General features: G+C 37.5%; 1 protein-coding gene across 1 annotated transcript; it reads left to right on the top strand.

Moving 5' to 3' along the window:
* The first annotated feature begins 12975 nt into the window (after positions 1-12975).
* Positions 12976-17410, top strand: LOC141607680 (uncharacterized). Its single transcript, XM_074427034.1, has 3 exons — positions 12976-14006; positions 14112-14239; positions 14328-17410. Exons 1-3 carry the CDS (start codon positions 12976-12978, stop codon positions 17408-17410), a joined length of 4242 nt encoding a protein of 1413 aa, XP_074283135.1.
* The last annotated feature ends 54679 nt before the right edge of the window (positions 17411-72089 follow it).

The following is a 72089-nucleotide window of genomic DNA, read 5'->3' as shown; positions in this document are numbered from 1 at the left end:
AAAAGATCATGGGAGAGGTCCACGACGAAGAATGCGGCCCTCAGATGAGCGCAATGATGTTGGCCCAAAAAATCATGCAGCTAGGCTACTACTGGACCACCAAGGAAGTTGATTCCCACAACTACGTCAAACATTGCCACAATTGCTAAATATTCGCCAACATACAACACATACCACCATCCCTTTTATATACTATGACATCACTCTGGCCTTTCTCGACCTGGGGCATCGACATCATCGGGAAAGTCAACCCGGTAGGCACTAAAGGACATTGCTTTGTCCTCGTCGCCATCGACTAGTTCAACAAATGGGTTGAAGCACAGTCTTATGCAGTCTTGACCGCCAAACAAGTGGCCAAGTTCATTCAGGACAACATCATTTGCATATATGGGGTACCCCATAAAATCATCAGCCACCAAGGCTTTCATTTCCGAGCGAAAACACAGACCTTGCTGGATAAATACAAAATCAAGCAGCATCGATCAACCCCCTACCGTTCCCAGACCAACGAAGCGGTAGAAGCAGCAAACAAAACTCTCGTCACCATCATTAAGAAGATGCAAGATAATTACCGCGATTGGCCGAGCAAACTCCCATTCGCACTCTGGGGATACCGAACCTCCATTCGAACACCGACAGGAGCCACACCCTTCTACCTAGCATACGGTATGCAGGCGGTTTAGCCGGTAGAGTTGGAGGTCCCTTCTCTACGCATCCTACTGGAAAGTCAGGTCCTAGAGGCGGAATGGACCCGTCAAAGGTTCAAACAACTCATGCTTCTAGACGAACGGCGGCTCAACGCCCCGCACAACGTCCAGCTATACCAACGACGTATACAACAGACATTCAACAAGAAGGTTAAACCCCCAAAACATCAAGGAAGGCGACTTGGTCCTCAAGTCGGTTCGAGCACCATTACCCGTCGATCCGAGAGGGAAATTCAAACCCAATTGGGCCGGGCCGTACCTGGTCAAGAAAATACTTTCGGGGGGCGCAGTGAGACTGAGTGACCTAGACGGGGAGGATTTTACAAACCCGACCAACCTAGACCAACTCAAGAAATACTACCCTTGAACCTTAGCAACCAACAACCTCACCTTAGTATTACAACTAGCGACCACCTTAACCCTTTCAAGTCAAGTTCCTCAACACGTTCTGATTTGAAATTGTATGTTTTATCGAGTCTAAGCTGCGGCACCTTGCCCGTTTCAAATGCCCTTTGATCTGTCAAAGGCAATATCCATTTGCACTCAAACCAAAAACACCTGAACTACGAGCATGGTTTGATTTCACCTTTTCAGGTGGATACGTAGGCAGTCCTTTCTTATACAAGAAGGATACAACCACAAAACCCAAACAAATTTACAAAACATTTCGAACTACGGATATGGTTTGATTTCACCTTTTCAGGTGGATACGTAGGTAGTCCTTTCTTACACAAGAAGGATACAACCATCCCCCTAATAAAAAAAAAATCCATATCAACTTCAAAGAAATAGGAAAAAAAATTCCCTTTTCCACAAAAATACAAAAAAGGAAGTCGTTCTCCCTTCCCACAAAATCCCACTCCCAAGTGCAATGTTCAGGATAATTCAAGCCGAATTGCCTTTACAAAATGGATGGAAGAAACAAGCGTTCACGACTCATTTGACACAAGCAATCCTCTTATTTAGTTAATAATGAGGAGGATTATAAATTCAACAACAAATAAAGCTCGACAAGTCAACTTGTCAAAGCTAAGGTGTCGACTAAGACACCTCACATAGTAAAAATAGCACAAAACACACAAAACATAGCTAGTACGACATAATAAAAACTCACAACACTATGACAACATAATAGTAAAACGGGTAATGGAGATCTTCATTCTTCCATTCTACCTTTGCCTTTTTCCTCGGGTTACATCTTCCCTTTATTCTTCTTGTTGGCCCGCTTAGCATGAACTTCCTCTTCGGAACGGATCCTCAACGGATCTACAACGGCGACGGCCTCCGGTCTCTTGCATGACCCCATACTCGGTCCGAGAGGAGCCCATACACGGCCCACTACCTCTTTGGGACCCGAGCTTCTCCTTTTCGGTGGCCTCATTACATCCGGGCTAGCTCCATCGACAAAGTCGTCAAAGAAGACACGGTTGGCTTTGCCAACCTCTCTATACTTCAAGTCAACAACCTCGTCCTTTCGAGATTTGGACCTTTCCTCCAAGGTTTGAGCCCTTGACCACTTGACATAAACGGGAGTCACCCATGCCGTGGCAACGGGGTTTGGTACCTCCCAAAGCGGCCGAGTGGCCCACCACCTTTTGAAGACCTCCACAAGGTCGGAGTTTTGAAAAACGCTGTCTTGGACGAGAGTATCTTGAGCGGGCACCTTTTGTTGATGCCCCATTTGCCTCATGAGCCTTTTGGGATAAATGAAGGAAGTAACCTTCAAACCTACCACCATCAAAGAGCAAGAAATAGCAACCGGAGCGGGCAACCCCGTAAAGGACCTCAAGTGCCACCATGGCACCACCCACCAGATGTGAGGACCACCCTCTTCCACCAATCTCGAGGTCCAATAGGCCTCGGTGGATGCAAAGTTATCCGAGAACAATGTATTCTTCATAGTAAGGTGACGGAAGGAATAAGAAGAAGAATCGGCCGGAGGCTCTACATACCTTAGCCTCTCCAATAGCCACACTTGGAGGATCCTTGGAGATCCAAACGAATGAGCTTCTCCAAAAGAGCCCTTCTTGTCCAAAGCTTGGATGATCTCGCCAAGCACCAACCATGATGGATCTCTACCATGCTCCATTTGCTCAACCACATGCACAAGGGTCATACTACCATAGCATTTTGACCCCTCCTTCTACAAGGCATCAACAAAGCGGTATGCATGGACTAGGCAAAAGGCAAGAGCCCTTCTCCTAGCTACCTCCGAGACATTGACATCCAACCGGTTCGAGAAAATGTTGATAAGAGCCAACATATCCACACCATGAGGAGCAAGGAGGAAGTTGACTTGACTTGTCGACAAACCTAACATTATACAGAACTTCTCCTTATAACACAACCGAGTCGGGGGAAGCACCGGAGCACAACCCGGCCACCCACCAATGGCACCCACTTCTGCGGCAAGAGGACAAATTTCACCTTTCGGGAAAACAAAAACATGATATTTCGAATCCCAAAACAGAGAGCATGCTTCAATAAATGAGGATTGCACCTTGACTTGACGAAGCACCAACAATTGACCAACTCCCATAACAACGAGTTGATACTTCTCGGGAGGTGACCAATCCCGACACCAATGCCGCAACCTATTCTCGAAAGCATCAATGAATAATTTTGTGGGAGAAGAAGAAAGGTTTTTTTTTGTAGAGATGTTTTTCGTGTTTCGGATGATGAAACAATGAAGCACAAACGTCCCTATTTATACAAAACAATCAGCGCCTTTTTTCCGAAAAAAAAGGGAAGGTGGCTTCTATCGCCGGCATGCTCGCGCCTCTTTGGGCTGTTCCTCAGGATTCCCACCTTGAATTGTCCCTTTCAAGTTATGTTTCTTCCTGACACCTCAAACCTCCCGCCACAGGGCTCGCGCCTCTTCGGGCTTATCCAGGAGGTTTTGTGCTTTCTCACACTCACATTTCCTTGTTCACACGTTTTACGAAATCTGACACGGTTTCCATGACGCAGCTTTAAACATACGGATTTTCTTCTCTTTCTTTTAAGGGGGAAGGGATAGTCGCCTCGATTCGCGACGGATCATTTCCATGTCAGTCGAAAATTACCGAAAATTTTTCGCTTTTTCGCGTTTTCCACAAAAATCGAAAATTGATAACACGATGTCAGTTTTCTTCAAAAAAATTCAAGCTCTCGCAAATCCGAGTCTTGATCTCACAAAAATCAAATACACTCGCAAAAATCTGTTTTAAAATTCACCCCTGACGGCTTGAGTTTTAAGTTTTTCGAGTTACAAATCAATTTTCATCAAAATTCGATGCAATTTAATTAATTGCACGAAACTTCAAATCAATTTCTTTTTGAAAAATCCAAACGTGACGACCTGCAACGGAATTTTGTTTCAATTAATAGTTTTTTTTTACGTGTTTACATTTATGCGTACGTGCTACCTGTTGCCTGTTTTCTACACTAACGATGCAGGAACTAGTGCGAAGCAAAGGGGAACTAACAGCCGACAGCGCTTCTCCGAAACACAACACAAAAAGCCAAAAATTATGCATGCAAACATAAATAGAAATAGAGAAGAAATCGTTATTCTTACTATAGATTTTCGGATTAAAGGGCACAAGTAAGATCTCCTTCTTACTTGTTCTTGAGCTTTCATTATATGGAAGAACAAAGATTCAAGCTTAGAATCCCTCCCAAAGATGTATATCCAAGATAACCTCTTAAAAGACTCATATTATTAATACTAGAACAATATTAATCTTAATAAAATTGACCCAAAATATTATTTTGGTCTCTTGCTTTTTCGGTCAAGAGAGGAGGGAAGAAGGAGTAATTTTTCTCTCTAAAATTTCTATAAGTTTTAGATGTTTAAAAAGAATGAATGTTACACACTTGTGATTATAGTGTATATTCCGGAGAAATAGAGGAAAAAACCCTTGGTCTTTTCTCTATGACAAAACCGGGCAGGGGTGGGAAACAAGGCCAATGCATGGCACTTTCTTCTACCCATAAAATGTAGGTATGTAAGAGTAGGTATTAGTGTGATGATTACACTTTTAAATAAAATATAAAGCACACCTTAAACCCTAATCCATCTCTTTTTTTGGGTACATTTTGTGTAAAATGGAAAGTCCATTTTACACATTATTTTGTCAATTTGTCATATGTAACAAATTACATGACATCTTATATATAAAATGTATTTTTAACAATTAAAAATCAACATATTAATAAAATATGTCACTTATAAAAATTAACATAGTAATTCATAATTACTTGTACCAAAAAGTGTTTCCGAATTATAAACTACAATATTCTGTATTTATAATAATTTATTCATTCCGTTTCAATTGTTTCCGTAAACAATAATTTCATCTAAGCAATAAAACAATTCGATCACTTAGACCGTATCTTATTTAATCAAATTACAATGAGACACGTAAATATTACTTCCAAAATCGTCCGTCAATTTTAAGTAATTTAATTAACCCGTATCGACATACGATCAATTAAATAATCAATTAAGAGTGTTACCCTTTAGGTATGACCTAAGGGGATCAACTGATCACCACCGTCGCACGACAGTAATGTCAAACTCTAGTCAGCCAATCATTACCGATATGTGTGGACCAGTTGACTGTAAAATATTACATCCCATAAGTATTCTTAAAATGAGATTTAAACATGTGATCATCATGATCGACAGTTGTGATCGCATTATTGTCGGAGGACACATATTCCAACAATCTCCCACTTGTCCTCGACAAGTGTGCATCACCAATTCTCTTGTCCTATTACTATCTCCCACTCAATGCAAGGTGTCTTTCAGGTCGCACTTGCAAGTGATCATATCGAGAGTGGTTTCCTCGATCTGGAGAATAAGTGATTGACCGGAATTATCCACCATGGATACCTTCCGAGCGTGGCCACGCATTTCCAGTTCATTACTCCTCGAGTGGCCCTGAGATATTGTTATAACCCTGACAAGGGGTGGACAATTCCTATCGCACTTATTCCCTTCGACTAGCCACAACCATCATAACCCAAAATATGCCCATTTGACCCCATTTACGAAGGTCGTAGTAACATAAATCAAAGTTAATCTGTAACTGTACCACCTTAGGCGAATAGTCTTTAGTCAAAAGAATCGACTTATTAGAATATTATAGTAGCTCTCGCCATGACCAGGCTATATAAATTTGCCAGAACTCTATAAGCGGTCATAAGGCCCGACAAAGTGTTCCTAACAGTCTGCCTATGTGATTGACTAGTCATCTCACATGACTCCATGGCACTTGAACTTGCCATCAATCGCATCACACTCTAGTCATTTCGAGACGTCACCTCATGTAAGTGACTATGGGCGAATACAATGCTAATCCGTGTTCACTTTAACGGGGTTCAATTGTCTCTACAACCCGTTTGGATGTAACAAAGTATAAGGTGAGTTAATAATAACTCAAACGACGAAGGTCGACATCACATTCGGGTAGTCAATACCATATTACAACCTTGTGATGTATATCGTAAGTGTGTAAACACTAGTCGATTGCAATAGAAGTTTAACATACCATGTGTCCATGTGTTCATACTTCTTGTATTGCATTTTCCTTTATATTCATGTTATCTCTCATAGCATGAACCTTTCCAAGTACACATCTAGGTTCCCAACCTAGGTTTAGGCTCTTTATCTTGAAAGAACTTTCTAGTTGTTTATCACATAACCAACGAATTGTGGTGGATGATATAACTTGCACTGGTCAAGTGTTCTACCAACTCGCAATGTCCCAGGTATATGTTTTGTAGGATCTTGCAACAATTGTCAAGACAATTAGCCTAGCACTTCTCATAAGTCCTAGCATATTAGAAAATATTAGTTTTGAGTAACTTCTTACTATAACTAAGTATCTTTCCAACTTCTTATTTCTCCTTTTAGCTTGAATAGCTTAGGATTTTCATAAATCCTTACGCGTTTTCGAACTTCAATATGTGCAACTTCTTGTCACATAACAAAGTGTTCTGTCAAACACTAGAATAGCTCATTAGTTCTCCTCGAGAATTCATGACGAATCTTCTATGGCTTACCAATGACTCATCATGCTCTTAAGCATATGATTCATTATTGGACATGTGCATGATTATTCTAATGGCGGAAGCATTAGTAATCTTTAATCATGTGATCAACCATTCTTAGGTTCAATGAATGACCATGACTGCTTATGGTAATTCCATTTTCATTGACATGAATAACCTACGTTTCTCGTTGATTTGATGTGTATATCTCAATACCTATCCAACATCCCATGATGTGATTGGATTCGTCATAGTCAATTTTCATCCAGAATTGAAAACTCAAACATATCTTTGTGAAAGATAGTACTAGCTCGTCATTCTCAATGAGTAATGAGTTATAATTTTTTTGCAAGATGATTGCTCCCACTAAATTCCATGTCTGCACATGATAATTTCAAACTCCCACTCAATTCCACATGTTTCGCAATTGACTACTCAATCGAAACATTTCAAGAATTGAAATACATTTTTCTTTGCCAAGTTATTAAGATTAAAACAATATATGTTTTCAGCATATCCTTTCAAAATACCTATTTAGAAAAGGTTTCAATCTTAAACTTATGGAACGAGATTTTTAATCTCTAACTCATTCATTTTATAATGATGCGTAGAAATGTCATTATTTAAATGTGAATTTCATTTAATACACGTCCTTCTCAAAATACCCCTTTCCGGAAGGAGGTTTAACCATTTCATTTTCATAATGAGATTAAGTAATGACACTAGCGTGGTTAACAATTAACTTAGCTTTTGTAGATATCGGCATATCTTCTTTTGCAACTTTTAGTCATAAATCTCATTTATTTTCAAGGATGCAACTTTGTTTTATTTAGGCTCTTAAGTAAATATCAATATTGAAACTCTTGGTCAAATGTTGTTCATAAACTAGCCAAATCTCTTGTTAAGACTTTTCTTTAGTAATTTTCTTTCAAAACTTTCTTTTGGTCTCCTCGTGTAGTTATCTTGAGAACATATTCTTTTGATTACTTCACTTGGTCTATTTTGTCATGTAGATCTCATCTATTCGAGACCATAGATCTCATCTATTCGTGTATACTATCTATTTAGGTATACAAATCATTCTTTCTTTCGTAGATCTCATTTACTCAAGTATACAAATTATGTTTGTATTCTTTGTGTCTTCATTTTTCTCCCACTCTATCTTTAGAATAAATACAATAAATATTTAAAGATAGTTTATGAGACACAAGTGATGATTTCGAAGTATAAGGAGGACTATCTCATAGATTGACTAATAGTTTTAGATTTGATGAGTGTACTTAGTAATTGACATTCCTTTAGGAGAGTTCATCAACTCAACATCACTTTATAATTGATCAAACACAAGCCTTAAGCTTGTGGACATATAATGAATCCTATCATTATAGTTGTCTATTGGATCACTTTAAGTAGATGATCATATGTTTCTATGTGCAAGCATATAAAGTCGAATTTTTAGAACAAAGAAATACGATAAAAGGGGTGACTTGGGTTGCAAACGAAGCCACCATTATCCAAAATACAACCATTGTTTAGAAAGGATCTAAAATCCATTTCCATGTCAAACACGGAAATCAAAATAGTTCTAAAAATCCGAAACATAACTTAAAATAAGACAATAATAAAAAGCCAAGCTTCATTGGAAGCTACTCCTAGCTCCTTGATGATTTCTCAAGCTTGCTTTTCCTTTCCTTTGTCCTTGCTTGGAGGAGGCCCTATTTACAATAAAAAGGGGATACATTATCACAACATTGTATCAAAATACCATAGTTGAATTAGAAACATAAAAGAAAGGATAGTCATTTACTTACTGGAGTAATCTTTCCAGCTTTGATGTCACCAAGATATTTGGAACAATTCCTTTTCCAATGTCCAACACCATTACAATAATGGCATTTATCAAGAGGACCCTTCTTGGTCTTGGAAGTGCTATCTTCAAAAGTCTTAGCCTTGGTGGACATGGGAGCTTGCCTCTTACCCTTTTTCCCATTCTTCTTGAACTTCCCCTTGTTCTTGGTGCTTATGTTATGCACATCCTTAGGTGGGTTAACATTTAACCCCATGTCTCTTTCGGCTTGTACAAGTAACTTGTGTAACTCTTTAAGAGACACGTCTTTGTCTTGTATGTTAAAATTCACCCGGAATTGAACATACGCTTTGACTTTGGATAAGGAGTGTAGAATCCTATCTACAATGAGCTCTTTGGGGATTTCAACCTTTTGAAGTTTCAATGTCTCGACTAGCTCCAACAATTTGAGCACGTGAGGGCTAACCTTTTGGCCCTCCTTAAAATCGAGATCAAAGAATGCCGAGGCCGCCTCATATTGGACGATCCTCGGAGTTTGTGAAAACATTGTCACAAGTTTGGAATAGATTTCATTAGCGGTGCCCATTTTAAAGGCTCTCCTTTGGAGATCCGCCTCCATCGCAAAATCAACACATTTTTCATTGCGGCGGACTCTTTGTGGTAAGCCTCATATGCTTCCCTAGTGGCGGCACTCGACCTAGCATTAGGTTCGGGTGGAGAGGCCTCGGTGAGGTAACGAAGCTTGTCGTCACCTTGGGCGGCTAATTTGAGTTGGGCATCCAAATCGGAGAAGTTTGACCTATTCTTTTCAAGTTTACAATGATCCATGAAGGATCGGAGCGATGAAGCATTAGTGAGAGGTGCGGCGTTGGTGTTTGGTGCGGCCATTTGTTATGAGAAATAAAAATGGTCTACAAAACGAAAATAGAAGGAATAAAACATTTGTCGTTTTCAAAATAATAATAATAATACTTGTAAATTTAATTTAAACAAGTTTTATTGCATTTATCTAGTGACCTCTACCCAACTTGATAAATGATTCCAAGACCCAAATTCATATTAACTTGGGCACTGGGTAGCCGATTAATCCCTTATCAATATAACTCGGTGGATTAACTCTTTAATCGATTCTACTTTTAGAACTCTTGGTCGATAAATTACACTAATATTTATCTATAGCCCGGAACACATGTGACTACGGTCACGAATACTTCCGTTGAGCTCAATCCAAATTTCAAATAAATGTGTCCATGATCCAAATTCACATTAACTTGGGCACGGGGTAGCCGATTCATCCCTCATCAACATGAATTCGGTGGATAGACATTTATCACCCACTTCCCCTACGTAACAAGGTTTGTACCCCGGGGTGGCCGAGTGCACTCCTTCGCGAAATAGGTTTTCATGGTTTCTACTTTTTGGTAAGGCTAAGTCTCAATTGTTTATTTTAGCGAGAGGTAATGTCAATTTATTATCTATCACATTTTAAGTGAACTAAAGCGGTGAACTACGATAATTGTAATTAACACGGTCAATAAACTCGATTAAAATAATAATGCATGTTTTAGTTATGGCGATTTAGCGATGCATGCAACATATAAATAAAATGCAAAGCATAAATAAAATCCTAGTATGGCCTTCCTAAAATAATAAATCTAATAAACTATTACAAATTCGGAAACCAACTCCTTTGGTCCCTTGAACTTCGGTCTTATCACGCATTTCAAGGCAACACTTTCTTTAATGGATCGCCTTCTCGAGTGGCACCAGCCATCTTCAAGGAACTCCGGAATAAATAAATTACATAATAAATTACATAATTTCCTATTATACATTTGTAATTAAAAATAAAAATAAATCTATTAAATTACAAAACGGTGATACGAGATCACAAAAAATTACAACCGAATCGATATTCCCATATATTTCGGGCAATACCAATTAAAACTAAGCCCATACTAAGTAAAATTACATAATTCAAAAATTACATGAAATTAAAATATGACAATCATAAATAAAATGCAGCATTATAATAAGTATGAACATGCCAAATTTTATGCTAAATCGCCTTTAAGGAGCCAATATCGTATATTAATTGGTTTTTACGGATTTGCGTGATTTAACCTTTTAAAATCACAATAATTACATAAAATCCTATTTATGTACAAGTTAATTACCCTAACCCATCTTAGGACTCAAAATTAGTCTCCACTAACATTTGACAATAATTAACTTATATTTCTTAATATTGTTCATAAATTGACTCAAAATACAAAATTTTGCCATAAACTTCAAATTAAATCATAAAAATTTCAAATAATTTCAAATTTTGAAATTTAAACTCATGAACATTCTGGAAAAATACCATGACACTCATAATGCTCAAAAAACACAGGTTAAAAATTTCAAAAATTTATCGAGAAAAACAATGTTGTGGTTTATCGGATTTATCAATTATTACCATAAAAAATATGAGAAAAATTATTTTTATTAAATTTTAACTTTTAGATATGAAATATATGATAAAATGCAACATGTGATGTTTTTCCTTAGTCATGAAGTATGTTTTAGCAATTTTTACTAATTAAAGTCACTATTTATGTGATTTTTCATCAAAAATTCATAAATCATGCATAAAGACTTCATTATAGCCAAATATTTTACACACATCTTATAAAATTTCATGTGACAACATACTAAATTTTCATGACCAGATTCGAAATATAACTCATATTAACCTATTTTCCCATTTAAATACGATTTTAACTTGAAAAATCCATATTTCGAGCATAACAACTCATTTTATTATGAAACTTTACAGGCCATCAGTAGATAATATATGTAAAAACATATCCAAAAACCACTAGAAAAATCGAAGTTTAGCTATTTTTAGTCCAAAAATGACATTTTTATCATAAAAATCACATTTTAATGCCATTATTATATAAAATGAACAATAAAATCCATAAATGAACCAAAATATCCTAAATACATTTTAGGACCAGAAACTTTAACATGAAAATAAATTTCGTGATATTTCATAATAAACACAAATTTATAAGTTTTGTTTGTTAATCTTATAACTCGGAAAAACAATAACCGATTTGCATGCAAACAACCTAAGGCTCATGATACCTCTTGTTGGAAATTATTAATCTCATTATTTAACATATTCATATATGTGATATTTAATTTAGTCATAAAATTAAATCTAGATCTTATGCATGCAAACATAAATAGAAATAGAGAAGAAATCGTTATTCTTACTATAGATTTTCGGATTAAAGGGCACAAGTAAGATCTCCTTCTTACTTGTTCTTGAGCTTTCCTTATATGGAAGAACAAAGATTCAAGCTTAGAATCCCTCCCAAAGATGTATACCCAAGATAACCTCTTAAAAGACTAATATTATTAATACTAGAACAATATTAATCTTAATAAAATTGACCCAAAATATTATTTTGGTCTCTTGCTTTTTCGGTCAAGAGAGGAGGGAAGAAGGAGTAATTTTTCTCTCTAAAATTTCTATAAGTTTTAGATGTTTAAGAAGAATGAATGTTACACACTTGTGATTATAGTGTATATTAGGGAAAAATAGAGGAAAAAACCCTTGGTCTTTTCTCTTTGACAAAACCCGGGTAGGGGGTGGGAAACAAGGCCAATGCATGACACTTTCTTCTGCCCATAAAATGTAGGTATGTAAGAGTAGGTATTAGTGTGATGATTACACTTTTAAATAAAATATAAAGCACACTTTAAACCCTAATCCACCCCTTTTTTTCGGTACATTTTGTGTAAAATGGAAAGTCCATTTTACACATTATTTTGTCAATTTGTCATATGTAACACATTACATGACATCTTATATATAAAATGTATTTTTAACAATTAAAAATCAACATACTAATAAAATATGTCACTTATAAAAATTAACATAGTAATTCATAATTACTTGTACCAAAAAGTGTTTCCGAATTATAAACTACAACAATCTGTATTTATAATAATTTATTCATTCTGTTTCAATTTTTTCCATAAACAATAATTTCATCTAAGCAATAAAACAATTCGATCACTTAGACCGTATCTTATTTAATCAAATTACAATGAGACACGTAAATATTACTTCCAAAATCGTCCGTCAATTTTAAGTAATTTAATTAACCCGTATCGACATACGATCAATTAAATAATCAATTAAGAGTGTTACCCTTTAGGTATGACCTAAGGGGATCAACTAATCACCACCGTCGCACGACAGTAATGTCAAACTCTAGCCAGCCAATCATTACCGATATGTGTGGACCAATTGACTATAAAATATTACATCCCACAGGTATTCTTAAAATGAGATTTAAATTAAAGAGTAAGAGAGATGTTTTTTAGAGAGATAAAGCTCCGAGGTTTCCCTAAAATCTAGCAATGGCTCGGTCTAGGAAAACTTCGTCCCCCCTAAATTCACCTAGTAAAAATAAAAAAAATAATACTATATCATCTGGTAATAAATCACACAAAACTAGTATTACGCCAAATAATAATGAAATTCATGAGATTATTCAGAATCGTCATGAAGCTGAGTGTTCTAAGGTTGCTGAATTACGCGCGTTTGATCTTAGTAAGGAACTTAATGTCATCGCTGAGGATAAATCCACTGATGATGAGGGTTGGCAGGAGGTTAGCCGGAAATCTCGATCGAAGTCTCCGATTGTGACGTCAGGTACTGTGCCTACTCTCAAAATTGATGTTGATGATGTTAAAAGTGAGGTTGAATTCTGGTCTTCTTCTGTTCTGTGTTATGTGATGGGTGCAAATCCTCCTAGTCATGTGGTTGGAGGTTTTGTGCGGAGATTGTGGGGAAAACTTTCGATTGACAAGGTTGCGTTTAAACCTAATGGAATTTGTATTGTGCGTTTTAAGAAGATGGAGGATAAGGAAGCGGTCTTGAATGGTGAGCACTGTTTTTTTGATAATAAACCATTTATTGTCAAATCCTGGAGTATTAATGAACCTGTAATTAGGGCTAAGGTTGATGTCGTTCCTGTTTGGGTTAGGTTCTATAACCTTGACCTAAAATTCTGGGGTGCTGCTCTAGCAAAAATTGCAGGTTTAGTTGGTAAGCCAGTGTGTTCTGATTCCGTTACTAAGGAGAGGGAATTCCTTGATTATGCTAGATTCATGGTGGAAGTTCAGGTTGGTCAGTCTTTGCCAGAGGTCGTTGAGTTTTTTGATGAGTCTGGCATGTTGATTTCTCAGTCTGTTCACTATGAGTGGAAGCCAATTATCTGCTCTAGTTGTAATGGAATGGGACATGAGACTGGGGCTTGCAAGAAGGTTGTGCCCAAGAAGAAGGTTGTGCCAGTTAAGAAAGTCTGGGTTCCTAAACCAGTAGTTCAACAGAGTCAGGGAATGCAGTCTCAGGCTCAGGTTGCTGCTAAGGAAGTTCAGGTGGAGTGGTAAGTACGGTTGCCTCGATTGATCCTAATCTTTGTGGTTACTCCCATGCCAATGAGGGGTAATCAGGTGTTAAACTCTATGACACCTGCTAGAATTTTTAATAGGTTGTCTAAAAAGAATGAGGGATTCTCTCAAGGAGGGCCTTGTTTTGTTGAAGTGCTGAGCCTTTCTTTGAGGAGGAATCTGCTTAGCAGCTTGGGGAAAGGGAGATTAACTCACACTAGTGATCATGGTTAGTTTTGGCTTTTGGAATGTTCGTGGCATCAATAAAGTGAATAAACAAGGTGATGTTAGAAGGTTTTTGCATTTAAATAATGTAGGCTTCTTTGGCTTACTGGAAACTAGAGTTAAAACTCCTTCTATTAATAAGGTCCAACTTGGTCTTGGGGATCATTGGCAGTTTTTAAATAATAATGAAGTTAGGGAGGGTGGCAGAATCTGGGTTGTTTGGGATAATAGCATGTTTGATGTTATTGTGCTGATTAAAACTGCTCAGGTATTGCACCTGTCTGTTACCTGTGTTCAGAATAATTTCACTTGGCAATGTTCTGTTGTTTATGGTTTTAACAAGAATGCTGATTGGAAGGAGCTTTGGCAGTCTCTCTTAGACATCCACAGTTCTATTCAGGGGCCTTGGATGGTCATGGGGGATTTTAACAATGTCTTAAACATGGATGAAAGGATTGGTGCTCCTGTTACTGTGGCTGAGGTTAAGGATTTTCAGGAGTGTGTAGATACCTGTGGATTGTATGACTTGAGTTCCACTGGTGCCTACTTTACTTGGAACAATAAGCAAGAAGGAAATGAGAGGGTTTTTAGTAGGATTGATAGAGTCTTGGCCAATGATGAGTGGATTTTGAATGGGCCTGATGGTTCCATTACTTTTTTGCCTGAAGGATTATATGATCATAGTCCTTGCCTTATAGAATGCTGGAATGCTCAGATTAGACAAAAATCAAGTTTTAAATACTTCAATATGTGGGGTAAACATGAGCAGTTCAAGGAGATTGTTAAGGAAGTTTGGATGCAGGATGTTTATGGGTGTAGGATGTTTCAAGTGGTTAAAAAACTGAAATGGTTGAAGTTTCCTCTGAAGCAACTGAATAAAGAGAGTTATGGTGATATTGAGAACTCTGCTAAGGTTAGTAAGGTTTTCCTGGAAGATGTCCAAAGGAAACTTCATGCTGACCCTACTAATTCTCTTCTTCAGTTGGAGGAAAAGATTGCTGCCCGTACTTTTAAGGATCTGGATGAGGCTAGGTCTGAGTTTTTGGCTCAAAAAGCTAAGACTCATTGGTTTCAGAGTGGTGATGATAATACTCAGTTCTTTCATAGTTCTTTAAAAGCCAGGAGAGCTCAAAACAAGGTGCTGCAAATTAAAGATAAGAATGGCCATTTATGCTCTGATAATGCTGCAATAGAACAGGCTTTTTTAGACTACTATAGTGAGTTACTTGGTAGCTCTGCTTCTGTTACCAAGGTGTGCTCTGGGGTGGTTCAAAGAGGTGTTGTTCTGTCTGAGGAGCAGGCCAGGGAGATCATTAAGGAGGTTACTGTGGATGAGATTAAACATGCTCTTTTCTCTATCCCCAAGGAGAAGGCCCCAGGCCCTGATGGGTATTCATCTCAATTTTTCAAGGATGCCTTTGAGTTGGTTGGGTCTGATGTTGTGGCTGCTGTTAAGGAGTTTTTCACCACTGGGAGTATTCTGAAACAGGTTAATGCTACTGTTCTATCTCTTATCCCTAAGAAGAATGCTCCTGAGTCTGTTCTTGATTTTCGTCCCATTGCTTGTTGCAATGTTATCTACAAATGCATTTCTAAGGTGATTTGCTCCAGATTGGCTTCTGTTTTACCCTGTGTGGTTAGCATGAATCAAAGTGCTTTCATACAGGGAAGGGAGATTCTAGATAATATTTTCATATGTCAAGATTTGGTGAGGCTTTATAATAGAAAGAACTGTTCCCCAAGGGTGATGATGAAAATAGACTTAAAGAAGGCTTATGACTCCATTGAATGGAGTTTTATTGAAGAAATGTTGATTGCTCTTAATTTTCCCCATAAGATGGTTCAGTGGATAATGCAATGTGTCACTTCTACCTCCTTCTCTTTATTCTTGAATGGTAATCAGTTTGGGTACTTTAAGGGATGTAGGGGGATTAGGCAAGGGGATCCTATGTCTCCTCTGTTGTTCACTTTGTGTATGGAGTATTTGACTAGGATTTTGGACTTGGTCACCTCTTCTAATGATTTTCACTTCCATCCTCATCTGCAGTTGTCTGGATTTCAGCAAGGGGCCTTCCCTTTCAGATATCTAGGCATTCCCATCTCTTTTAAAAGATTGTCTAGTGCTGATAGCAATGTTTTGGTGGATAAAATTGTTAAGAAAATTAGAGGTTGGGGCACCAAGAAACTCAGTTATGCTGGTCGGTTAGTTTTGGTAAGGCATGTGCTTTCTCAAATGCACTCCTACTGGGCTAGGATCTTTTTGCTGCCCAAAGGAGTGATTGCTAGAGTTGAGGCAATTTGTAGGAACTACTTGTGGTCTCATTCTGAGAACTTTGCCAAAGTTCCTCTTATTGCTTGGGATCAGTGTTGTTTACCTCAAAAATATGGTGGTCTGGGCATCCTTAATGCTGGACTCTGGAATCTTGCCATGCTTGGCAAGTATGTCTGGTGGGTGGCTCAGAAGAAAGACTCTTTGTGGGTCAAATGGGTGAACCACATTTATATTAAGCATCAGGATTGGTGGGAGTATCAAGCTCCTTGTTATTCTAGCTGGTCTTGGCGTCAACTATGCAAAGTGAAGAACAGATTGATACCTGGTTTTGTTGCTGGTCTCTGGCCTGACTATACAGCTAGGGTTGGATATCAGTGGCTGCTGGGTCAACATCAGAAGGTTCAGTGGTTTTCCTATGTTTGGAATAGGGTGGCCCTCCCTAAAGTTAACTTTGTTAATTGGTTGGTCATCAATCAGCGACTGTTAACCAAGGATAGAATGGGCAGGTTTGGAATTCTGACTGATGGCCTGTGTTTTCTTTGTGGGAATGCTGCTGAATCCACAGCTCACCTTTTCTTTGAGTGTGGGTTTAGTAGGAGATGTCTTCAGCTAGTTCAGATGTGGCTCCCAGCTCCATGGCAACCAAATGTGATAGAGTGGATAATTCAATGGAGATGTAGGTCTTTGTTGAAGAAACAGGTTCTAATGGCAGCAATTGCAGGACTTGTTTACTTGATTTGGGATAGCAGGAATGTTAGCCGTCTTGAGCACCGAGTTACCAGACCTGCTTGTCTTCTTAAGAAATTGCAGAATCTTACAGCATTAAGAGCGAGAGGTTTTGAACAAATTATGGGTAGTCATAGAGAGCATGATTGGTTTAAGAATCATATCCTAGTTCATTAAATGTACTAGTTGGAGTATGCTTGGTGATTGTAAGGTGATGATAATGTAACTTGCTTAATTATTAATACAATTTTCACATTTCACCTAACAAAAAAAAATGAGATTTAAACATGTGATCATCATGATCGACAGTTGTGATCGCATTATTGTCGGAGGACACATATTCCAACACAAACAAGAGTCCAAAACACGGACAAACAGCTAAAACTACTCAACACCTCCCGTCGGACCAGTCCCTGTCTCACGAGGAGTCGCAGGCAAGGCAGATACCACCGTCCGCTCAGGCCCCCTCTCTGGAGAACTCTCCAACGTCTCGTACTCCATCGTGACGCGAAGCTCCTCCGCCGCGGCCAACTGAGCTGTGAGAGAGGCAATCTCCGCATCTCGGCTCCGCAACCTGTCCTCGCGACGCCTCAACCCCTGGTTCCGACTGGTGATCACCAACCCCTGGGCCTCAATCGTGGACCTGGCTGTGTCCAACTCAGTACGGACCCAAGCAAGCTCTGCCGGATCCGCAGCACCCTGCAAAACACAAATAAAAATCATTGAGATCTAAAAACGTGAAATGCAACACAAAAATACGCAAAAAAACACGAAAAGTACCTGAGCGAGCTTAGACTCCATCGCAGCCAGGTCACCGGCAAGTGCCCTCCACCGGCTAGCCATCCGCCACAAAGCCTAATGACTAGCAGTCGACACCTACAACCAGAAAGGTCCTTCAATACAACGCACGGCAAAACATAAATGAGGAGGAGCTTTCAAAACAGAAACTCACCCTCAGAACAGTCAACCTCCACTCCATGCCAGCGTCGGTCACCTCAACGACCGCAGGATCTGACAAGTGCAACTGTAGCTCCTCGTCCCTGGCCCCTGAAAGGTGGTCTATGCCGGGAAAACTGGGGGTTGGGTCTTCATCAACGCATCGACCCTCTACAATTTGGGTCCACGTCAAAGGTAACGAAACCTTCTATCAAAAGAAACAATGAAAACAAAGAACCGAGGAAAACATACCTCGATCGGGTACCAGGCAAGCCTCGACAACCGAAAGGTGTCGTAGTCGGCTTCCCGTAACAATAACTCCTCACCTCCCTGACCGTGAAGGTGGTCCGCAACCTCATCGGGTGTCGACTCCGGGAAAAACACCCTTGGTGGATCGACTGGTACCACGAAAATCTCAGTAAACCACTGACGAGATAAACGCTCGCCCAGGTACCAAACCGGCTCGATCGTCGTCTCAAGGTGTAAACGTTGGGAGCTGCGAGGTCGCAAACACTCCCTCACAACGACTGACACGTCTGTGTAGTGCTCCCAAGGCCACCCGACAAACTGCGTTCGAACAAGGGCTAATAAGCTAATTGGGGGCTTTCTATGCTACCTGGTCATCCTATCTCTATCTCTTTCTACAAAACAAAAGGGGGTAAGAGAGGATAACTTACGTCAGCCACTCGAAGGGTGTTCACCCAACGCCTGTAGTCCTCGTAATTCGGCTTAGTCGACTTCCTCCGAGCCACCGTCCAGGCCCTCACAGCAGGGTAGGCCGAAGGAATGCCACCAGTAGTCCCCGGGCGCAGAGGGATGAAATAAGCGTACAACCAAGACTGTAACAAAACACAGCAAACACAAATCAGCCAATTTTTCAAAAATTGCCAAAATCAAAAATCAAAATCAAAATCGAACTCAACAAAAACCACAAAAACGCTCGTACCTCCAAGATGAGGCCGGGACCAACCAAAGCGGGAGAACTACCATCCTCCATCGCCTCCTGACGCACCGCAGCGTGCAAGTACCGGGTAAAACTCACCAAAGCCAGCGTAACCCAGTCAAACCGACCCAAAGTGTCGAGGTCAGTAAGGAGGGGGAGTACCTTGGTCGACAAGCGCTCACCCTTGTCACCAAAGTACGTGGTACCCAAGAAGTACCACAACCACAATTGTGCCTCCTGCACGTCAGCTCTAGCCTCAGCCTCCGGACTCGCCAACGGCGCCGGAGCGTAGCCCACCGCTCTCCCCCTGAAGTGATCCCTCACGTATGAGTTTGCGATCAAGTAAGTAGTGATGTCGGAAGGCTCGAGCAAAGCACTGCCGATCAAACGAGTAACCGCAGGGGAAGACACTCTCTCCGGCGTCTCCGAGAACTCGATAGACGTCTCACCATAGGGGAGGCCCGATATCATGGCAAAGTCCTCTAAGGTAACACCGACCTCCCTAAACTCCATATGGAACGACGACGTCGTGTCCCAGTAACGGTCCAACATGGCACGGATCAGACACAGGTTCGACCTAATCGAATCCCTGTGAATATTCCGCCAAGAAGCCACCAACGACCCCAAAGCCGACCTCTCTACCAATGCCCTCCTACCGGATCGGAGAACGTCGTAGAAACTCAGACAGGTGGAGAAGCATGAGAAAGTCCTCATGGTACCAATCTCCTGAAATTAGGAAACAAAAAACTTTAGAACACCTATTCAGGTCTGAAATGAAAGAAACAACAAAAAAGTCGACAAAACGGTACAACTTACCAAGCCCTCGTGTGCACGGTAGGAGATGTGTCTGTCTAGCCAAAGCAACAACTGGCTACCGTCGAAGCCCTCGGCCCAAGCAGGCGCCGCCCGCAGGTTCAGCCCCCGCGGAGCTGTAACCCGTCTAGTCTACCAAACCGCGACATGAGTGTCGTCCTCAACCGTCTCCACTCTCCGTCTCTTCTGCCCACGAGACTTCACACGGCGAGGAGGAGGCCTCTCAACGACCCTAGCAACGTTCTCTAACTCCCGTCTGTTCGGCCAAGGACCCCTCCTCCTAACAACCCTCCTCTCAGAGGTACCAGTCTCAGACCCCGTCTGAGCTCTCCCAGCACCAGCAGCCCCAGCAACGGCTTCTCCTGAGCCCCAGTGGCTCCCTCAACACCAACAGCCCCAACAACGGGCTCCCACGAACCTCTGTGGCTCCCTCAGCCCTGGCAGCCTCCTCGGTGGGCTCCTCCTCCTCGGAAGCGTTCTGTACTAGCACCTCAGGTGCACTAGCCGGAGTATTAGCCGACCCATTCCCAAACAGGTCCTCCAAAGTCTCTGCAATGGACCCAGTAGGTCCCAAACACTCCCCTGCAATAAAAGAAACGTCAGCCGAAATTTCGGCATTACGACGGTACAAAATGGACAACTCCAAAAAAAAAACAACAAACAACAACCTGCAAAACAAAACAAGGGCAATCCCGCCCAAACCCAACCAAACAAAAAAAAAACGGAAAATTCACATGGTACTCTCGAACTTTGCCATTTTGCACATGGTACCCAACTTTTTAAGTTTGTGTACATGATACCCTTCATGTTTGATTTTCATGCACAACATGTTTTTTTGTCGCTATAAAACAACTCAAATGCGCATAAGTCCTAGACCATAATTTAGAATAGACCAATTTTTTTCCTAAAATGATTATCTCGTCATAAAGTACGATTTGAGAAAAAAAAATGTCGGATGGCATTTTATATGGTTTTCTCAACGAAAATCTCAAATCAACTATATCTTCGATCTTAAATTTCCGAATGACCATTTTCATTTTATCAGTTTTTAGATCTAAAAAAGCTAATCAATTTGAAAAAAAAAATTAGTCAATTCAGATTTCTGGTTTATGATTTATGCCTAATTGACGATAAAAAGGGCATGATGTGCTTGAAATCAATTATCAAGGATATCATGTGCACAAACATAAAAGGTTGGGTACCACGTGCAAAATGGTAAAGTTCGAGGGTACCGCGTGAATTTTCCGAAAAAAAAAAACAACAAAACAACCCATAAAAACCACACAAAAAAAAACGACTCGCCCTTCTTTTCAAGCAAAAGACGAGTCAAAACAAAAAACGGCATTTTAAGACCCACACAGGTCCGCCAACAACCAAAAAAATATTCCCGACACAATGAGGAATTTTCCACGTTTCGAAAAAGGCAGCTTTGCCCCGATTCGAACACAAACAGGTCAAAATTTCAAAATACGACCACAACAAAATAACGTGAATTTTATCACGTCTCAAAGCGACCTAAACTACCAACAAGGTCCATTTCGAAACAACCTGATTCAATTTGAGCTCAAACAGACGCTTATTTTGTCAGACATAAGACCGTCGCGAAAGGCAAAAATTGAAATTTTGACAATAATACCCCAACGAAGGTTCAATGTGGCAAACATGGTCTTTCTCGACTACAATACAACCTAGTGGGGCACACAACTCAATCAAACAAACTTGACTTGGTGAAATAAGACGGCTTCACCGTCTCATTCACGTTTTTCGAGCATAGGGAGCGGGAACGGGGACCAAAATGCAAACTAAAAGCACCCCTATACTCCTAAACAACTTTCTAACCTAATTCAATCATCAATTTCACTCAAAAATGGCTCAATCAAAAACGCCCAAATCAATTTTTGAGGGTTTAGGGTTCCGCCCTAATTCAATCAACAAAAATACAAACAAATTCAAATGGATTCAAGAGGATTTACATACCTTGAGATGACATGATTAATGAGGGCACGAAAGCAAGCAAGGAATGAGGTCGAAAATGGCGTCTTTCTTTATTTCGGGTTTTGTGTTTGAAGAAGATGAAGTGGGAATGGGAGCAGCCTGATCTCGCGTCTTTTCTACAAAAATAGGGAAGCTCCCTTCCTTCGCAGGTAGGCTCGCGCCTCAATCAGGCGTCCCTTTGCTTTGTTCAGCGAAATTCTGGGCTTTGGCCCAATTTCCCATACAAACTATCAAATTTCAACGACGGTACTAAAAACCGTCATTTCAAAAATCAATAGTGAAATTCAAAATTCATTATTTCTTCAAATTTCGACGACTGCAATAAAAACCGTCATTTAAAAAAACAATAATTGTGAAATTCAAAATTCACTATTTCATCAAATTTCAACCACGGCAACAAAAACCGTCATTTCAAAAAATAATAATAGTGAAATTCAAATTTTACTATTTCTTCAAATCTCAACGATGGCAATAAAAACCGTCATTTAAAAAAAAACAACAATAATAGTGAAATTCAAAAATTCACTATTTCTTCAAATATCAACGACGGCAATAAAAACCGTCGGTTCAAACACAAATAGCGAAACTCAAACTCGCTGTCTTTAAAATTTTGATAGCAGCATTAAAAGCCCCCATCCGTAAAAAATATAGCAGGATTCAAACCCGCTATCCTCACAAATTTTTCAAACATTCATCAATTTCAAATCATGGGAAGACGAAATTAAAGTCGCCCTCCCCAATCACATCAAACGACAGAGCACGCATCTGTCCTTTTTCCACAAAACCAACGGTAATAAAACCGCTATCTCTCTTCGAGATTCAAAAATCACTGCCGACCACAGGGGCTAGGCTCACAAACCTATCCCTTTCCGGCACCACGGACATTCAATACAAACACCAAAATTCCCCAACAGGATATCGGGGGCTTCCTCACGAAGCCCGCTAATTCAAGACAAACTTCCCGAAATAAGCCCAATATTTCAGGCTATTTACGCGGTCGATCACTTGACCCTTCAACATAGCTGGCGAGCCTTACAACGCACCTTCGACATGGCTGGCGAGCCTAACAACGCATCACGGCGGGTGAGCCCCTTTCATATACGCACCGCGGCTGGCGAGGCCCTCTCATATACACACCGCGACTAGCGAGCCGCTTTCATGTACGGATCGCGGCTAGCGAGCCCCTTCATATCCGCAACACAGTTGGCGAGCCTTTGTCTATAAACAAGAAATAACTCAAGGACATATGTCGAAGATGCCTCAGGTATGACTCTTTCTTATGGCTGGCGAGCCTTTATACGTAGTCTAACGGACTTTAAACGACCCACACGGACAGTCGACAGACTCTAAAATATTCCCAACGACACGTCCTCAGCTCGCACCCTCGAGACGCCTTGACATCGCCCTTCCCGACGGCAGGTCCTTGGCCCGAATCCTTTCGAGCCACCTCGACGTCGCCGCGGTCTCTAAGTTGTAATCTTCGATTGACCTGGGGGCTCTACTTTGACTTTCGTCCTGTCCAAGTCTCAGTAAAAGTGGGCGCTCTGTAGATACCCAGTATATGTTGAGTCTCCAACAAACACCCGATGATTATCGGACTAACACATACTTAGGAATCACAGCGTTTGATCGACAGTTTGTGTACAACTATACGTCGGAAAACTTACAACGATTTCGAAAATAAAACATTTCAAAACTTTTCAAAAGTACCTAGAGTGTTTAATGCATGACAACGGGGTCGCAATGATACTAATTAGAGCCAAAACCGACACCGGACCAAAAACCGACTCAAAATTCAAATCCCGACTCCAACAACGAGTCAAACCGAGTCAAACACAAAAAAACAAACCTTTCAAATGCTTCCATGTTAATATTTCCCGGAATCCTAAATGGTCAAGTACAAACCAAGTTCTTCCAAATCCTAGGATAGAACAAATCATGATTACACTTGTGTGATAACGACAAGACAACCGAAGACGCGCGAAATGGCTCGCGCCTCTTTGAGCAGCCCATGCGGCCACGTTGCTCAAAACACACACAACCACCCATTTTCCTATAAATACCCCTCAAATGCCACCATTTGAGAGTTACGCGAGTGTCCGCCCCCTCTTTTCTCCCTCAAAATTCTAGACTCGACTTCTCAAGTCACCAACCGACACGTGTTTACGACCTACCGATCGTAAACACAAGCCTTAGACATTGTTTGGTACCGTCATCGTGCATTAAGCCACTTGACCGACCATCTCGACCACTACACCATCACTAAACTTAACAAAACACTCTTTTACTTTGCTAAAAGGTTTTCAAACCGAGTTTTCCGGCCAACAAGTTGATACAGTTTCGTCGGTTTCTCGTCTCAAGCCTAACATGTAAGTATGAGGGTGTAAAAATCTTCTTCTATCATGTTTTCATTTGTTTTATGACTATAACATGCTAAATCATGCGTAACATGGTCCAAAACATGAGAAGAATGAGCCAAAACCGGGCTACTTATGTAGCACGTAGGCTCGCGCCTAAAGCAGCCCCTCAGCATTAAATCCAAACCGTGTTTGGTCTCTTCATCTCTTTTATTTTATTTTATATTTGTAATCGGTATTTACCATTTCTAGTATTTTTAAACCTTTTCTTATGACAAGTTTTTAACCATAAAACATTAATCATCATTGGTTCCTAATACCATGACCATTTAATCCGTCTTTTGGTGATAATATTTGGTTAATTACATTATAAAAGGTATTTTAAAACTTTTTATTTCATTTCTTTACATTTTAAAGGGTATTGTAAAGCCTTTCTCATTTATTTACATTTTCAAAATAAATGTATTAGTCACCAATACAAAGTCATCCTTGGTTCTACATACCATGTCGAATTTTAACCCGAGTACGATGATGAATATTGACTAATTACAAACAAATGAACTTAAAATAATTAGTTCATAATCATTTTTAAAACTATTCATGTCAAGCTTGCCAAACCGAACCCGACATCGAATATTGTCAAAACAATGACGATTATTCAAGTCTCGTTCTTCAAATCAACACAAAAGCGGCCTAACGGCCTTTTCAAATCAAGACGGATTTAAACACCCATTTTTCAATACATTTTTCAAACCCTTTAAATGGTCAGAAGACGTTTTCCATCGTCTGTTGACCCGCGCCTAAACAGGCCACTCATTTTTCTATTTTCAAACGAGGGCAGACCCGTTTGCATCGCCAATAGGCTCGCGCCTCTTATGGTGGTCTGATGCAGACCAGGGCAGACCCATTTGCATCTCCAATAGGCTCGCGCCTCTTATGGCCGCCTTATATAGGGTCTGTTTCCTTCCCAGCATTTGTCCAGGACGATCCCGACTTCGGGTAGCCCGAATACAGGACGGATCAGATGACGAATCCACTCATTTTACCTCATATTTGCAAAACGTCTTATTAAGACAAATGGATCACGTTATGCACCATAAAACTAACTCGGTAAATGGATGTTTAATTTCCGTCATTGCACACAAATCAATGTTAAATCCAACTCGACATCTTATACTTGATACTTGGATTAAACAAACCGGCATATAATACTCACATGTTAGGTTCAAACTAGTGGATGCTCATTCATGCATTTACCCGTTTTATCAATTTTTGCATTTAACCAACCAAGATCAACCAGTAGAGGCCGCTACCATGGGCGGGATTGGGTGTCTGATTAAAGGGCTTCCTAATACGTACCTTCACCTCTTACTCAGAAACTTTGGACAGTAGACGACCTTATTCATGGTGTACGATAGTCATTCTAGAGATAGGATGCTAAAGAGGGACGATTCCTTATCTTTAGTACCTATGTCAAACACCGCTTTTTGCCTTGATTAACCTAGGTATAAAGTGGATTCGAACGGGTTCCAAGCATCCCACAAATGCTTGGTGACGACTCCGACATCTCTTTCATCATTTCGTGACCCTTGCCGAGAAGAAACCGACCGATCTAAAATAATCCGGTCGAAAGCATTTTTACGCCGCCGAGCGTGGCTTTCAAAAGACTGCTGCATGTCCACAGATTGGCTTGGCGTGCAGGTGGCCCGTGACTACGGACCGGCAGGCGGCATCGCGCCCGCGGACCGGATCGTGGCCCTTGTCCACAAGACGACTCGGCTCCGGGACCTAAATATTCCTAGGGATTGTAAGATATACACTAACTCGATCCCATCACAACAATAAGTGCATGCTTTTAATTGAGAACATGTTTGTATGATCTATTTCCATGAATCCCCAATGAACCCATGACACCCTAGTGCTTTTAATAAATTGTTTTCAAACCCCTAGAATTACTTTACCTTGTTTTCATTAATTTGCATTCATCTTGTTGATTAGCTTAGATTACACCTCATCTCAACCCAATTTGTGACACCCTAAGACATAGCTACTTGCAATTGAAATCCTAAATCAATACCCGTCCCTTGGGATCCGAACTTTACTTACCTCTTTACTAAGAGTAGTTTGTCAAGTTATAAATATTGTTTTGGTTGATAGCTTTGACGACGAGATTACATCGCACCAGCATGGCTCATATAGTCGGGGAGCTCTCATTGTTTTGTCAAGATTGAAAGTGAATGTCTCGTCCCCTACTTCAAGTGTGAGATCTCTATGTTTCACATCGATTACCGCTCCCGCGCGGTATGCAAGAAAGGTCTTCCTAAAATGATAGGAATGTTGGAATCCTCCTCCATGTCTACAATGACAAAGTCTACCGGATAAAGAATTTGCCAATTCACACGGGCACATCCTCCCATACCCCTAGAGGTATCTTTGTTGAACGATTCACCATGTGAAGAGTAATGTTGGTGCATTTGAGCTCTCCCATTCCTAGCCTCTTACATACCGAGTATGGCATGACACTTACACTTGCTCCAAGGTCATATAATACTTTGTTGATTGTAGTGTCGCCAATGGTGCATGGAATAGAAAAACTTCCCGGATCTTTAAGCTTTGGAGGGGAACTTCCTTGAAGAATAGCACTACTCACTTTGGTAAAGGCAATAGTCTTTAACTTTCAGATGGATTTCTTCTTGGTAAGAATGTCCTTCATATACTTTGCATCAGCCGGAACATGATTGATCAATTCCGTGAATGGGATTGAGACTTCTAAGTTCTTCACAATTTCCATGAACTTTCCAAGTTGTTCATCATGTTAGTCATTTGGACCATATTAATACTCATCTTATGATATTAAAATTACAAATTAATTTAAAGTGGTCTAAATCTACATGCATGCAAAAGAATGTATAAAAGATGGTATTAAACCATCTTAAGACAAAAGTTCCTTACATTGTATAAGGCAAGTTTTGGGCACAACTCAAGGACTCCTTCCTTGATGTTGTTCTTGAGCTATGAAAATGTATGATCCTCCAAGACAACAAACCACCAAAAATATGGTCTCCTAAGGATACACCCAAGAATCAACCCAAAATACTACTACAATACTAACTAGATATATGTAGTAGTAAACCTTGTTTAATTGTATATATGATGTACTAATAAATATTATTACTTTGATAATATTATTAGTTAATATTTATATATTTTTTTGATATAAAAGATGAACAAAATAAGAAGAAAAATTTGGTCTTTAGGTAGTGTATATGAACCTAGACCAATTTTTCTTCAAATTTTTCCAACTAGAGAAATGGTGGAGTTTCAATGGTATTTATAGGCAATTTGAGGGGACAATTATAAGTGGAAAAATTCACCTAAAGGACACTTGTGATGTCCTCAAAAAAACAATATATGTGGACTACTTTTGGTCCATTTTGGTTTTCGATATTTGCCCCACAAATGCTTATAAGTCGTATATTTAATTATCTTACATAATTAAATATTAATTTAATTAATTTAACACTTAAATAAAATAAATTAACTACCAATGACTACTTAACTATTAAGTAATCATAAGACCATTTTATCAACATACAATGTGTCAATATTAACCCATTTAGCTAATTTACAACCTCTTGTAAAATTTAATAGCTAATTAATTCCACCTCAAAACATATACACATATCGTATAAAATTAATTAATTACCAATTAATTAATAAATTCTAATCATTTATTATTTAAATATCTCATAATTAAATAATAAATCTCTTTGTCCCGAGTTCGTAACCCGTCATCAAATAATACATTTATGAGACTAACTAAGAGTCAAATAATACAAGGAATTAATTATCTCGTATCTCATACAAACAATTAATTTATTCTATTTGGGCGTCATCCTATAGGTGTGACCTAAAGGGATCAGCTGATCACCGCCGTCACACGACATTAATGTCAAACTCTAGTCAGCCAATCATTACCGATTAACGACGATCAGCTGACAAATAAATAAATAAATCCCTGATATTCCTTTTACGAGATTTAATATGTAAACGCACTCATTGTGGAGGACACTACTCCAACAATCTCCCACTTGTCTGACACAAGTGTGCGTTACCAATTCTCTTGTCCAATAATATCTCCCACTCAATGCAAGATGTCTTTCAGGTCGTTCTTGCATGTGATCATATCATAAAGTGGTTTCCTCGATCGGAGAATGTATCGTCGACCGGATAATCTACTATAGATCGCATCCGAGCGTGGCCACGCATTCACAATCATCTCTCCTCGAGTGGCCTTGAGATAAAATATGACTTAAAAGGACAATCCTGTTGACCTATTTTCTTCGTTCGATCTGAGATCACAATGACCCAAGTAAATGCTCATCGGCCTCCTTTTCCGTGCGACCTAGAACAAAAACCAAAGCCACCGGAAAACCGTACCAACTCAGACAAACAGTCACCAGTCTAAAGAATTGACTCGAAGGAATAAATAGAAGTCCTCGCCACGACCTAGCAACAAAAGGACTCTATAAACGGTTACTGTCCGACAAATTGTCTCACAATATGCCTATGTAATCGACTAGTCATCACTATGATCATATGACAGTCGAACCTGTCATCTATCGCCTTACAATCTAGTCACTCTGAGACGTCACCTCATTAAGTAACTAGGGACAAAATACAATGTCAATCCAGTTTACTTAATAGGGTTCGACATTGTCTTTACAACCTATTTGGAGAAAACAAAGTATATAAATTCAGACATAAAACTGAATATAACGATAAATGCAACTTATCATATATGAAATAATAAATACAATATTTTGATTATTACATATCATATGATTTACAACATTTCTGGCATTCGTCTCAACCCCATCGAAACTACATGACTATCATGTTTAGCTTGAGACAATGGCTTGGTTAAAGGATCGGCGATGTTGTCAATTTGTCCCAACCTTACAAATGTAATTTCTGTCCTTTCGATTAAATCTCTAATTACATGAAATTTCCTAAGTACATGCCTAGACGTGTTACTAGACTTGGGCTCTTTTTCTTGAAAAATAGCCCCACTGTTATCACAATACAAAGTGATAGGATCCTCGGCGGTTGGAACTACTTTCAGTCCCTCTAAAAATTGCCTAATCCAAACGACTTCCTTTGCGCCCGAGGAGAGGCTGCAATGTACTCACTTCCGTTGTAGAATCGCAGTCACAGACTCTTTGAAACTTCTCCAAAGAAACCGCCCCTTCGTTCAAAAAAAGACAAAACCAGCCTGGGATTTCAAATCATCCCTATCGGTTTGGAAACTGGCATCCGTATAACCTCTTATACGTAATTCAGATTCTCCTCCAAACACTAAGAATGAATCTTTAGTCCTTCTCAAGTACTTCAGAATATTCTTGACGGCTATCCAGTGACTCTCACCTTGAGTTTTCTGAAAACGACTCGTCATACTCAAAGCATACGAGACATCAGGACGAGAACACATCATAACATACATGATCGATCCAACAGCGGAAGCATAGGGAATCGATTTCATTCGTTCAATATCCTTAGGCTCAGTAGGACACTGTGACTTACTCAAAGTGATCCCAATGCCCATAGGTATAAAACCTCTCTTGGAGTTTTTAATATTGAATCGGTCAAGAATCTTATCGATATAGGCTTCTTGACTCAATGCTAATATCCTTTTGGATCTATCCCTATAGATCCGGATACCCAAGATGCGCTGAGCTTCTCCCAAATCTTTCATTTGGAAGTGATTTCCCAACCACTTCTTAACAGAAGCAAGCATATCAACATCATTCCCAATGAGTAATATGTCGTCCACATAAAGAAGTAAGAAAACAACTTTACTCCCACTAAACTTCATGTATAAACATGGTTCCTCAACACTTCGAGAAAAACCATTCTGTTTAATAACATGATCAAAACGATGATTCCAACTCCTTGACGCTTGCTTAAGACCATAAATGGATCTCTTAAGTTTGCATACTTTATTAGGATTTTTAGGATCCACAAAACCCTCAGGTTGTGTCATGAACACTTCCTCTTCCGTAAAACCCGTTCAGAAAGCGGTTTTGACATCCATTTGCCATATCTCATAATTATGAAATGCAAAGAATCGCTAACATTATCCGAACAGATCTAAGCATAGCAACTGGTGCAAAAGTTTCATCATAGTGTAAACCATGAACCCGAGTGAAACCTTTTGCCACCAATCTAGCTTTGTAGACATCTTTATGTCCATCCATGCCGATTTTAATCTTGAATATCCACTTACCTTTGAAGAGGTCGAACATCTTTAGGTAAGTCAACCAGGTTCCATACCTGATTATCGTACATGGAATCCATTTCGGATTGCATGGCTTCGAGCCATAGCTTAGAGTCAGAACTCATAATAGCTGCTTTATAGGTCTTGGGTTCATCACTTTCTAAAAGTAAAACCTCATAGTCACCATCTTCCTCGATAATACCAAGGTATCTATCAGACTGGCGACTAACCCTTTTCGACCTCCTAGGTTCGGAAGGAACAATAACCGATTCAGACGTAGAAGGAACATCTTCCTGTATTGTCATATCAGTTTGTGGCTCTTGAACTTCGTCAAGTTCAAATTTTCTCCCACTCTATCTTCTAGAAATAAATTCTTTTTCTAGAAAGACAGCTTCACGAGCCACAAACACTTTGTTCTTGTTACTATTGTAGAAGTAATATCCACAAGTTTCCTTAGGGTAGCCTACAAAAATACACTTTTCAGAACGAGGTGCAAGCTTATCGCCAGACTTGCTCTTGACATAAGCATCACAACCCCATACTTTTATGTATCGCAGATTCGGGACTTTCCCTTTCCATATCTCATATGGAGTTTTATCAGTTGCTTTAGTGGGACTTTTATTAAGTGATTGTACAGCAGATAAAATGGCAAAACCCCAGAATGACTTAGGTAACTCTGTTTGACTCATCATCGATCGAACCATATCGAATAAAGTTCGATTCCTCCTTTCAGCCACACCATTTAATTGTGGTGTGCCAGGAGGAGTTAACTGAGATACAATACCACAGTTTGTAAGGTGATCTTTAAAGTCATTGCTTAAATATTCCCCACCACGATCTGATCGTAATGCTTTAATCTTCTTATTTAACTGGTTTTCTACTTCATTCTGAAACTCTTTGAACTTATCAAAAGCTTCACTTTTATACCTCATTAAGTAGATATACCCATATCTACTCATGTCATCGGTAAAAGTAATGAAATAGTTATAATTACCTCTAGTAGTGACTGTCATTGGGCCACAAACATCGGTATGTATTAAACCCAATAACTCACTAGCTCGAGATCCTTTTCCTAGAAAAGGTGAACGAGTCATCTTGCCAAGAAGATAAGATTCGCATGTACCAAATGATTCGAAATCAAAAGGTTTAATTACACCAGTCGACACTAGTCTTTTAATGCGCTTCTCGTTGATGTGTCCTAATCGACAATGCCATAAATAAGATAGATCAGGATCACCTGTTTTGAGTCTTTTATTATCTAAATGATAAACATCGTTGCATGTATCTAGAATATAAATACCATTGATTGAAATAGCTTGACTATATACAATCTCATTAAGGGAAAAAGTACAACACTTGTCTTTAATTACAAAGGAAAACCCTTCTGTGTCTAACACAGATACAGATATTATATTTCTAGATAGCGTTGGTACAAAATAACAATTATTAAGATATAACTCCAACCCCGAAGCTAAACTAAGTACATAAGTTCCTACAGAGACGACAGCTACTTTAGACCCGTTTCCCATTCGGAGATCGACATCACCCTTGCTTAGCTTTCTTATGCTTTTTAGGCCCTGCAAATGATTACACAAGTGAGAACCACAACCAGTATCTAATACCCAGGTTGTATTTGAAGCATAATTTATGTCTATCATAAAAGATTCAGTTGAGAAATTACATGTCGGCTTCACAATGCCAGCTTTTATGTCATCCAGGTACTTTGTACAATTACGTCTCCAATGTCCCTTGTTATTACAATAATTACAAGTATCTTTAAGAGGATTACCGTTTATCGGTTTTTGCTTGGTAGAGCAATTCGCAATTGTTTTACCTTTGCCCTCCACCTGAACGGGCTTCTTACCTGCGTTCCTCTTAAACTGCTTCTTCCCCTTCACGTTAATCGCAAGCACATCTTTCCTCGTACTCCCACTCAATCCCATGTCCTTCTCTGCTTGCACAAGCAGAGAATGGAGCTCATGTAAACTCTTTCTCATGTTTGTCATATTGTAATTTACCCTAAATTGGGTAAATCCCTTGACGTGCGAGAGAGAGTGGAGCACTCGGTCCACCACAAGTTCATCGGGGATCTTGCATCCCAACCCCTCTAAAGTTTCCACGTACTCAATCATTTTAAGTACGTGTGAACTTACAGGTTGACCATCTTTGAGGTTAGCCTCAAAGAAACGAACATCGGTGTCATACTGAATTATTCTCGGGGCTTGAGAAAACATAGTGGAAAGCCTCGAGAATACTTCATGTGCATCACGAAACTTGACACAATACCTTTGTAAAGCAGGATCCATTGAAAAAATCAAAACATTTTTTATTGCAGCGGATTCCTTTTGATAATTTGAAAAAGCCTCCCTTACATCGGCAGTGGCCCTAGTACTAGGCGAAGGGGAAGAGGGATCGACAAGTTAGCGTAATTTGCCATCACCTGCGGCAGCTAATCGAAGTTGTTCTTCCCAATCTTTAAAATTAATACCGTCGGCATTTAATACATATTTGTCCATAAAAGAACGTAGCCATGAATCTCTAGCTATGGTGGCGGTTTCACTAGTAGAAGTCATCGTGATTACTACAAAGGAAATAAAGGAAAGATTAACATTTATCGTCTAGAAATATTTAACTTGTGAAACTATTTAACAAGTTCCCATTTATATAATGATCTCCCACTGAATTATATAAATGATTCCAAGATCCAATTTTATATAAACACGGGCACGGTGGACCGATTCAACCCATATTTATATAAATTTGGTGAGTCAACATTTTGACTGATTCTACTACTAGAACTCTTGGTTGACGGATTTTCTTAAAATCTATCTTTTAGCCCCAGAATAAATATGGGCACGGTGGACCGATTCTACCCATATTTATCCCATTGAGTCCAACCAATTTTCACGCGTAATAACTTTTATTACCCTACTTACCCAACGTAAAAAGAGTGTACCTCGGTGATCCGAACCTACCTCTAATGAAGAACGGATTCATAGGTGCTATTATTTGGTAAGGCTTAATCTCAATTTTAAACAAATGTGAGAGATCTTATCAATTTAATTGTCTATCACTTTTAAGTGAACTAAATTGGTGAATGCTAGACAATTAAATCGATAACAACAAAAATAAAACATGTAGTGACGATTTGGCATGAATGCATAAAAGAATTAAAACAAGCAAGTCCTAATATGGTCACCTAGTTAATCTAATCAACTAAAATTACTACACTTCGGAAACCAACTCCTTGGTCCCTTGAGTCTTCATAAATTGGCCTCCTTCTTTAGGATTTCGGAACGCCTTTCCGAAAACACCGTCTTCATGAAAACTCCGTCTTTAGTAGCTTCATCTAATTACTAATAATTAAATTACATAACAATACCCTATTATACAATTTGTAATAAAATAAAATAAACTATTAATTAATTACAAATTAGGCGATGCGAAATCGCAATTAATTACAAAACAAGTCGATATTCCCATACATTTCGGGAAATACCAACTTCTACCTATGGCCATATTAGGAAAAAAATTACATAATTATAATTCTAAAACCCATTTATCTAAATGAATAATAAAATGCATTATGAAAATGACATGCCAAATCGTCTAACTTACCAACAACGATCATTTGAGCTTGCTTTGACGGAGTTTTTTACCATAAAAAAATTCAGAATCAATTCTTAAAACACTTTTAAGACTTATTCATCATTCTAATCTGGTCTAATATCAAAATAATTATTCTCAAAAATTATCTTTAATTTATATGGGAATTAAAACACAATTGTGACAAAAACGATATAATAATTCACAATTATCATACAAAAATTCCATTTAATATAAAAATTTATGGAAAAATAAATTTCAAAACCATGAGTATTCTGGTCTTATACCAAAAATGCCATGCAAGTGAAAATTTTTGTTTTTAAAATTTATTTAAAAAGATTTCACAATTTAATCGGTAAAACGATAATTTTTACGATTTAATTCTAAATCAAACCATAAAAATTGAAATGACTTAAAATAAAATTTTGTACATTTTGGAAGAATTTCCAGGAGCTAAAAATTCAGAAATTTCGAGCCCTAAAGTTAAATCAATATTTATTCACAAAATAACCATTATTTACTCATTTTTATCAAATAAAAATTAATAAACAACCTAAATTAATCACATTAATTTAAAGTATTTACTTATCTCATAAATAGAACATGCAAGTGGTCATTTCTAAATAAACATGCATAAAATTAACATGCAACCAAATTAAATTAACTCTTAATTAATTTTAATGCATTTTTACTCAATTTTATGCCAATTTAAGTTATAAAAAGTGAAAAAATTTAACAAAAATCAAATTTTCGTCCCATATCATCCTAAGACCAGATTATTTACATGCAAGACTATATTATGTGATAAAACGAATTTTAGTAACATAATATCAATTTTATTAATTTATCTCATAAATTACTAAAATCGTCTTAAGACAACATGCATGTATTTAACAATGCTCTGATACCACTTGTTAGTCATTTAGACCATATTAATACTCATCTTATGATATTAAAATTACAAATTAATTTAAAGTGGTCTAAATTTACGAAAATGGATGATCCTCCAAGACAACAACTCAAGGACTCCTTCCTTGATGTTGTTCTTGAGCTATGAAAATGGATGATCCTCCAAGACAACAAACCACCAAAAAGATGGTCTCCTAAGGATACACCCAAGAATCAACCCAAAATACTACTACAATACTAACTAGATATATGTAGTAGTAAACCTTGTTTAATTGTATATATGTTGTACTAATAAATATTATTACTTTGATAATATTATTAGTTAATATTTATATATGTTTTTGATATAAAAGATGAACAAAATAAGAAGAAAAATTTGGTCTTTAGGTAGTGTATATGAACCTAGACCAATTTTTCTTCAAATTTTTCCAACTAGAGAAATTGTGGAGTTTCAATGGTATTTGTAGGCAATTTGAGGGGACAATTATAAGTGGAAAAATCCACCTAAAGGACACTTGTGATGTCCTCAAAAAACCAGTATATGTGGACTACTTTTGGTCCATTTCGGTTTTCGATATTTGCCCCACAAATGCTTATAAGTCGTATATTTAATTATCTTACATAATTAAATATTAATTTAATTTATTTAACACTTAAATAAAATAAATTAACTACCAATGACTACTTAACTATTAAGTAATCATAAGACCATTTTATCAACATACAATGTGTCAATATTAACCCATTTAGCTAATTTTACAACCTCTTGTAAAATTTAATAGCTAATTAATTCCACTTCAAAACATATACACATATCGTATAAACTTAATTAATTAACAATTAATTAATAAATTCTAATCATTTATTATTTAAATATCTCATAATTAAATAACAAATCTCTTTGTCCCGAGTTCGTAACCCGTCATCAAATAATACATTTATGTGACTAACTAAGAGTCAAATAATACAAGGAATTAATTATCTCGTATCTCATACAAACAATTAATTTATTCTATTTGGGCGTCATCCTATAGGTGTGACCTAAAGGGATCAGCTGATCACCGCCGTCACACGACAGTAATGTCAAACTCTAGTCAGCCAATCATTACCGATTAACGGCGATCAGCTGACAAATAAATAAATAAATCCCTGATATTCCTTTTACGAGATTTAATATGTAAACGCACTCATTGTGGAGGACACTACACCAACACATCAAACTTAGGCTTAGCTTGACGACTTGGGAATGAAAGCCTAATCACAATAGGCTTTTTTTACTTAGCCTTCTCTTCATTCTTCTTCTTTGAAATTTCATTAGTAGTGGGATCTACCTCCTTAGAGTTCTCCACAACTCCTTGCTTGTCACTAGAATCCACAATATCTTCATCAATCGTCCTCTTCGGCCCCTCATATCTTGTACCACTCCTCAAATGGATGGCACTAACGGTCTCATGTCTTGGGGGATTACCTTGTCTAGGCTCTTTAACCATTGCTTTGCGGTACCGATCAAAGAAAAAGGAAACAATACCCATCAGATTTGGTCTTGAGTGACTCCGGTTTGAGAAATTGCATCACAATAGTCGCAAAAAGTCTCCATATGTGAATGAGGGTCTTCCCTAGGCATCCCTACAAATTGACTTCTCTCAATTAGTATATGAATGTGGATTTGGCAATGAAATTACCGGTTAAATGTGGTGGTGTAGGAATACCGTTTGGTAGGTTCTCCTCGGTTGGTACAGAATATGATGAAAATTTAGGCATTGTGGGTTGATTTTGTGGTTGGTTTTGAATTGGGTTATCTTCTCCTTCTCTTGCAAAAGGGTTGACAAACTCAATGTTATTTGGTTGAATGTCCACAATCTCACCAATACCTACAACTCTTGAAGTACCTCAAACAACTCTTCTATTGTTGGTTAAGATCCTTTCAATCTTGAAATCAATTGGTAATAAATTAACTTGTGATCTCCTAGTCATGCAAAATATCAAACAACTCAAAAACAGTTAGAACAACCTTGAGGAGATTGACTACCCCAAGGTAAAGAAAGTCACAACTAAAAACAATTAACGAAAATCAAATCAATTGAACACCGTCCCCGGCAACGACGCCATTTTTGATGCGATGTAATCTCATCGTCAAAGCTATCCACCGAAACAATATTTATAACTTCACAAACTACTCCTAGTAAAGAGGTAAGTAAAGGTCGGATCCCAAGGGACGAGTATTGATTTAAGATTTCAATTGCAAGTAGCTATGTCTTAGGATGTCACAAATTGGGTTGAGATGAGGTGTAATCTAAACTAATCAACAAGATGAATATAAATTAATGAAAACAAGGTAAAGCAATTAAAGGGGTTTGTAAACAATTGATTAAAAGTACTAGGGTGTCATGGGTTCATAGGGGATTCATAGAAATAGATCATACAAACATGTTCTCAATTAAAAGCAAGCACTTATTGTTGTGATGGAATCGAGTTACTGTATATCTTACAATCCCTAGGAAGATTTAGGTCCCGGAGCCGAGTCGTCTAGACTGTACAACACCTACAAGTCAACTTCGTATCCTCCTATTCAACTCTATGCATGGTCTAACGAGGCTCGAGTTGGTTTATGTCTTACAAGCCTTATTGAAAAGATAAAGGGATGGTCAAAAAATGCAAGGTTTCATAGTCTAGCATTTCATCAAACATAACATGTGCATAGGTTGAAATCACAACAAGCAAGCAATTTAATTATGAAAACATATTACATTAAGCATATATCAATCCCCATGATTGTTTCCCCTAATTCTTCATAGCTAGAGGACTACTCACTCATGATCAAGTTTAACATGTTAATAAGGTTGTCAATCATACTAACAAAGCAAAACATGATGAATAAATGATGTGACTAACAATAATTAAACAAGGGTAAAAGAGATTATACCTATGGAGATGATCCAAATAATAAAGTAAAGAATAATAGAAGTAAACTTGATGATTTATGGAAGGTTGTCAATCCTCAAATAAACCCAAATAATCTTCTAATTACCCAACTAAACTAAGAAAAATTGAGAGATTAAGGAAATATTAAGATATGATTAATATTGAAATGTGTATTACAACTAAATTAAGATAATGATTATTATAAGATTAAAATGATATTAAGAGTTGATTAAGATGAAATGATAATCAAGGTAGTACAATGGGGTATTACTACTAAAATTAAGTACAAGGATTAGGGTTACTAAGGGCTTAAATGACTATTAAGACCCTAAGAAAACTTAGCAATCTTGCTCATCCCGAGGGACATATGCGGATCATGCTGCAACTCCCACCAGGATTCGTTCGTCCTCTCCTGAAGCACGGCTGGTCCTATAAAAAGATCCGCTCGGATCGCCTAGGAGACGCTCAGATCCTGCCTCTGGGATGCTCGTCCTAATCTCAGGCCGCTCGGATCGTGGATTTTGGGGATGCAAAGATCTTTTCATCATTGCCCATTTCACTTCATTTATTTGCTTAGGGCTCTAGTTTCGGTCTTTTCTTCGATGCTTGGTCATTAGATGCGACCCATTTAGCTCCATTTTGCCTCATAAATGCAAGGTTTGCGATCCTCTCCTACCAAGGACACAAAACCTCAAAGAATATACAAAATGGGAAACTAAAGATAAGAAATGACCCTAATATATGCTAGAAAGTATGGGAACAAGGTTAATTCGGGGAATAAATGTGCTCAAATATAAGTCACATCAGTTACCTCGTTGCTCATGAGCATAGTTAACTTCTGATCTATCAGGCCTAGAACTGGTTCCTATGTGATTAGAACTTTTCCTGTTGGATCTGGCATATCCTGAGACATTATCAGTGGCATCAGCCTTGAAACTATTGTCTTCCTCCAGCCTGATGTAGCCAATAGCTAATGCCTGGACGTCTTCAAAGTTCAGGCAAGGTTTGATAGTCAGCTCGTCATAGAAATCACTGTCCAATGGTAGTCCCTGCATGAAAGCTTCCACGGCTGTTCCAACATCACATTTGGGGATTGATACTTTCTCTTTGTTGAATCTGGTCAAGAATGCTATGATTGTCTCGCCAGGCTTTTGCTTGATTCTGTATAGGTCACTGGATGTTTTTTCAAGTTCCCTGCTGCTGGCGAATTGATGGTTGAACGAGTTTATCAGATCTGCAAAGGACTTGATGCTTCCGTTTGGCAGATTATGTACCACTGCAGGGCAGGTCCATTCAGGGTTGTTCCAAATCCCTTGCACATACATACTTGTCGCAGCTTACTAGGTATGGAGGCTGCCAACATCCTTTTTTTGTAGTAGGCTACATGGTTCTGAGGGTCTGTAGTTCCATCATAAATTCTCATTGATGGTACCATAAACTTCTTAGGTAGATCTATCTTTGCTATCTCATCCACAAAGGGGGAGTCACATTAACTTTCAGGATTGGCTTCCTCGATGGCTGCAGGCACTCCAAGAATCTTCTCAAATTTCTCATGGAGTTTCTGGATCTCCTGGAGCATGGCCATGATTATAGATGTGTTAATATGATCTGGGACAGCCTCTTCATTTGGAGTATCTTCTGAGTCTGTGTCATGATCTCCTGCTTTGGATTTTGATGGAGTTGGAGTACCAAAGTTGGAGAAATTAATGTTCCTGATGATTGAAGAGAATGGTGTTCCAGGCTGAATCCTCAATTTTAAGCCTGGAGCTTTGTCTCCCAACCTTTGCTTCAGACTAGATTCTGATTCCTTTAGTTTCATGACTTCAGCCTCAGCCTGGGCTATTTTCTGCTTCACTTGCTCTATTTCCAATAGTTGTTGTTTGGCAGCAGCCAATTGTTGTTCTATGTTATCTCCAGACATTTTTTGGAAGAGTTTTTGTGTTGTTTGGATTTAGGTTTTGATTATTTTTTAGCTAAATTCCCCACGGTGGGCGCCAATTGTTTTAGCAGGAATCCTCACAAAGATAATGTCCTGCCAGGGATGTAATTGCAGGGTAATATAACTCAAAATAAATAGCCTGCCTAGTACGACAGATTGAATAAAGAACATATCCTAAGGTAAGACACAAGGATTTATACGGAAAAACCTTGGGAAAACCACAGGCACCAAGCCAGGAGGGATTACTATGATTTTAGGTATCCTGACTAGGAATGTGTATGTCAGGCAAAAAATAGAGTGTGACTACTTAATAATAATGTTAAGTAGTTTCTGATTACAAGTATGAGAGTAAAAATGTGAGTGAATAAGTGTGTCTTCTCTTTTACTCTTCTTTGCTATTTATAGTGGCCTTGTAACGGTCCTTTGAGGTTGTTTTAGACTTTCTTGGTAAACAGGCCTCGTGCCCTATTTACCCGGGAGTAGTTAGTTGACTCAAGAGTTGGCCGCCACTATTCCTGCTGGGTTGACTTCATCAAGATTGTTGTGGGTTTTGTTAAATAAGACTTCTGTATAAATAGGAATTAATTTTCTGATCTTTAGATGTTGCCTGACGCATTCTGGTTGTGCTTATCATGTAGCTTGGTGATATGTCCCTTCAGGCCCGGCCTAATAGATGCCTGGCCTGTTTTTCCCTCCTGGCCGGTGCCTCCTCAGTAGTCTAGATGCCTTGTACTGAATGTCTTCCGTTCAAGCTTAGCTTAGACGTTGCCTGATTCTTGTCTGATCAGGCAGGGTAAATCTGGGCCCAACAATTAGTGACCACACAAATCCACGCTCACATAGAAAAGCAAGTAGCATGCAAGCATATAAGCACGTAAGCTCATAAGCATGTGAGCAATTAGCATATAAGCAATTAGCATGTAGTATCTCACGTGAGGGGAGATAGAAGTTTCAAAAGTTGTGAAACTTAATATTGAGTCTTGTTACTCGTAAATCCGTGATTTGATAGCTTGGAGACACGTGAACGTTGCGACATTGACTCACACGGACGCATACTGACAGACTGACTGACAAACAGACGGTCGTGAACATGATAAAAACTCAGTATCGACACGACACGGGGGTGACTCTGACAGAATTTAATTATGTGTGTGCAACTCCTTAGCCAAGAAAGGTTAACAATGCGCATCAGATCCTTGGAGTAGAAGGTCCGCTCGACTGGGGAACACGAATTGATTATCTTATTCAGACATCTTTGCTATCATTAGCTCGTTTGAGATCCTTCCCTGAGGCGTGATGATTCGGAGAGCGGGACCAAGACCTTGTTATCGTCCAAACCGAGCATTAGACTATGGGCGGTTTTATTTTAGAATGTAGTTGAGACTCAAAATATGTTTGAGGATAAAGGACGGGTGGCATCTCGAAAGAGAAGCTCCCAGAGTGAGATGATGAGAATTTGGCAAAAGGAGGAATGGGCGACGTCATAAGGAAGAAGCCCCCAGTAAAGAGGTATAAGATTAATATTTTCAGCTGGTGGGCTGCTTTTGAGGATTGATGCTGATGGTTGAGATTCAAAGGGGTATGCGGTTGTGTCCTTGTTGGGGGACTGCCTAGGTAGTCGCGTGTTGGCGAAATGAAACCAGATCGTAGTTCTGAGCTGTGTTGATAATTGATTTTGAGGTTTATGGTTGTGTCCTTAAAGAACTACTTACGTATTCACATGGTGTGAAATCAAACCAGATCATAGTTCTGCGTGTGTGTTGATAAGTGATTTTGAGGTGTATGGTTGTGTCCTTGAAGGACGGCCTACGTATTCACGTGGTGTGAAATCAAACCAGATTGTAGTTCTGCGTGTGTGTTGATAATTGATTTTAAGGTGTATGGTTGTGTCCTTGAAGGATTGCCTACGTATTCATGTGAAGTGAAATCAAACCAGATTGTAGTTCTGAGTGTGTATGCCTAAGATAACTGTTAGGACCTTAAAGTGTGAGGGCCACGACGGTAAATGTCGTTTGGTGACTCGAAAAATTAATTTGAGAGAATTCCTCCTTGATCATGAATCGAAGAGGTCTAATTTGCGAAAATGTTCCTTATCATGTGAGCACACTAAAAAGTGGTTCCTAAGGGTAGATTGGGTATGTCCCGTTCTCGGTAGCAAAGCATTTGAGGACTCCGTATCTAGGACAGGGTGAAAATGGCTTCGACATTATGGAATATGGAGCTTGGTAATAATAGATTTGTTTGACAGATAAAAATCTGGCGCTGAGGGTCACGACGGTAAATTTCGTTTGGTGACTCAAAAGCATATTGAGAGAATTCCCTCTTGATCATAAATCGAAGAGGCATAGTTTGTGAAAACGTTTCTTGTTACGTGAGCACACTAAAAAGTGGACTCTAAGAATGAAATGTGCATGTCCCGTTCTGGGGAGCTATGTTTTTTTGAAGACACCGTATCTGGGTCAGGGTGAAAATCGCTTCGACATTATGGAATGTGTAGCCCGGTAATAATAGGTTTGTTTGACAGATAAAAAATCTGGAGCTTGTATTTGTGGTGTTTGGGTCGATGGGTTACGACATGTAATATGGTGGGGAATGGGGTCTCAGGCTTGATGTGGTCTGAGCACGAAATGATTGGTAGACAATGTGGCATCAGAATCCCATGTCTGGGCCTTAAACGTTAGGGTGTAATATTTCGAGCTTGAGGGCAATCCTTAGAGGCTTAGATATTTCTACCTATAACAGTCTCTAGAAAGACTTAGGGGTGAAGGGATGTTGGATATGATCTTGAGGGAATCCCCAGGATCCTAGATAGGTCTCCCTGTAGCAGTCTCTAGAAGGACTTAGGGGTGAAGCTGTGTTGGGTTTGTTGTTAGTTAACGAGTCTTGAGCCCTTATTTCAACTCTTTGACGTCGGGCTTTGGTGTTTTTCTGTTTTGGTGTTTTTGTGTTTTGTACTTGTTGGTCTAGGAGTTTGGAGGGAAGAAACGTTAGTTATGTTGTAGTTGTCCAATCTTAAGCTCTTATTTCAGCTCTTTGACGTCAGGCTTTGGCGTTTTTCTATTTTGGTGTTTTGGGCTTATTGGTCTTGGGCTTTGGACATTGGTCCTGGACTTGGTGTTTTGGACTCACTGGTCCGGGATTTTGTGTGTTGGACTCATTTGTCCTGGATTTTGTGTTTTAAAAGGATGATTTTTTATTCCGTCGTTTGAGTCTTTGTGAAGATAATGAATTTGAATTTCGTTATTTCATTTTCTTGAAAAATGACGGTTTTTAATTCCGTCGTTTGAAATTGTGGGAAAATAACGAATTTGAATTTCGCTATTTCGATTTTCTTGAAAAATGACGGTGTTTAATTCCGCCGTTTGAAATTTGTGAAAATAGCGAATTTGAATTTCGCTATTTCATTTTTTGTTTGAAAAGGACGATTTTTAATTTCGTCGTTTGGAATTTTTGAGAAAAAAAAAAAATTTGAATTCCGTTATTTCATTTTCTTGAAAAGTGACGGCTTTTAATTCCGTCATTTGAAATTGTGGGAAAATAACGAATTTGAATTTTGCTACTTCATTTTTTTGTTTGAAAAGGATGGTTTGTATATATGTGTTTTTGGTTTGTAGTTTGTTTGATGCTTTCTTTGGATTTCGGCCTTTCGAGAAGGGTTTCAATCTGGTTTTGTTTTGATTTTGATTTTGGCTTGGGCCTTGGGTGAGTAGCTTTAATTTAGCTATGGGTTTTGCTTTTGCTTCGGATGGATGGCTTTTACATTGGCTGGATGGCTTTAGGTCTTTGTTTTTTTTGCTTTGGCTTTAGATTTGGCTTTCGCTTTGGCTTTGGGATGTAAGGCCTTTTGAATGTGACCTTTTCACTGGACAAATTGGGAAGGTGGCTTGTCCCTTATGCATTATCGTTGTTTTGACATGTCGGTGGTATATATTATTCATGCACTGGGTTACGGCCGAATTCATGAACGTTATGGATCTCCAGTCTGACAGATCTTCCTCCGAGGGCATCGGAAGAGTAGACCGCTTTAAGGTTTTGGAGTTTTTTTTGTTTGGGTTAGAATAACATTTTTCATAGACGTTTGTTTGTGTTTTTCGAGTGTTTTTTTTTTTGTGGGAAAAAGTGTATGACTTGGTGGGTCCAGGTCTCACCTTGGAGGCATGTGTTTCTTGTTGGTTTGTCATTTTTGGAAAATGGTAGGATTAGATCTACATGTTCTTTGTTGTCCTTCATTCGAGGATGATGAAAGTGCAGACGGGGATGTACCCGTTGGTGAGAGGTTGATACTTGGTGATGGAATGTTCTTGTGGGGATTGAGCTTGCCTTCCGTCATTGATCATGAACAAGGAGATGTTCTTGGCTTATTATATAGGTTTGTCATAGAATCCCTTTGATAAAATCTCGTTCGAAATTAGATGCTAATGAAAGGTTTCTATTACCAGATATGGAATAGGTAAAGAAAATAGACACGGAGTTTCAGGTCCTTTGCATACCTAGTACGGAATGTTACTTGAGTGTACTCACATTGAATCAGAATGTGGTATTTGTTTTTTTTTTTTACAAAAATCAATTCTCAAATTAATTCTCGTTGTCAACGGAACTGGTAAGGAAGAGAGAAGAATATACGTGAAAGTTGTGATTTTATTTAGATAAATAAGATGTTAACACAGACTCGAGGAATACGTGTGACTCATGGGAACAGCCCCCGGTTTGTCACTTAGGAATAAAAGGACACACACTAGGATAGATATGAGAAAGCCAAAGGCTCGGACTCGGACTCAATCGTAGATACGGACTTCTAATCATCACTTTCCTCCTCGAAGGTCTCTTTCGCAGCATCTAACGACTTGTATGTTTGGTCTTGAGCATTGACACCCCCCCCCCCCTTGAGCAATTCACTCTCGTTGTCCATTAGGCTTTTATCTCCTTGTAGAATGAGATGTTCATTAGGGTTGTTTTCATCACTTGGTTGGCATAGGGATGAAGCTATCAGTTCATGGTTGTCGATCATATTTTGAATAACATGTTTCAGTTTGAAGCATGTTTCAGTATCATGACCTTTTCCTTGATGATATCGGCAATAGGCACTGTCGTCACAGAAACAGGTTTTCCTGCATTCAGGCGGGTCCGGAGTGGGCCCGATTGGTTGTATCTTCCCTTCTGTCACAAACTTTTGAAGAGCTGCGACATAAGTTGCATCAAGATTAGTGAATATCCTTTGCGAATGTTCAACCTTGTTGTTTGACTTGAGACATCCTGGAGGATTGTCTTGACTCGAGGTGCGATTATGATTTTGCCAGCTTCGATCCTATATTCAATGGCATGCTTGAGTTTGAAACAGGTTTCGGTGTCATGGCCCTTGCCTTGATGGTATTGGCAATAAGTATTACCATCCCAGAATTAGTTTCTCATGTGTTTAGGTGGGTCCGGAGTTGGACCAGTGGGTTGCAACATCCCTTCTAAAGCAAGTATCTTCAGAGCGATGCCATATGTTATTTCCGGATCTGTGAATTCCCTTTAATGTTTTCCCATGCTTCCCACATTGGTGTTTTTTAAGGCTGTTTTTGTGAGTTTTGTTTTTGTCAACCCTGAGCTGAAACAGGATTTGGTCATTGTTAATGGGAATTTTTTGGGATGTTGCTTGACATCTTGAAGGGGATTTTGGTGAGACAATTTCATGTTCTTTGTTGGTGGGTTCATGGGTGTGTGAACAATTAGATGATTCCTCATTTTCAGCACTCATTGGTTGGTGAATCAAGGGTTGGTCTTCTCCTTGATGGTCAAGTTAATTTTCGGTACTACCAAACCTCTTCTCCAAACTAGTTACCCGGGTGTTCAAATCATCAATAGCCACTGGCAGCTTTGAGAATATGTTGTTGATGGAGACGGAGAGCATCATTATACCGCCTTGTATGCCATCCTCATCAATTGAATGAATTTTCTCATTGTCAGGAGAGATGAGGTGAGAGCAGTCTAGGAAAGATTCTTGACTGTGTTCAATAGGGTTTTATGAAGGGTTGTTTTTGTTGTTTGCTGAGGGAGGTAATGGTAACTTGCCCTTTTCAATCATATCATTGATGACATCTTTTAAGCAGAGACACATTTCAGTGTTATGTCCGCGACCTTGGTGATATTGACAAAGCAGTTTTCCGTCCCATATACGTCCTAGCTTGTTTGGTAGAGGGTCTGGAGTTGGACCAACCAGTTTGAGCTTTCCTTTGGAGATTAGCCTTTCCAAGGCTGTGGCATAAGGCAAACCCAAATCAGGAAAGGACCTATGTCGGGTGAAGTTTGATCAGCTTCTTGAGTTTCTGGTTGGCGATTGATGGCACCCAAGGGATTCCTAATTGACATAACGATAGGCATTATAACTTGTCTTGGCAAGGGATCTCACAAACAATGGCAAGTACGACACATATGTATAAAAGGCTGTTTTGTTGTGGAGACGTGACTGTGCGACTAGATTTTGAGTTCATTAAAGATCGTGAATAACCTCTTGTGTTCGAACTCTTGGTGCATGACTTTGAACTTAGACTTGAGTGTCGCCTTTTGCATAGTGATGGCTAGACAGACGACTTCTAACGGGATTTGGAGGTTGGTCGATGAAGTGATGCCGTTGGACAAGACGTGTATACAAACTTAACCTTTGACCAGTAATGTAGGGGAAAGACGGGTTTAATACCCGAGAGGTTTTGACTTCGCTATCGCCATTGAAGATGTCTTGACAATTACGCAACACGACCTAGACCAGAAGGTAGGTACTAACTTCGACAGAGACTCAACGTTATGTAGATGACTTGACTTGAAATCGAGGCTGAGTCAGAATGGTGGACTAATATGTACGTGTTGCTATTATTTATGAAGGATTTTCGAAAATAGAAATTTTCAAAAAGGCGGAGTTTGCTTAGTGATTTCTTTCGAAAAAATGTTGAGTTCATTTTCGGAAGACGGGTTTGAAATAATCGGGGTTTGCAGTAGCTTAGAAAACAATACATGGTTTTCAAAGACGGGCTTCGAAATTCAAAATCATAGATTTGAAAATCGAGAATTAAAGAATTTGGAGTTGTCATCACAATGGCCATGAAAACGGTTAAATTTGTTTTTGAAGAATTTGAAATTGGGTTGAAAATTTGAAAACGGTTAAATTTGTTTTCAAATGATTTAAAATTGGATTGAAAATTTTAAAACGGTTAAATTTGTTTTCAAAGATTTGATTTTGAATTGAAATCTGAAAACGGTTAAATTTGTTTTCAAATGATTGAAAATTGGACTTGAAATCTGAAAACGGTTAAAAAAATTTTCAAATGATTTGAATTTTGATTTGAAATCTGAAAACGGTTAAGTTTGTTTTCAAGCAATTTGAAAATCGGTTGAAAATCTGAAAACGGTTAAGTTTGTTTTCAAGCAATTTGAAAATGGGTTGAAAATTTGAAAACGGTTAAATTTGCAAATGATTTGATTTTGAATTGAAATTTGAAAACGGTTAAATTTGTTTTCAAAAGATTGAGTTTTGATTGGAAAATTGAAAACGCTTAAATTGTTTTCAAATGATTTTATTTTTTGTTTGAAATCTGAAAACGGTTAAATTTGTTTTCAAAGATTTTAAATCTGAAAACGGTTAAATTGGTTTTCAAAAGGGAATTTCAAAGAACTTTGGAAATTGAATTCATCACTATGACGGCTTGGACAATAGTCAAATTCGTTTCCGAAACGTGGTTTGAAATTTGGAAAATTGCACGGGTTGAAATCGTCATTACGACGGTTTAAAAAGCGTTTTTGAAACGGTTGTGGAAAACCGGGTTTGAAAATCGTTATTACGACGGCCTAAAAAGGCGCTTTGAAAATGAAACGATCGGCGAGGGACCGAGGTTTAAAATGATCATTACGACGAATTCAAAGGGTATTATGAAATGGTTTGCGAAAACCAAGGTTTGAAATTGTCATTACAACGGCATGAAAAGGTGCATTTGAAATGGTTATAAGAACTGGGTTTTGAAATGGCCATTATAACGGCATAAAAAGGTGCTTTGAAACGGTTATAAAAACCGAGTTTGAAAATCATCATTACGACGGCGTAAAAGGGTTTTGAAACGGTTTATGATTCCAAGGTTTGAAAACGTTCATTACAACGGCATGAAAAGGTGCATTTGAAATGTTAAAAAAACTGGGTTTTGAAATGGCCATTATAACGACATGAAAAGGTGCTTTGAAACGGTTGTAAAAACCGAGTTTGAAATCGTCATTATGACGACATAAAAGAGTTTTGACATGGTTATGAAAATCGGGTTTGGAATTCATCATTACGACGACGTAAAAAGTTTGCTTTTGCAAAGGTCGGTGAAAACCGAGGTTTGAAATCGTCATTACTGATACAAAATAAAGGGTTTCCATAAACCATTAGGACTAGTTTATTTCCTAGGTAATTAATTACTAGTTTATTTTATTTCCTAATTTCAGAATAAGAATAATATGTCAATTGTTCAGTCATATTCGGTTTAGGAAAGTTAATTTTAGAAGAACATTAACTTGTGAGGTAAGGCATCAATAGGTCGTTTATTTTCTAGTATAAATAAGAGGTCGTTGTATGCTATTTTTAATAGATTGAGAATTAATAAAATCAAAGTTGTTGCTTTATTTGTGTTTGCAAGTTCTGTAAACATAGGATCGACGCGTTTTCGTTCCGAAACTGTTATTGTTTGACGCGTTTTCAAACTCTAACCCGATTGATAGCAATAGGTCTTGCGATTCAATCACCATTGTTCGATCTATAGGACTAGATAGCGCAAATATCCCATTGTTTCGATTTCAAGACAGATTTCGAAACAAATATCCCTTTTCCTTTATTGTTCGCTATTCTTTGAAACTGCTTCCGCGCAACTTTCGTATCATAAGTGGTATCAGAATAAAAAGTTATGTGTGCAAATCATTAATTTCGTCTTCAGCTCATCATCTTCAATCTTCATTGATTTGAAACCATAATGATCATCTATAATCCTCTTGTGTCGTCTCAACTCGTGCCTCCCACCCCTCCACCCTCCTTGCATGAGAATAATTTCCATAATTTCCACATTCACCTCATCCTTATAATCATCAAAAATAGGAGGCAATGTCGGATCAAATTGAACATTCCCTTCATAGTTGCTTTCAAACAAGAAAGCTCCCAACATGTTTTTTTTTTTTTTTTTTTTTTTTTTTTTTTGCGGATGAACAGTACCGCCGCATGTAAACAGTAACTTTTTTTTTTTTTTTGCAACCGTCACGCCTTGAGTAGCAAGTTACTAGAACCGTGCTCTTTGGATCAAAACCGATTAACCCTCGAACTACCTGTTCAAGTTTAACCCTTGAACTCCAATCGCAATCAGAAATTCAACTAACAAATTGGCTTTGACACACCTAGGACCGTCTAGATTTAAGGAAATCAAGAGCCAAAACTCTAATACCACTTATGATACAAAAGTTGCGAGAAAGCAGTTTCAAAGAATAGCGAACAATAATGGAAAAGGGATATTTGTTTCGAAATCTGTCTTGAAATCGAAACAATGGGATATTTGCGCGATCTAGACCTATAGATCGAACAATGGTGATTGAATCGCAAGACCTATTGCTATCAATCAGGTTAGAGTTTGAAAACGCGTCAAACAATAACAGTTTCGGAACGAAAACGCGTTGATCCTATGTTTACAGAACTTGCAAACACAAACAAAGCAACAACTTTGATTTTATTAATTCTCAATCTATTAAAAATAACATACAACGACCTCTTATTTATACTAGAGAATAAACGACCTAGTGATGCCTTACCTCACAAGTTAATGTTCTTCTAAAATTAACTTTCCTAAACCGAATATGACTGAACAATTGACATATTATTCTTATTCTGAAATTAGGAAATAAAATAAACTAGTAATTAATTACCTAGGAAATAAACTAGTCCTAATGGTTTATGGAAACCCTTTATTTTGTATCAATTACGACGGCATGAAAAGCTTTGCAACAGTCGGTGGAAGACCGAGGTTTTAAACGACCATTATAACGGTGCAAAAAGGTGTTTTAAAAGTTTGGAAATGACACCGAAGGATTTATGATCACATAGCACATAAGCAATCGTAATTCATTATATTATGCATAATGGTGACACGGGTTTTGGCTTAAAAGGGTGGGTTACACACCAAGCGATCAAACCCCGATTTTCGAGAGGGATACCAATCCAAACAAAATGTGTAAGGAGGGTTCCCTAGCCTCGTGCACGAAAGAAATGAAAGCTCTTTGACGAAACAAAAATGTGTAACGTCATTGGTATGCTTGACTTAATCTGGATTGGAAGCGTGGGGATGAGAAAACTCACGGCGAAGGGACGAGCCAATTGGTCAATAAGGGTTACATTGTGGGCCCAGACATGGAACCCGATTTATGACCGTAATATCAATTAATTCACTTTAACCACGACCGCGTTCGAGTTTCACCTCTAAGGATCACAAAGACACAAGTGTCCTAGTATCTTCAACGGAGTCGCCAAACTGTGGACATAGGCCACCTGCCAGTCTTTGGACATGGGCCACCTACCAGTCTATAGACACTGGCCACCTGCACACCAAGCCAATCTGTGGACTGCAGTGGTCTTTTTAAAGTCACACTCGGCGGCGTAATAGATTATTTCGACCGGATCGCTTTAGATCGGTCGGATTCGTCTCGGTAAGGGTCTCGAAACGATGCAGAGATTTTCAGAGTCGCCACCAAGCAATTATGGGATGCTTGGAAACCGTTCGAATCCACTTTATACCTAGGTAAATCAAGGCAAAAACTGGTGCTTGCCATAGGTACTAAAGATAAGGACTCGTTCTCCTTAGCATCCTATCGCTAGAATGACTCTCGTACGCCCTGGATAAAGCCATCCACTATCCAAAGGTTTTGACTAAGGGGTGAGGGTACGTGTTGGGAAGCTCTTTAATCGACCACCGAATCCCGCCCGTGTTAGCGGCCTCTACTGATCGGTCGTGGTTGTTTAAGTGAAAGAGTTGATAAAACGGTTTAAATTCATGAATGCGCATCCAAAAGATTAACCTAATATGTGAGAATTTTCTAAGTCGATTTGTTTATCCATATACCAAGAAATTGGTGTCAAAGTTGCATTTATATTGATTTGCATGTGAAAACGGAAATTAAACATCCATTTACCAAATTCGGATTATGATGCTTAACACGATCCATTTGCTTGAAAAGGTGTGTTTAAAGGATAAAGTATCAAATGCAAACTCGTCAATCTGATCTGTCACGTATTCGGATTAACCGTAATCGAGATCGTCCAAGATAAGTATCAAAACGAGACAAAACAGTGCCAGTCAGCCCCATTGGGGCGCGAGCTATTTGGCGAGGGAACAGAGCCTGTCCAGGTTTTGAAATATGAAAACAGATGACCTCTTGGGGCGCGAGTCAGACGACGACCTCTTGGGGCGTCTCCTGGTTTTTAAAAAGGTTGTTTAAATCCGTATTAAAAGGTTATTAAAAAACCGCCTTTGTTGAAAAGGTCACCAAGACCGCTTTTGTGTTTAATGATTTGCAAGTATTGTTTGCATGATTCGGAGTAATTATTATTATATTAGTAATATTCATCATCGTATTTGCAAGTTTGAAAAGTATAGTTTACAAATAAAATGTAAAATATGTGTGCTTAACCGTTTTATCACCGTACTTGAATTAAATCGACATGGTATTTGTTTTAACCAAGAGTGATATCCATTATGGTCAAGACAGGGATAAAAATAGAATGAAAGAAAAGTGAAAGAAAAATGTTTGATTTGAACTAAATATGCTAAGTTCATTTATTTATAATTAGTCGATATTTATCGCTGTACTAGGATTAAACCGACATGATATAAAGAACAAAGGATGATTATGAATTATGACCAATATGTTTGCAAATGTAAATAAATGAGAAAAAAATGGTAAATAAAAGAAAAGAATTTCTTTTAAAATGTAATTAACCAAATAATATCACCGAGTCATGGATTAAACCGTCATGGTATATGGAACCAAGAGTGATTATGATTTATGGTTATAAAGTTTGTCATAAAAATGATTTGAAACATTTGAAATGGTAAAAACCAATTGCAAATAAGAAATGAAATGGAGGAAAGACGAACTCAAACACGTTTGAGTCTGGCAAGAGAAGCCATAAGAGGCGCAAGTCTCTTTTCATAGCAAAGAGCTTTTGTCTCAGACCAAAACTCAGTTTTGGCTCATCTAACCTATATTTGAATCGTATTATACATTGTTAATACTTATAAGCTCATAAAAACAGTGAAGACATGAAATAAATGAGTTGTTTACACCCTCAAACTTATGTGTTATTATGTTTACGAGGTAGATGACTTTTGATACGGTTTTCTCGTATGCGACTACTCACGATCAAAGAAGTTTAAAAGAGTGCTTTAGAAAAGGATTTTGTTTTGAAACGATGTTGAAAAACATATTGATTAGTTGAGTTGGTTGAATGGTTCGGTCGAATGCACGACGACGGTACTAAACAAAATGTGTAAGGCTTATGTTTTCGATCGGTAGGTCGAAAACACTCGTCGATTTTTTTACTTAAGAAGTAGAGTATAGAAGTTTAAAGAAGATGCGAGGGGGCGAACTCTCACGTGAAGATTGTGTGTGAAGGTTTGTATTTATAGATAAATGTGGGATGGTTGGTCGGTTGAGTTTGCTTGGAGACTAAGAAGGACACCTAAAGAGGCGCGAGGCACGTAGTGATACAATGGGGTGTCCAGTCCTTTTCAATTTGGACGTGGCCTTTGCTCCATCCATTGTTTGGTTAGTATGATTTATTTTAATCAAATAAGATGTCATGTAACAATATGGGCATATAATAAGATGATATTTGGGTGTTTTTTGGGGTAGGCATTTTGTGCATGACTCGGGTTTGATCTGTGTTAAGTCGAGATTTGAATTTTAAGTCGGTTTTTGGCCCAGTGTCGGTTTAGACTCGAACTAGTGTCATTTTAATTCAAAGGGAAAGATAAAACCATTCATGGCATTATTTTTGACATTCAAGACTCGGTTTGACTCGAGTTGACTTAGATTGAATCGAATTGCGGGTTTCTGGGTCGGTTTTGGATCCGAAGATTGTTTTAACTCTAAATAGTGTTATTTTAATGCAAATGAAGTTAGAAAACTATTTTTGAAATCATATTTCATATCAGAGTAATGCATTAAATCGTATCATGTATAGCCAATCCACGCACGCATATAAAAAACACGTTATAGTACGATCATCATCGGGTGGTTTTTGGAAGGTGCAGATAGTGGGTATCTATAAAACTCATGGTGCTTGACTTTGACTTTAGAATCGAGTGTTCGACTTTGATGGAGTAACATTTGCACAAATGATCTTATTGACGGATTTATAGATCGCATGACGTGTGTAAGACAGAATTGACTCAAGGTTTGGGTATGTATGCAGTAGAACGTCGCAGTAGAAGAATTAATTGTGTTGGACTCGAGTATGGGAGTCGAGGTGTCGAAAATATTTAGATCCTAATTGACTTGGTATGTGGGGATCCAAAATGATGGTATAATGCCTTTGGATTTGACTCGAATTCGAATAACCCAAAATGTAAATGAAGACGGGTTTAAAACCGAGAGAGGTTTGACTAGGAAATAGATTGTTTGAATTTTGCTTGTTGAATTATTTTTTTAGAAATTTCAAATTTGGAAATTGGATTTTTAGTTACAGAAAAATTGGCATTATTTGATTTACGAAAGGTCTTTCATTTTTTAGAAGATTAAAAATAGAATTATCAACGGGAATTTTGATGTTATTTGGTCAACTGTGATATTTGATTCGGGAAACACAAAACATACATACATACATACATACATACATACATACATACATACATACATACATACATATGGACATTATTGCGGTATGCTGAGTGCAAGTAACGGGTGTTGGTTTATAAGGGTGGTTTCCCACACCAAGCTATCAAACCCTGGTCTGTGGATGTGAGATCCACGCCAAACATGAGCAAGGCCGGTTCCTAATTTCATTTCCTCCAATAGTGAAAGCTCTTGATGCAACATGAGTAAGCATCATGGTATGTTTGACGTAAATAGCTAACCATCTACAAGGAACAAATAAGAATTTGCACCATCGACACGGGACGATTGGTCGAATAAGGTTTTGTTAAGAGCCTAGGAAGGCTAACTGAAACAATCTAAGAAGGCCGAGTAGTGAAAATCAACAACTGTCTTGTATAAAGTATTCCCTAACCTCGCTTAAGTTTTACCCTAGATAACACTAGACTAAGTCTAAGTGTATCATGTCCAGTGGAGTCACCAAACTGTGTACCAAGTCACCCGCATCGCGTGCACCCGCGCGTTGTGTAAGTTGAGGCGACGACACTTCTCCCACTGAACTTTGGTCGAACAAAGCACGTCATTGGCTGTTATATATTTGAAAGGCACTGAAACCGGTGAAAGGTTTAAGGAAGCCTGTATTTGTGGAGTCGCGCCACCAATTTTTACGGAAAATTAGAACCGTTCGAATACTTCATGCCATGTCAAGACACAAAGTAGTGACATGAACACTAACAAATTTGTTGCCCTTAGCATTATATGTCTAGAATGACTCTCGCGATGCCAAAAAACAAGAATGCACAAATATTTCTGAGTAATGGATGAGGGTATGTATTAGGAAGCGCTTTATTTGAACACCTAATTGCGCTCGCCTCGATAGCGGCCTCTACTAATGATTAGGGAAGTCGTTTATACTCAATGTGTTATTGATGTAGTGATGAGCGTCTTATTTTTCACTCAACCAAACATATTTATACCCAACTACTAGCATAGCAAGCAAGTCGGGGTTGAACCCAAAGTACGGGGGTACTCAAATTCTCCAATCTAATTGTAGTTGCACTAGGGTGTCACGATTGGTTTGAGTTGAAGATTCTAAACTAATGAAAGTAATGAAAAGTAATGAAAGGTAAAACAAGCAATAAAAACAATGGTGTGATCAAATGATAAACAATACTAGGGAATCATGGGATCATAAGGGAATCATGATGAGATCAAACAAACAAGTTTCATAGATGCAAACAATTATTATTGTTGGAATCCATTTAGTGTATATCTTACAATTCCTAGGAGAAACTTAGGTCTCAGAGCTGAGTCGGTCAAGACTTTACAACACCTACAAGTCGACTTGGTTTTCCCTATTCATGGTGAGATAACATAAATGAGTCCTAGGAAGGTTTGGGTCCCGGAGCCGAGTCGGTCAAGACTTTACAACACCTAGAATCGACTTAATTTTTCCTAATCAACTATATGCATGGTCAAATAAGGCTTGAGTTGGTTTATGTCTTACAAGTGTTGTTGAAAGGATAAGAAAATCAAGCTATATTGTCAATCAAGCAATTCATCAAACATGACATGTGCATAAGTTGAAAATACAATAACCAAGCATTCATATGAACTCATTAAACATAAATCTTCCCCATGATTAACTCCCCTAATCCCCCACTAATCCCTAGTTAAGAGACTACTCACTACTCATCATGATTATTATGCTAGCAATGGTGTCAAACATTACAACACAAGTGAACATGATGAAAGAGTGAAGCAATAAACAATTAAGTAAAGAGTGAAGGAATTATACCAATCTTAAGATGAACAAATGGAAAGGAAAGAATAATAGAAGAGATCTTGATTGATTGATGAAGAGTTGTCAATTCTCCAAATAATAACCCAATAATCTTCAATTACCCAATAAGAAATCTTGAACAATAATTAAGGAAAGATTAAAGTGCAATTTGTGGAATGACTAAAGACTAATCTATTCTATTCAACTCCTAATCTAATCTAAAGGGACTTAATCTCTTGATTATTACAAATGGAGTTTATATAGTGGGTACAACATTAGGTTTAAGCAAAGGTAGATTAGGAAATAAGCATAAATGTCGAATATAGCCTTGCACGTTTCAAAGGGAATCCGTGGGAGGCAATCTGGGCACCAACTCGAGCGGGTTGAGCTCGACTCGAGCGGATTTTAGGGCCAACTAGAGCGGGTTGCCTTCGACTCGATCGGGTTGAGGGTCAGGCCTTCTTCCCTTGCTTTTACGCTTATGATGCCTTCCTGTACTCTTTATTTCTATTATTCTTTGTCATCCTTCTTGCCTCCTCTTCATGCTAGTCCATCCAAGATCATCAACAAGCTTCTGAATATGCGCGAGAGATGGGAATTCCGCCTCTTTATCTCCTTTCCTACAAAACATATAAAATGCACTAGGAAAGAAAATAGGAAGCAAATCACGAATAAAATGGCTATGAAATGCTATATTAGTATGCAAAATGAGGCTTAGTTAGGGGACTAAATGTGCATAATTATGACTCACATAAAATATCTCCAAACCGAACCTTTACTCGTCCCAAGTAAAGAGGTGACTAGAACTAGACCTTTATTTAAACTAATAATACTAATATTGCCAATGTGAGACAATTAGCGGGTCTCACTCCGCCCCTTCAACTAACAACAATACATCTATGAGGTAAGATGCCTTTTTGCAAGGCAAGGCGGGGCTTGCCAAAATGGCGACACATCCAAGCATTAAGCACACAAAACAAATAATGGATGCATCAATAAAAGAATAGCCACTTTTCTCATCTAAGTGGCGGAAATCACCTACAAGGGAAGCAATTCAAGGGCACACACTCCATCATAGATATTAGTTCTCCTAGTTACTAAGTCCAAGAAGATACAAATAAGTCACCTCCAAGTTGTGTTAAACTAGGTTACCTTTGTCCACAATTGCTAAATGCTTTTGTCAAGACCCAAGTCCTTATAGTGTTAGAAAACACTGTCGGATCGCGGAATTCCCCATCTTGCCTAGACATGAAGAAGGGTCGTCCCCTGTCCACCATGCAAAAAAATAGGATCACCAATGGATAAAAGGGTTTCAAAGTACATGAGTTCCATGATGGTGGGTTTCTTTTTGAATTTATTTCCCCCCATTTTTGTATTGTTTGACGATTAAGAACATTATGCCATTTTTTGATGTTTGGCATTTTCAACTTCTTGCATTTCTTTGAACATTTTCAAAGTAACCCCATTTGTAGCAAGGGTACTTCTATTAAAGCATAAGAGTCTATTTTTGCTCCCCATTTCATTTGATGCAATTTTTGCAAACTCTTTTGACATTGATAACTTGAACTTAATTTGACATTTTTGTGCCATTCCCTTTTTTTGTTCACAAAATATGATGATAGAAGTGTAGGACGGTTGCATAGCATAAAGGGTCACCTTGGAATAAACGGTAGCCAAGGAGTTATCACACCACAAGACACTCTTGACTAGGCCTTAATCCATGGGTCAAAGGATACTAGTATGACACATCTTAGGGTGTCTTGAGAGTATTAGAGAAAACAAAGTCTCAAGGAGAAAAATTATCTATAAGGGCCTTATATACATTTGTCAAGCTTCCCAAATAGGCATTTTCACAAGAATTTCTAAAATGCAACTACATGCCATGATGCAACTAACATATATACAACTCTAATGCATATGCTTCTATCAACTAAAATGTCATATAATCTAGATACAAACTCTTAGCAACACACTGGTTCATACCGGATCAATGAAAATATAGCCACATTGTTATTAACATATAAAAAGGAGGAAGGATATTTGGAAATATCATACCATGCGGTATTCTATTTCCTTCATGCCTCGAATGTGGCATAGTCGACCCAATGTGATAAGAGTTACAAAAACAAATATATACAATATATACAATTCTACATTACAAAGGAAAGAACATGTTTTTGCTTTTTTGAAATTCTGAAATTTTATGGATTTTATTTTTTGAAATTAAAGAACATATTTTTTAGTTTTTCTAAATTTTTCAATTTTTATGTATTTTGGAATAGAAATTCTCATCCCACACTTTATTTTGGACATTGTCCTCAATGTACATGTAGGAGTAGAAATGAAAAAGAAATACATGTTTTTGGATTTTTAAAGTTTTATGGAAATTGAAGTGCAAATGCAATGATATGATATGAATGAATTCATGCTCTAACCAAATGCAATTCTATATGACATATATAACAAATGAATGCAATATAAACTACACTATATGATGCATGTTCTCTATTAAGCTATGGTCACCTATGATCAAACTCCCCAAACCGATTTAAGCCCTATTTCTAGTGTAGACAGGAATAGGTTTGGTCATTAGTGACTAACTACATGAATCATATGAGATATATTACAATAAAAACTAATCTAATCATGTGAAAAATATTACAATGCAAGCTAATCTAAAATGTAATGTAACTATACATGAGAGATAAGGAAAGAAAGGGTTCTTACAATCACGGTCTCAATCAAAGCCTCCTTCGTCGACGCCATCATCATCTTCACTCTCTTCTTCTTCTTATCCTCCTCTTTGATCATCTTCATTCATGCCTTGGTTTGGGAACACAAGGTGTGGTTGCACCCAAGAAGGCCTAGGACCGTATGGATCAATGAACCCTTGTTGAGCCATATGGTAGTATTGAGGGTAAAGGGACAAATAGTTGTCTTCATGCCCACGGTGGATCCTAAAATCCATGTCTCTCATCATACCCATCAAGATATCAATGTCGAATGGCGGAGTACTGGAAGGAGGAGGAGTGTAGGGTTGGTAGACATGGGGATATGGTGGTATCTCCGCATAAGAGGGCCGAACACCATGGAGGAATGGTGGGATGCCAATGTTTGGACCTTGGGATGGTGGTGGTGCATGGGAAGGAATAGGGGGCACCTCCTCATGTCTACTAGGTGGTGGAGCTACAATCCTATCAATGGGGAGAAGGTAACTCGGCATAGGTGCAAGGTAGCTCGACCTAGGCTCGGTGGGAGGGAGGTCGCAACAAGGAAGGGTGAATGTAGTGCTTCCCTTGGTGTACCAATCAATGCTTCCTGAATCACTATACTTGCACCATTTGTGATGCCTAAAGATAGCCTTATCATCAATCAAAGTGTCCCCGGGTAAAGTTATATACCTCTCATCATCATTAAACCCCGGACATAACACATTGGTCATCCTAGTCCCAAGGCCACCCATCACAATTCCCTTGGACTTAGTCTTACCCCTTGCTAGAGCTCGGAACTGAACAAGTAACTCAAGTGCGGGATTAAAGTTGTATTCTGGCAATCCTTGGACATTCAAATAAGACTTAATAAAAGTCATGTCAAGTTGACTAACACTTCCCCTATCACTCCTACCATTAATAGTCCCCGCAATAAATTGATGTCACACTCTAATGACCGGATGATGAATGTAGAAAGCATGAAACCTCCTAAAACCATGTAATTTAAACCCGGTAATCGCTCTCCATAAGTGTGACTCCGTGAACCCTATGGGTTTCTGAAGGTCGGTCTCGGGTATCTCAACCAAAATTTTCACCAAAAGTACCCAAATTCATCCGGTGGGTTTCATTACACAAACTAAATTCCAAGCATACCCCATATCTTTTTCCTTCAAAAACTTTGACACTACACAAGAATTCAAATGTGAGGCTAAGATATGTCACCTCATGCATATTAAACATTGTCTCAAGACCCATTCCTTTAAAGAAGGACTCGGTTTGACTCTCAATACCAAGTTTATCCAAGATATTACGACAAATGAAACGAGTAGGCTCAAATTCCATACCTAGTAGTTTCACAAATCGTCTCTTATGCTCTTTTTTTATGAATACTACTTCCGGGAAGTCCCCAAGTTGCTCTATTTTCGGTACTAGCTCATCTTCTTGCCTTTGGAACTCCGGTGGTACATTAGAATTACTTCCCTTTCTTCTCTTTGTTCCCTTAGAAGTAGTGGCCTTACTCTTGCTCCAAAAACTCATTGTTGTTATCTTAAAATCGACCAAGAATCACTACCCAAAGATGCTTCAAATCTTCACAAATAAGAACCAATAAACCTTGAAAATGCCTTATTAGAACACTTGAAGGCAAAAATCAAATCTAAAATGTAAGATGTAGCTCACAGATTTTTGAGTCCCCTAATTTTAAAGTGATGGAAATGTTGGAATAAGTGTCCTCCGACAATAATGCGATCACAACTTTCGATCATGATGATCACATGTTTAAATCTCATTTTAAGAATACATGTGGGATGTAATATTTTACAGTCAACTGGTCCACACATATCGGTAATGATTGGCTGACTAGAGTTTGACATTATTATGTCGTGCGGACGGTGGTGATCGATTGATCCCCTTAGGTCATACCTATAGGGAAATACTCTTAATTGATTATTTAATTAATCGTATGCCGATACGAGTTAATTAAATTGCTTAAAATTGACGGATGATTTTGTGAGTAAAGTTAACGTGTCTTATTGTAATTTGATTAAATGAGATACGGTCTAAGTAATCAAATCGCTTTATTACTTAGATAAAATTATTGTTTACGAAACAATTAAAATAGAATGAATAATTATTATAAATACAAGTTGTTGGAGTTTATAATTATATGACCCATTTTGGTACAAGTAATTATGAATTACTAATTATTTTCGTATGTGACATATTTAATTATATGATGATTTTTAATATGTTAAAAATACATTATAATGTAACATGTCAAGTAACATGTCACATATGTCACAATTGACAAATGACAAAAATAAAATGGACCACCATGTTATATGGGTGACCGAAATTAGAGGGGTTTTAGGGTTGTTTTGTTTGAATTATTTTATTCTACAAACACAATCATAACTCTAGGGTATAGGCATGCAAGGCTAAACATTTTGAGAAGAACAAATCTATAACTAGGGTTGCATGCTAGTCTCTTGCAAAGAGCAAAAATAAAAGGCATTGGGCATGCTACCCAAGGCCAATTTTTCGGCCACCATGGGTAAAAAGAAAAGAGTTTTCTTTTCAATATCATTCATTCATCTTTCATGATAAAAATTTCTAGTGTAAGAAATTATTTTCTCTCTACATTTTTGTGAAACATTTTAGAGAAATAAAAACTCACATATCTCTCCTCTTGGCCGAAATTTTCAAGAGGAAATACACAACATTTTTGTGTCAATTTTATAGTAAAACTTATATTATTACTAGATCATAATAATATTAGTTATTAAGAGGTTTCCTTGGGTATTCACTTTTGGGAGGGATTCTAATTTGGATCCTTGTTCATCCATAATAAGGAAAGCTCAAGAACTAACAAGAAGGAGATCTTGTTGGTGCCCAAATAGCCGAAAATTAGATGGTGAGAAATAGATTTTTCCATCTCTTATATTAAAGTTTGCATGCATAAGATCTAGATTTAATTTTATGACTAAATTAAATGTCACATATGTGAATATGTAAATTAATGAGATTATAGATTTCCAACAGGAAATGGGTGATTTCGCGCATGTAGAAGGTTGAAATGTTGGTTTTTATTGTGTAAAAATGGATTAGAATGATTTTTAGAGTAATTAGAGGGTGATTTGGTTGGATTTGGTGGATGTTTGAGTGATTTTTGTGAGTTGGGGTTGAGTTTGTATGTAGAAGATGAAGATGGTAGGTGAGATTGGAGTGTTTGCACAATGTCACGGACTGAACAAGGAAGAAGCACGGGTTTCTAGCTCAACACGAGCGGACTGGGCTCAGCTCGCTCATTTTCTGATGCAGTCTTGATGCTCAACCCGCTCAAGTTCAGATTGACACGCTCGAGTCATTTTCGACCCGCTGGAGGTGGGGCTTTGGGACGCTCGGGTTCTCAGGAACTCGCCCATTTTCTCAAGCAGGGAATTTTTTTTTCTTTTGGACTTCTACTCGTGCGAGTTGTGCTTGGTCCCCCCGGATTGATGCATTGTATGGCCCTACAATTCTATAGTGGTAGGTAGGATATGCACAAGCCGAAATTCTCCATTTTCTTCATTTCTTTACATTTTCCATCTTCTCATTTTCATCAATTTCCTTCAAAAAGCTCAATTAAAATATGAGATCCCTCCCTTTCATCTCTCATCCAATTTATTAAATGAATGCAAATCTACACTAAATGCATATATACAAGTTAATGGTTATTGAGAAACTCCATCAAACCAAAGATTGTTGATTAAAAAATTCATGTCAAAGTATCACTAGCACTTAAAGCACGTAGGAGTCGGTCAAATTATTGTGAGCGAGATATAAATAGGCATGAATAACAACAACACAAGGTTATACAATTGAAAAATGCCCAAGTAATAGACCGAACAATCATGTTAAGAACACTATGACAAAAATCATAAGATATGTGATGGATGGAAGGAACATGAAACGAGTAATTTAACATATCACTCAACTCGTCCTCCAAATAGTCAAAGTCACCGCATTCAAAGTAAGTACTCTCATTATCATCCAAGGTGACTTCAATAGTGTCTATTTGGGGTTCCCAAATATCATCATATTCCTCATCCCAACAAGGACCATTATTAAATGGGTTTTCATAACAAGGCTCGCCAAGCTCAACACAATCGCCTCCCTCTAACATGTTATCCTGAAAAGGTGAGTTTTCACTCAAGCTCACATCCATCTCACTCTCACTTTGCCCATTAACATCAAATTCCATGGAAGTTGGTTTCATTATTCCACGAGAAGAGTAAGGTGATGGCATCCATGTTGGAATATGTGTCCTCCGACAATAATGCGATCACAACTGTTGATCATGATGATCACATTTTTAAATCTCATTTTTAAAGAATACATGTGGGATGTAATATTTTACAGTCAACTGGTCCACACATATCGGTAATGATTGGCTGACTAGAGTTTGACATTACTGTCGTGCGACGGTGGTGATCAGTTGATCCCCTTAGGTCATACCTATAGGGAAATACTCTTAATTGATTATTTAATTAATCGTATACCGATACGAGTTAATTAAATTGCTTAAAATTGACGGATGATTTTGTGAGTATAATTAACGTATCTTATTGTAATATGATTAAATGAGACACGGTCTAAGTAATCGAATTGTTTTATTACTTAGATGAAATTATTGTTTACAGAAACAATTGAAACGGAATGAATAAATTATTATAAATACAGAATGTTGTAGTTTATAATTCGGGAACACTTTTGGTACAAGTAATTACAAATTACTAGTCGATTTTGTTAATGACATATTTTATGAGTATGTTGATTTTTAATGTGTTAAAAATACATTACAATTTCATAAGTCAAGTAACATGTCACACATGTTACAATTGACAAATGACAAAGATAATATGGACTACCATTTTACATAGTGATCGAAAATAAGAAGGGCATTAAGGGTTTGTGTTGTTTAATTTATTTTATTCAAAAACACAATGATAACCCTAGAGTTGCATGCCTAGCCTCTTGTGAAGAGCAAAAATGAAATTCATTGGGCATGCTACCCAAGGCATTTTTTCGGCCATCCTACAAGAAAAGAGAAAAGAGTCTTTCTCTTCCATTACATTATTCATTCTTATCACCTAATATTTTTCCTAGTGTAAGAAAGATATACTCTCTACAATATGTGATTTTCTAGAGAAATAAATCTCACAAAATACTCCCTCTTGACCGAAATTTTCAAGAGTAAAAATACAATTTATTTTGTGTCAATTTTATAGTAAAACTAATATTATTACTAGATCTAAATAATATTGGTTATTATGAGTTTTCTTGGGTATATGCTTTTGGGAGGGATTCTATACTTGAATCTTGTTCATCCATTTAAGGAGAGCTCAAGAACAAGAGAGTAGGTGAACTCTCTTGTGCCCTATTGATCCGAAAATCACAATGTAAGATGAAGATTTCTTCTTTAATTATTTTATAGTTTGCATGCATAAGATCACCAATTAATTTTATGATTAAATTAACCTAAAACATATATGAATATGTTAAGTATATAGATCTACTTTTCCTTCAATTGGTATCAGAGCCATGGTTGTTTGCATGCAAATCGGTTAAAAGTTTTTCCGAGTTTAACGATTAACATATAAAACTTGTTAAATTTGTGTTATTATGATATATCACGAAAATCATTATGCATGTTAAAATTTCTGGTCCGAAAATGTTTTTAGGATATTTTGGTTAATTTATGGATTTTTATTGTTCATATTATATAATAATGGCATTAAAATATGATTTTATGAATAAAATGTCATTTTCGGACTAAAATTAGCTAAACTTCGAATTTTCCAGTGATTTTTGGATATGTTGTCACATATATTATTTTGAGATGACCTGTAAATTTTCATAATTTTTGGACTTCTTATGCTCGAAAAATGGATTTTTCATTATTAAAATCGGATTTAGATGAAAAATAGGTTAATATGAGATAAATTTCGAATCTGGTCATAGAAATTTATTATGTTGTCACATGCTATTTTACAAGATGTGTGTAAAATAATAGGCTATATTGAAGTCTTTATGCATGATTTATGATTTTTTGAAGAAAAATAGCATAAATAGTGACTTAATTAGTGAAATATTAATAAAACATACTCTATGACTAAGGAAAAACATCATATGTTGCATTTTATTATCTTTTTTTTCGGATCTAAAATTGAAAAGTTGATGAATATAATTTTTCTCATGTTTTTATGATTATTTTGTTAAAACCGATAAACCGCAACATTGTTTTTCCGGATAAAATTCGAAATTTTTAACCTAAGATTTGAACATTATGAGTGTCATGGTATTTTTCCAGAATGTTCATGAGTTTAAATTTGAAATTTCAAATTTATTTGAAATTTTGTGATTTATTTGAAGTTTATAGCTTATTTTTGTAATTTTAGGTCCATTAATGAACAAATTTTAGAAATATGAGTTAATTATGGTCAAATAATTAGTGAAGACTAAATTTTGAGTCCTAAGAGGTTAGGGTAATTAAATTATGCATAAATATGAATTTATGTAATTTTTGTGATTATAGAATGTTGAATCACGCAAATCCGTAAAAACCGAGTAATATACGATATTGGCTATTTAAAGGCGATTTAGCAAAAAATTGGGCATGTTCATACATATTATAATGCTGCATTTTATTTATGATTGTCATAATTTTATTTTATGTAATTTTTTATTTATGTAATTTTACTTAGTATGGCCTTAGTTTTTAATTGGTATTACCCGAAATGTATGGGAATATCGATTCGGTTGTAATTTATTGTGATCTTGTATCACCGTTTTGTAATTTAATAGATTTATTTTATTTTAGTTACAAATGTATAATAGGAAATTATGTAATTTGTTATGTAATTTTATTTATTTCGGAGTTCCCAAAGACGGATTTCTTCAAGATGGCGATACATAAAGACGGTGTTACCTCGAGATGCGTGCCACAACCGAAGTTCAAGGGACCATTGGAGTTGGTTTCCGAATATGTAATAGATAATTAGATTTTCTATTTTAGGAAGGCCATACTAGGATTTATTTTTATGCTTTGCATTTTATTTATATGTCGCATGCATCGCTAAATCGCCATAACTAAAATATGCATCATCTTTCATCGAGTTTATCGATCGTGTCAATTAAAATTATCGTAGTTCACCGCTTTAGTTCACTTAAAACGTGATAGATAATAAATTGACATGACCTCTCGCTAAAACAATCAATTGAGATATAGCCTTACCGAAGAGTAGAAACCATGAAAACATATTTCGCGAGGGAGTGCACTCGGCCCTATCGGGGTACAAACCTTGTTACGTAGGGGAAGTGGGTGATGAATGTTTATCCACCGAATTTATATTGATAAGGGATGAATCGGCCCTACCGTGCCCAAGTTGATGTGGATTTGGATCATGGACACATTTATTCGAAATTTGGATTGAGCTCAACGGAAGTATTCGTGACCATAGTCGCATGTGTTCCGGGCTAAAGATAAATGTTAATGTAATTTTATCGACCAAGAGTTCTAAAATTAGAATCGATTAAAGTGTTAATCCACCGAGTTATATTAATAAGGGATGAATCGGCCCTACCGTGCCCAAGTTAATATGAATTTGGATCTGGGAATCATTTACCATAGTTGGGTAGAGGTCACTATGTAAATGCTTTACTTGTTATTTACGAGTATTAATAAAACGATAAATGTTAAGTTTTCCACTATTCCGTTATCATATTGTTCTATTTCTTTACTACAATTCTTATACGATATCATTTCGATTTTTATTCAAATCTCCATTAAAACGTCGTAACTTAAGACAAATATGAATTTGCTTCTAAAAACCTCAAATGAACCATTGCTAAGGATCTCTTGTAAAGAGTATAGATTAAAGTTATTCATTATCAAACAGGTTTTTGATTCTTGACTAACACATCTACTTACAATGAATTGTTTCTAATTTTGGTAACTAGATTTGTTGGAAATCAAAATTGACCAAAATAACGCAACCACTTCAACGAAAGTTTTAAGACTAAAACGAACAAATGAAGAGTAATCTTCATGAATTCAATTTTGCTTCTCAAAAGCAAAGACTCGTTGAAATGAGTGGGAGCATTCTCTTAAACCGTTAAGATGAGGACGAGGTTCAAGAAGTAAAGATTATAATGGAATTGATACTAGGTAATGTTAAAGGTAAAGTTGTTGAGAATGATGATACTAAACCTATCAATCCCGACCGATAAAGTTTCCATTGTCTTAAATGTTGGACACGAGAAGAGAAACTACCTCAAATTATTGAAGTATCAACAAGTTAGTTGTGGGACATCTAATGGGACCTTCTTTTTTAAATGTTTATTTGATTAAACATAAATTTTGCTAGTACTACTTCGTCAATATTAGAAACCAATGGAGGTTTTCATCATTGTACTTGATACATAGGATGATTAGAATATGACGACTAGCAACAATAATGTCGAGATATAGAGTAATTGTGTACTCAATCTAGTTTTTTGGATTTAAAGTTGAACTTAATTGTGACTATTAAGTGCATAAACTCTAAATAAGAATATAAACTTGTTAAGATACAAAAGAGGTTTCACTTTTGTGACCCTATGCACCACGATTTGATGTATGGCTAGCCCATTATCAAGGTGATTATATTCTAAACCAAACTAGAATGATATATCATGAAGATGATGCAAGACTCAAATTGGTAATCCAAGATTAAACCTTAGATTCTAGAATGATGAACGCAAAGAGTTATCGAGTACTCTTGAAACCATTAGATTGTTAATGGTATATGCGTATCTTGTATTCAAAGCAAGATGTCTCGTGCCTTTTGGTCGAAAAGGAGATCGAGGTTGTAAATCATTGATCCATAATAGGTTGATCATTTTCTTTTACCAACGATTTAAGTTGACGCTAATATGTTCACTTAATAAGGTAAATAGAGAAATCTTTGAAGAAGTTCAAAGTGTTCAAAGAATCACGATTTAGTCGTGATGGGATTATCAAAGTAAAGACTTTGATATAAGCCAAAGGAAATGTGATTTAGAATCACAGGTTAATCTCTCTTAGCACGCATTATGGAATAATGTGTGTGATTGGATAAGAAATCAAACGCTATTCGATATGGTTTGGACTTCTATCAAGTTACTTTGAGTTACTTGATCCTTTTGGGGAATTTATCATTATTGTCTAAATTATTTTCCACTAAATCATATGAGATATGAAATGGTAATGTACCATATTTTTAAGTTTTCACAAGAAACAAATGCTCATTTTTCCCTTTCAATTATCACGAGTACGACGGGTTTGCGGCTCGTGAAGCTGTCTTTCTAAAATACAAGTTTATTTCTAGAAGACAGAGTGGGAGAAATTATTCAAGAGCCACAAAGAATGCCACAGAGAATGTTATGTCGCAAGAAACTGGTCTTTCTTGACTACATGAGACGTTTTGTGTAAGACATTATTTCTTTAAAACCTAGGAGGTTAAATTCGTCACTTGTTGAAAATGATGAATTCATGCTACTTTTAAATAAGTAAAGAACTTATAACTTACAAAGAAATTGTTTGATTCAAGTTACTTCTGGAAAGTAATGGATATATGACTTACATAAGAGTGTTTAAGTCACAACTCACTACAAGGCTTAGAACCATGAAAATCCAAAATAAAAGGCTTGATTAGTGACAAGGGGTTTTTGCACTAATAAAGAGAGATTTCAAAGCTTGGTTGGTGGCAAAGTGTTTTGCGCTAGTTGAAATGCTTAAGTCTATTTGGATCTTCTTAGGGATTGTGTTTCATTATGAAATACATAGCAAGTGAATCTAAAACCCACTTCTTCAAAAGAAGGAATGTATTCAATACATGTCATGAGTTTTATAGATTCTTACAATCCTAATATAATGTGAAACTTAAGAGAGGATCTTAAGTAGGACATCAATGAGTTAGAATCAATGATTTGATCATGGTATAAAAATTTTCCCGATAAGTCGAGAAGTTGTGTTTATACATGAAGTTTAGTGGGAGTTACGAAAATGTTAATTAGTCTTATATGTGAATGACATATTGATCATTGCGAATGATTTAAGACTTTTGGTGTAATATAATACATCTTGAATATCCAGATTTATGAAGATAAATCCACATGATATTAGCGTCAATAAAAAGTCGTATGTTGATAAGATTCATGACTAGTTCAGTTAAATTGAACATATTTGATTGATTCAATTTGCTTCCGCTGCCAGATCAATTAAATAAGTAATGATGTATAACACTTCATATACTTTGAGTATGATAAATTGTTTTCAAAATCGAATTTAAGTAATCTTTACCAAGTAAGCCATAAATATTACCCTTAAATGCTTGAAGAAGCATTAAGGAAGTAAAGCAAAGTGTTTATGATGCAATTTTGTGTAAGGGTGTTACACAAGTGACAATTGACAATTGAGATTGCGCATGGTTTCTGACAAGACCATAATCAAAACACATTAGGATGGTTAAGACACCATTGTGGCTATGTTATTTAAGAAATAGATTTTCTAGAATCGTTCTAGGCAATAAAGAACAATAAGAGATATTTATAACGGAAATTGAGTACACTTGCAATCATGAGATGTGCAAGAGGATGAGTCCCGCACACTGTGAAAACAGTGGGAGCTATTCTTAGACTAGAGGGCCTATGTCTTGATTGGATCTCGACACGTACTCAGAAAGTTTTGTAATGCAAATGTATACATTACAAAGAAAAACGAGTATGTAGTAAGGTTGAGTATGGTACAAGAAGTTGATAAAACCTACTAACCAAAGCCTTCTTATTGGCTAAACATGATGAGTCATATCATTTCAATTGAATTGAAATGAACAACTACATACAAGATCAAATTAGATTATAGAACATGAAATAGTAATCAGGTATTGACTATTCATATGTGATAATCGCATTTGTCGTTCGAGTTTTACTTTAAAACTCTTCTATTATACTTTGTTACATCCAAACGGGTTATAGAGACAACGTTGAACCCCGTTAAAGTGAACCCGGATTAACATAGTATTCGCCCATAGTCACTTGTATGAGGTGACGTCTCGAAGTGACTAGAGTGTGATGCGATTGATGGCAAGTTCAAGTGCCATAGAGTCATGTGAGATGACTAGTCGGTCACATAGACAGACTGTTAGGAACACTTTGTCGGGCCTTATGACCGCTTATAGAGTTCTGGCAAATTTATATAGCCTGGTCATGGCGAGAGCTACTATAGTATTCAAATGAGTCGATTCTTTTGACTAAAGACTATTCGCCTAAGATGGCACAGTTTCAGATTAACTTTGATTTGTGTTACTACAACCTTCGTAAATGGGGTCAAATGGGCATATTTTGGGTTATGATGGTTGTGGCTAGTCGAAGGGAATGAGTGCGATAGGAATTGTCCACCCCTAGTCAGGGTTATAACAATATCTCAGGGCCACTCGAGGAGTAATGAACTGGAAATGCGTGGCCACGCTCGGAATGAATCCATGGTGGATAAATCCGGTCAATCAGTTATTCTCCAGATCGAGGAAACCACTCTCGATATGATCACTTGCAAGTACGACCTGAAAGACACCTTGCATTGAGTGGGAGATAGTAATAGGACAGGAGAATTGGTGACGCACACTTGTCGAGGACAAGTGGGAGATTGTTGGAATATGTGTCCTCCGACAATAATGCGATCACAACTGTTGATCATGATGATCATATGTTTAAATCTCATTTTTAAAGAATACATGTGGGATGTAATATTTTACAGTCAACTGGTCCACACATATCGGTAATGATTGGCTGACTAGAGTTTGACATTACTGTCGTGCGACGGTGGTGATCAGTTGATCCCCTTAGGTCATACCTATAGGGAAATACTCTTAATTGATTATTTATTTAATCGTATACCGATACGAGTTAATTAAATTGCTTAAAATTGACGGATGATTTTGTGAGTATAATTAACGTATCTTATTGTAATATGATTAAATGAGATACGGTCTAAGTAATCGAATTGTTTTATTACTTAGATGAAATTATTGTTTACAGAAACAATTGAAACGGAATGAATAAATTATTATAAATACAGAATGTTGTAGTTTATAATTCGGGAACACTTTTGGTACAAGTAATTACAAATTACTAGTCGATTTTGTTAATGACATATTTTATGAGTATGTTGATTTTTAATGTGTTAAAAATACATTACAATTTCATAAGTCAAGTAACATGTCACACATGTTACAATTGACAAATGACAAAGATAATATGGACTACCATTTTACATAGTGATCGAAAATAAGAAGGGCATTAAGGGTTTGTGTTGTTTAATTTATTTTATTCAAAAACACAATGATAACCCTAGAGTTGCATGCCTAGCCTCTTGTGAAGAGCAAAAATGAAATGCATTGGGCATGCTACCCAAGGCATTTTTTCGGCCATCCCACAAGAAAAGAGAAAAGAGTCTTTCTCTTCCATTACATTATTCATTCTTATCACCTAATATTTTTCCTAGTGTAAGAAAGATATACTCTCTACAATATGTGATTTTTCTAGAGAAATAAATCTCACAAAATACTCCCTCTTGACCGAAATTTTCAAGAGTAAAAATACAATTTATTTTGTGTCAATTTTATAGTAAAACTAATATTATTACTAGATCTAAATAATATTGGTTATTATGAGTTTCCTTGGGTATATGCTTTTGGGAGGGATTCTATACTTGAATCTTGTTCATCCATTTAAGGAGAGCTCAAGAACAAGAGAGTAGGTGAACTCTCTTGTGCCCTATTGATCCGAAAATCACAATGTAAGATGAAGATTTCTTATTTAATTATTTTATAGTTTGCATGCATAAGATCACCAATTAACTTTATGATTAAATTAACCTAAAACATATATGAATATGTTAAGTATATAGATCTACTTTTCCTTCAATCCAAGCATTGGTTTCACAATCAAGAATGTACTCCTCATCATCATCACTCTCTTTATCAATCACTCCATCTTTCCAAGGAGAAGCAAATTTGTGAACATAGTAGATTGGCTCAAGGTTATAGGAAGGTGTTTCATTCTCACAAATCTCATTTTCATCATAGTTTTCCTCAATGAATTTTTGAAAAGTGGTATTTTTCGCTTCCAACATACCTTCCTTGGCTCTTTCAAAGATGTCATGTAAAATTTGTTTAAGACATTCGGTGGCCATAAACTCAACAAATTCCCAAAATTCCTCAAAAGTCATCTCACATATCCTACCACCACTCAAGTGAAATGCTAAGTTACGGGTTTTATGGTTCATGCCATTATAAACAACACAACATGCTTAATAATTTGAAAGAGTAAAACCATGATGCCAAGCATAAGTCATATAATCTTCAACTTGCACTATACTTATCAAATGACTCATTTTCAAATTGCCAAAAAGTAGACATGCCGAACAAATTAAATAAAGCAAGTAAAAAAAATAAAATTCTCAAGGAACCAAGATCCCTCTAGAAGAAACACAACTAAAACTAGACAAAAGAACTATTCAAATACACAACACCGTCCTCGTCAACGGCGCCATTTTAATGAGCGTGTCGTTGTTCACTCAATCAAACACATTTATACCCAATTAGTAGCATAGCAAGCAAGTCAGGGTCGAACCCAAAGGACGGGGGTACTCAAATTGTTCAATCTAATTGTAGTTGCACTAGAGTGTCACGATTGGTTTGAGTTGAAGATTCTAAAATAATGAAAGCAATGAAAAGCAATGAAAGGTAAAACAA

The sequence above is a fragment of the Silene latifolia genome, chromosome 10 (genome assembly GCF_048544455.1).
Source record: "Silene latifolia isolate original U9 population chromosome 10, ASM4854445v1, whole genome shotgun sequence".
Lineage (NCBI taxonomy): Eukaryota > Viridiplantae > Streptophyta > Magnoliopsida > Caryophyllales > Caryophyllaceae > Silene > Silene latifolia.
This window is presented reverse-complemented; position numbering and strand designations above follow the sequence as displayed.

Excerpts from the sequence above, each read along its gene's own strand:
- LOC141607680 (XM_074427034.1), top strand. The coding sequence starts at position 12,976 with ATGGCTCGGTCTAGGAAAACTTCGTCCCCCCTAAATTCACCTAGTAAA. Across the intron at positions 14,007-14,111 it reads AAGGAAGTTCAGGTGGAGTG|GTTGTCTAAAAAGAATGAGG; the intron begins GTAAGTACGGTT and ends AATTTTTAATAG. Across the intron at positions 14,240-14,327 it reads AACTCACACTAGTGATCATG|GCTTCTTTGGCTTACTGGAA; the intron begins GTTAGTTTTGGC and ends TAAATAATGTAG.